This window comes from Mercenaria mercenaria, chromosome 19, assembly GCF_021730395.1.
Source record: "Mercenaria mercenaria strain notata chromosome 19, MADL_Memer_1, whole genome shotgun sequence".
NCBI lineage: Eukaryota > Metazoa > Mollusca > Bivalvia > Venerida > Veneridae > Mercenaria > Mercenaria mercenaria.
The window spans coordinates 46,033,545-46,105,633 of NC_069379.1; the positions used below are offsets into that span (position 1 = coordinate 46,033,545).

General features: G+C 34.2%; 2 protein-coding genes across 4 annotated transcripts; both read right to left on the reverse strand.

The window, feature by feature from the left end:
- Nucleotides 1-2,439: 2,439 nt before the first annotated feature.
- Nucleotides 2,440-21,375, reverse strand: LOC123525939 (thrombospondin-2-like). The gene is made up of 12 exons (XM_053531347.1): nt 21,289-21,375; nt 19,666-19,763; nt 18,253-18,300; nt 17,844-17,923; nt 17,110-17,175; nt 15,423-15,552; nt 14,887-15,009; nt 14,346-14,516; nt 13,159-13,314; nt 8,870-9,003; nt 5,368-5,464; nt 2,440-3,334 (listed from the first exon to the last, which is right to left on the reverse strand). Exons 2-12 carry the CDS (start codon nt 19,676-19,678, stop codon nt 3,165-3,167), a joined length of 1,188 nt encoding a protein of 395 aa, XP_053387322.1. The 5' UTR covers nt 19,679-19,763; nt 21,289-21,375; the 3' UTR covers nt 2,440-3,164.
- A 10,023-nt stretch (nt 21,376-31,398) lies between these two features.
- LOC128551227 (fibrinogen C domain-containing protein 1-like) lies at nt 31,399-56,638 on the reverse strand. 3 transcript variants are annotated; one of them, XM_053531913.1, is made up of 15 exons: nt 56,566-56,637; nt 54,895-54,980; nt 53,973-54,020; nt 53,724-53,803; nt 53,043-53,108; nt 51,650-51,779; nt 50,846-50,968; nt 50,485-50,655; nt 48,311-48,481; nt 47,774-47,935; nt 45,535-45,665; nt 40,609-40,705; nt 38,638-38,799; nt 36,932-37,205; nt 31,399-35,050 (listed from the first exon to the last, which is right to left on the reverse strand). In XM_053531913.1, exons 2-14 carry the CDS (start codon nt 54,905-54,907, stop codon nt 36,940-36,942), a joined length of 1,620 nt encoding a protein of 539 aa, XP_053387888.1. In that variant the 5' UTR covers nt 54,908-54,980; nt 56,566-56,637; the 3' UTR covers nt 31,399-35,050; nt 36,932-36,939. The 3 variants fall into 3 exon arrangements, with proteins under 3 accessions (XP_053387888.1, XP_053387887.1, XP_053387889.1); XM_053531912.1 differs by lacking the exon at nt 31,399-35,050 and having other exon boundaries at nt 35,337-37,205; XM_053531914.1 differs by lacking the exons at nt 31,399-35,050; nt 50,846-50,968 and having other exon boundaries at nt 35,337-37,205; nt 56,566-56,638.
- Between the last annotated feature and the right edge of the window lie 15,451 nt (nt 56,639-72,089).

Below are 72,089 nucleotides of genomic sequence, written 5' to 3' on the forward strand. Positions count from 1 at the left end.
CCGAAACAATATCATTTAAATTAATACGTTTTTGTTTTAGTGGTAATTTTGCTGCAATCTTGTTTTGTCGTAGTGTTCTTCAGTCGGGCTTGTTCTTTTCACTGTTTTGAAAAAAATGAATGTGCCTTTTCATTATACCGGCACATCGAAGGCCATGTGTGGCCCCTAGACAGCACTCCAGATTTAAAAAAAAATTTGATAAAAAACACCATAATTCTACTTTTTTGGTTTGGACCTCAGCTAAGTTTTTGGACGCATGAAATGTAATATCACTTTGACGCTTTAAAACGCGTAAAACCTGTTTTGCCGTTATTTTCCGTCCGCGTAATCAAAAAAAAAAAAATTTTTTTTCGGAGATTTTTATGTACTGCGGGCGGGTAATTTTTTTTTTTTTTCTCGGGAATGAAATTTTGATGCGGTTTTCCCGACGAAGCATATCAATTTGGGGCCTGTGCGGTATTCATTTTGTAAAATATTTCGAGAAAAAAATAAAAGAAACAAAGGTAATTTGCGGTTCTTGATCCTCCCAGTATTTTAACTAATCCATTACAGGGCTCAATTGCTCGCAAAAAAAAATACCCCTTGCGCAGTAAAAAGTTTTGTTTGGTAACTCCCCCCGGGTTTAAACATTGCTTTTTTGTTCACTATAATTTGGTATTTTTTTTGTTTTGTTGTGAGGGCATTATTAAATGTGGGGGCCCGGGAAACAAATATTAGAAGAAAAAAGAAAAAGCGTAAGAAAAAATTTTTCATTCCTCTACCCAGTTTTTTTAACTTTGAATTCGTACTTAGACAAAGAATTTTAATTGTTCTTCTCAATTTTTTAAAAATAGAGAAAGGCGCCGTTTACCGACTTTTAAGGGTATATCAGGTTGGAGCCCAAATTTGCTCGCTGCCGGGTTTTTTTAACAAAATAATTATTTGGCCTGCATTTTTTTAGGAAATTTTAAATGAAATATGTAAGAATTGACAAACATAAAAAAATAAACAAAAAAATAAATGTTTGATATTTAAAGTATGATTTTCGTTTAAATATTAGATACAAAATGTTTGGAAAACGTCCTGGTAAGGATATTAATTTTTGCGGTACCCAATAGCAAGTACAGATTTTTACAGTACGGAATCCTAAAATAATTTCTCCAAAAAGTATGTCTATAAAAAAGTCATTTCAAAGTAGTTTTTAGATTTAAGTTGCCATTTTTAGGATTTTAAATTAATTTATCTTAGATAAATCAAAGTTGAAAATTAAGGGGTAAGGGAAGTATTCTGAAAAATTCTTGAAAGAACTTAAAATTTTGTTTTTCCCCCTAAATAAAGAGTGATATGAAAAAACCCCTTTCTGTGTTTGTTTTTTATTTTCGGGAATACAGTAAAAAGTAATTTTAATAAGTATTACTTCTGAATAAAAAGATATTTTATTTTTTAAAAAAGAAAATAAAACTATAGCAAAAATGTATATAAATCAAACACGTACCGATATGCTAGTTTATTTTACACCTATATGTAAATCAACATATGTGTACGAATAAAACTTTACATAATCAAGTTACAAAAACGAAAACCAAAGTTTATTAAAATTCGATGGCAATGTTGCTGTTTAAGATGAACTTGAACATAAATAATGTACCATTTCGAAAGTCAAGTCTCGAAAGCTTTTTAATAAGGATAATTTTTAATTAATAAGATGTCATAAACGTAGTCACTCGGACTTTTGATTGAAACTCCTGGGAGAGCTTCGAATATATCTTTTTTTTTCTTTTAGTGTATTTATTTTATTCGAAAAATCTTTTACTCACTGAAATGAGGTGAAAAATAAAAAATCACGACTGGTGTAACCACAAATGAAAATGTAAAACTGAAACAAGGCAGTCTGAAAGACAGCTAAATCCCCCGTCACTGCTATGGATAGTGAAAGGGTAAACCCTTGACCTTTAGCTGTGACCTGGACCTTGAAATGACATGGCTGACTCATGAATTCTGCGCAACGTCTTGATAAGGTGATCATTTGACCCAAGTTTCATGAAAATCCTTCAAGGGGTTTAGGAGATACAGAGCTCAAACCTTTGACCTTGAGTTGTGACCTTGACCTTGAGTTAACATGGCTGACTCATGAGTTCTTGGTGAGATGATCATTTGACCAAAGTTTAATGAAAATCCTTGAAGGGGTTTAGGAGATACAGAGTGGACACAAAATGGAAGGCTCAAAATTTTGACCCTAAGTTGTGACCTTGACCTTGAGCCGGCTTGGCTGACTCATAACGTCTACACATAGTTTTGATGAGGTGATCATTTGACCCAAGTTTTATAAAATTCCTTGAAGGGGTTTAGGAGATAGAGAGCGGACACGAAATGGAAGGCAAAAACCTTTGACCTTGAGTTGTGACATTGACCTTGAGCCGGCATGGCTGACTCATAAGTTCTGCACATTGCCTTGATGAGGTGATCATTTGACCCAAGTTTCATATGAATCCTTCAAGGGGTTTAGGAGATATAGAGCGGGCACAAAATGGAAAGCTCAAACCTTTGACCTTGAGTTGTGACATTGACCTTGAGCCGGCATGGTTGACTTATAAGTTCTGCACATCGTCTTGATGGGGTGATTATTTGACCCAAGTGTCATGAAAATCCTTCAAGGGGTTTAGGAAATATGGAGCGGACACGAAAGTGTTGCGGACAGACGGAAGGACGGACGGAAGGACGGGCGGAGACCATTCCTATAACCCCCACCACTTGTGGCGGGGGATTAATATGTAAGTTTGATTTTAGATGTATGAAAAACAAATTGTTTCTGTAGTGCATGTCTTTCCAATAGTTTTAAAAACAGGTTACCCGTACATCTTGCTCGACATGTTCAATGTGTTCATGAAAGAAGTTATTACGTTACGTTTCAAGGCGGGTACATTTTACGTTCGTGCAGTTTTAAAGTACTTTGCCTTTATAGAAGAATATTTTATAACAGGTCTTGATCATTTATGATCACTTTTATTCCGTAGTTCCATACCCATCAAGAAAATATTTTATAGTTTTGCTCTGAACATACCAGATATATTTCTTGTTTTATTTTAATCGTCCATTGTAAAGTAGTTATACGCAGGAAGTGTTGGAAATCATCAAAAGAGCATGTCATCTGTCACCAAGACAATGTAAATTCAAAAGAAACGAAATTAATTACCTGCTGTACCCCTTCCAGGATCAATGTGGAGAGTATAGTTTGAACCCTCGTCAAGGTAGAAGTTCTGGAAAGTTTCATAAGCAGTAGTGCCATCAGCCGCTGTTAGATCCAGTCTTAGTTCAGTTTTACCCTGAGATGCCATTTCCTGTACACTTTTAAGACCTACACAATGAAAGAAATACCATTACATTGTAAAATGAGTTTTGTAAATAACTGTTGTTACAAGCATTGTTTAATGGTCAGTAACAGAATCTTTTATAGTTTATAGATCATCAGAGACATCTGTACACTAATTATCTGCAAACCTGTCACCACAATAGTTAACACTAGTCAAAAGATATGATTGCGTGGAAATCCTCTAATAATGAGATCGGTAAATTCATATTTATTTATCAAGTTTCTATGTAGCCTATTCGCTGTGTCAAAGTCAATTAAATTCATTGAATAAGTTCAACAAAAGAAAACGTAGCTCTCTGTAGGCAAGCAAAATACAAATATGTTAAAACTGTTCAATGAATACAGTATAATTTGATATCATGTATATTAGGCAGCTCACTTAAAATATGTGTATTATTAGCATTTTGGTCAGAATTCAACAAAACAAGCGGAATTCTAAAAGAACAAGGACGTCATTAAGGTATTCGATCCGTAATGAGAGTCGACAAACCCGGTAAATGTATATGATTTCATAATTATCCGTTTTTACGGAAATTCTGTTAACGTCCGAAAAATGCCGACTCACCAAAAGAGAGTATGCAGTCACACAGAAATACGGGTCTAGTACCTTAAAACAACTGAAAGATGATGTTTGAAATTAACCTGTATAATTGAGGAGAGTTTGCAAAACAACACAACAAAATGATTAAAAAATAAAATAAACGAAATATATATATATTTATTAAACAATCTTTAAAGAGGTATCGTATAGGTTGTGGACGCGTAATGACAATCGACAATTTCCGTTAAATCACGTGTTCTTGTTAGGCTTTTCGGCATTCTCCAGACGTAAATTTTTATATAGCTCAATCGGCACATGGTTTTATGTAAAGTTCGAAAATTGCCATAAAAGCATACAGAGAATACTTACTTTCCCGACAGACATTACGGATTGACTACTTATTTATATAATATTTTCGGAATTTTTTTCCGAGGAATGTATTTAGTGGGTAATCTATGGGTTTTTTTTTTTTTTTTGGCCTAACCGTTGAAAATTGAGGGGTCGTATATTGATACATCTGGCCATGAGTGTGTGCATGTGTCAATGCCTGTGTCCGTGAGTGCGTCTCTTGTCCGGTTTGGAACTTTGTCATGCTTATTTGCATTCATAGATAGCCTGGTACAAATGATTAGCATAACAAGAAAATGTTTCATGTATAAGACCTGAATCCTTAACTAATAATAAAGGTCATACTCAGAGGTCAAACATTTAACATAATTTAATTTTTTTATGAATTGACGGATATTTTAACAAGTTGGCATACATATTGTCCATACTTAAACGCTGTGTCCCATGCAAGAGCCATGCCCCTACCTTAAAGGTCAATATCACAATTAGTAGTCAAACATTTTATCTCATTAACTTTTGTACGCATAGGTGAATATGTAAGCAACTTGGCACACATAAATGCCATTATATCATAATTTGACTGTGTGTCGCATTTTAGACTTATACCTAGATCCATTATTTCTTATGTAGTCTCTAACTAATGTATACATTGATGGATATATTCAAACGGTTTGGCAAAATCTTTGATATACCAAAGACATGTCTTGCGTTTGCCTTAACTTCGATGTCATTGTATGAGATCAAAGACTTTACGTGGTTTTCTTTGTCCGCACTTTAGCATTTGTACGCATGGATAGGTTGGTCAAGTCTTTAACCTCTTTGTACATTTATAGACTTACATTTATATTTCAAATATTTGACGCACGCAAACATTCAGTTTAGCAATGCGATATCTTACAAGACTTACAGACCTTGCTCAAAGGTGCAAATAACAAATTACTTTAATCTTAATATTCTGCTGTCAAAGTTTCGTTACTCACAGAAAACAAACAGTTGTGTCTCACCGAACGTATGAAACCCATCTGAAGAGAAATTTCTAGTTCCTCATTTTTTTTTAACTTCAGTCTCACAAACGGTATGCATACACATACAAATGGCATCTCTAACGCTTTAAAGTGATCAAACTTACCTAGCCAAAACTCTGTTTCAAAATCACCGAACCCATTCTCATATTCCGTAAAATTTCTGTAGAAATCAACACTCCCATTGAAGCGATATTGGAAAATCTGTAAATTGGAAGAAACAAACATATAGTTGTTGTCACTCAGTTTAAAGTCTTACATCATGAGTATGTTTACACTAGCATAGCAAACGTCTTACCTGCTCGCATATACTCTCGCATATATACAAATTTAACAATTATTAGCGAGGTTAACAAAATTTAGATGTAATAACATCCCTCATCAGATTAAATCTTTTTCCTTTTGCGTGTTTTAGATAAATTTGTTTTCAGCATTTAAGCAATACTGTTGAATTTTCCCCCGCCTTTTTCGAAGAAAAAGGGACACAATTATGGACATGGGTTGCGTTATTCCATCAGTTAGTACGTTCTGCCGTCCTTCGTCACACTTCATGTCCAGTCCATAACCCTGTCATCTATGAAGTGATTTTGAAATAACTTGGCATACATGTTGCCCAAATTAAAACAATGTGTCTCACACAAGACACAGACCCTTGCTCCAAGGTCAATGTAACATTTAGAGGTCAAATTTTAGCTCGATCGTCCATAATTCTGCAATGTATCAAGGGATGTTGAAATTACTTGCCACAAATGTTCCAAATAATGACAGGACGTGTCAAAAAAGAGACCCATACCCTGGCTTTGAGGTCAATGTCACCTTTGGAGGTCACAGGTTTGTGCATCAGTTTCATATCCGGTCCGTAATTGTACCATTTATAGAGTGATTTCAAAATCACCTAGCACAAATGTTCCACATAGCAAGACGACGTGTTGCGTGCAAGACCCGGTCCCTGTCCAGTCCATGTCTCAAAGGTCAAGGTCACACTTAGAACGATCGTAGATCATTTTTGGTCTAGTCAATAACTTAACTTTACATGGGTGGACATTGAAGGACTTGGCTCAAACGTACGCACCATAACAAATGAAATGTCTCATGTAAGACTCAGACTTCTACCTGAATGACAAGGTCATACTTGAAAATAAAACTATTTGGTATATTTTGTCTGGTCTGTAACGGTTTTAATGCATGGATATATATCATTTACATATATTGACATACATTTTCACCATTACAAAACAATGTGTGCAAAGCTCAAGGGCACAGAAACCCAAGTTAATGTTTAATTCTTGTTTGTACATGAAATTGCTTTCCTTTTATATGATATGTGTGTAGATGCCCAAAATGCAAACCCAGGCAAACCTCTATTGTATAGGTAAACAGCACTATTATCGTTGCAATACATTAGGTTGACATGCAGTGCAATGCAGTATTAACTTTCATGGGTGCGCAATTTAAATAAAAAAAACTTTCATTATAACCATATAAATGTAATGAATTTCATTTGTTTTTAAATTACTTTCCCTCGATATGATAAAATATTTTATTACATTTTTATTTCTTTTCTCTTACAAATTAAAAAATAAAGTCACATTAAAGCTTTGAAATACAGATATTAACATTTGACAGTATTTACCAATTATAGATTACAGACATTTTAAAACTACATCGCTCTTCATGAGTTATATGATTCATAGTTCTGATTTATAGACATTTTAATATGTTGCCCCCAGACTTTGAAGATGTTTTATTGGTATGCAATATGTTTATGAGTATTCCAAAAATAAAATGAATGTTTACAAAATGTACATGCAGTTCAGTTCTACTTTATGTTAATCAAATTGTTGTTAACTCCTGTTTTCAGCGATATGTCCTGACAGATTTTTCCCTTGAAAATGCAGTTTCCATCCTCTGAAATCTTGCTTTTTTATTAAAAGACATCTGTTGTCATGGAGTTTTGTATTAAATTATGACATTGATAAAATTATGTTGTTTTGTTAAACTGTTATTAGGATAATTTCCTGAGTTTGAAGTTCATAGACTAAAGAAAAGTTGCAGAATTTCAAGAAGGTTTCGAGCTATAGGACCCGCGCATAGGAGTTTTACCTTAACGGTAGTTGAATGCTATAGACGATAGCAACTACAGGCTGAGCATCGGAAAGCTGAGACAGAGGCCCAGAGTTTGATAATCTGCTGAGATAGTAGGAGAGTTCCAGCTTATAGGCAGCATTATTGGCGCAATACAGCCAAGGCATCGGGGATATACCTATATGATAGATAAATGCTACATGTGATAGCATATAGGCGCTGAGCATCCAGAAATCAGGGCAATCATATAGAGTTGTAACTTCAATTTAAAGGACAGAGGCCGAGCATATATGTGATAGGACTCGTAAATTGTTGGTTCAAAGACATTGACGGGAACTTCAACAAAAAGACCAGTCAAGTATAGAGTCTCCAGCCTATAGGAGTTTGGGCAAATTATTGTTAATTGAAGATTGTTAGTTTGAAACATTTAGTGATTAGCCTGCTCTCTGAAATTATCGAGCACATAATTGAAATCATTTAAGAATCATTGGTACCCGAATCATTTAGGCAAGGTAGCCAGAGTAAAATTTATGTCTCTCCAGCTATACGTTTTAACAAAGGACATTCTCTATTGTTTGTCAGCTAGACTAAGACATAGTCATCTTAGCGATTGGACCCATTTCATTGTTCAGGATACTTAAGGCGTAGGCACTTCCCTGGGTCATATAACTCGTATCCTAACAAATAGGTTGCTTCGATTATTTACTTGTATGGCAATTCATTTAAGGGCTTTATAAATATACATGAAAACCGCGATTCGGCATGGTCCTCAGTTGATACAACTTTAGGGTGACTCGATATACCTTGTGTATGAACCCTAGGGGTAGCTACTACCCTGTGGAAATATATGTCTCATTCTTATATAGCGTTGCTGGGTTTGTCCATGCTGCAAGAATCCAATCTGTGGGTTGCTCATTAAGTTTATTCTATAGATCTAACGTAAGTTGAAACTATTTTGAGTACAGACAGATAGTGCGGTAATTTTGTTTGTACATCACGAAAATGTACATTTGCACAACTAATTAAAGATTAACGGTAAGGGTAGATTTCCCAGAAGCACAGACATTAATATTAATTTCAAATTGTTTTCTCCGATTCTTTAAATATAGCATCGTCCAAAAGACTACTGCGATTTGGTTTGAAAATTTACTGCCTTTATGAAATATATAATACATGTGTATGCTTAAAATGATAATTGTCAACGTAGCAAGTAATTCATTTACCTTTCATTGGAAGATCTATTAAGACAGTGTGTACTATGCGGCGTTACTCGGTTTGTTTTCACCTCACGGATATTAAATACTTAATCATATTTTGTTACATGATAATGCAGCTCTTTTGTTGACCCCCTGGTTACTTTGTCTAAACATTTACAATTAATGGTAGGCTAGTTTCTAAATACGTGCTATTAATTAACCAATATCATGTTTTTCCCTTTAAAACGAAAAACTTCAGCATCAACAAGACGTTTTTAGTTGCATATGCTTTTCTAACATCTTGGTGGATGAAAAGAGAATAACTTACCGTCCAACCGCCATTATCAGTGTTCATGTAGCAGTATACTTGTATCCTTTGCTTGGACCTCCACAGTGTTACTGAATACACCCCGCTTTCAGCATTTTTATGTTTCTTAAGTATACCATAGCAGTCCGTAAAACCTGTAATATGACGTTGTTCTAATATCTCTTGTTATGACATCTGTAATATGACATTATTATATAATCTGTAATAGCGCGTTGTTATATTTTTATTATGTAATGGGACGTGTTATTGTAATCTGTAATAGGGTGTTGTTATAATATTTCCTTAAATAGGGTATTATTATATAATCTGTAATAGGGCAGTGTAATGTAATCTAAAATGTAGTCCAGTAAATATATAAAATGTAGGGGAAAATATTTACACAGAAATGATATTTGGCATGTGTGATGTATAACATATCAGGAATGACATGTCAATGAATTTTGGGGGTAAAATGTTGAAAAAAAAATGAAACAAAAGTGCGAACTTTTTGAATTCCCTCATAACTTCGTAAATATTTATCTGAACATGTAAATATTTTAAATGATAAGAACAGAGTCTATTACCAGTCAATGAAATTATATTTGAAATGATATGTATCCAACATGGCTGCCAAATTTAATATCGCTGCTAAAAGTTATGGGGATTTCAGGAAGTGATTCATAGTATGATTCTGAGTGTGTTAAACATCCATATGATAACAGAAAAATCATATAACGTTCACTAGACATAACAACTAAAGCATTTTAATCCAAAATTACATCAAAAGTCCAATATGACTGCCTTATATCCAATATGGCCGCCTAAAAACAACATGATAACCAACAATTTTAGCACTATCTTTACGAAATGGTTAACAAGTACCTCTACATAAAATGTTCCACTCTATGTAGGCTAACTACTAAACTTCACAAATTAAAATGATATTTTAAGATATTTTATCACATGGTATATTATCTATAAATGATTGAAGTCAGACTTTACTTAAAAGCTATATGGCATGTATTAGCTTTCTGTAAAATATCACATCTATCAATTAGTACCTCTACCAATACAATATCAATAAAAAAACAAACAATACCTTATTTCTGAGCTATTTTGTTTTTGTAGATGTAGTGAACATTAGATTGTTAAGTCAAGGGCATAACCAGGGTGGGGGAGCCCCCTCCCCTTTTTGGCAAAGCTTGCATTTTTTCATTACATCAAAATACCCTTGAATGTCTATTATTTAATTTGCTTTCGGCTCGCTATGCTCGCCAACTTGCATATATTTACATAACATTTGCATACAGTCTGTTGTTGACCGTCTATATCTCAAAAGATCAATGGATTGAGCCCCGGCAGCTTTTTACAAATTTTACATAACATTTTAATGTTGAATCTGGTGATTTTACAGACGGTTGGATGTATCTATCAATACGGAGGACTGTAATTTACTGAAAGTACGTAAAGATTAGTGAATATGGATTAGGTGCTGATATGATAAATGCTTTTGTTTTTATTTTCGACTTTGTACGAGTATAAGTTCTAGCTTTATGAGGAATTAATCTAACATAAGTAATTCTGTATTTTTACATGACACTGCATACGAAATCAATATTTATAGTTGTTCCTTTTCCCTTTCAGTATATTTTTCAATTATAGATATATTGTAAGAAAAATATAGTGTCGCGCTACAGCTTCTAAAACAGAAATTAATTTTGTCGTGCGTTTTTTAAACGCCATGACGCCATTTCCGTTCATAGACGCAATTTCCTGCGCTTTCCTTTTAAAAACATGATAAACAAAGTTTTGCTTAGATTTAAATCGACCGAAAAGCGTATTTTAACCCCAATTTCTTTTCTTTTCTATAGGTGATGCCTATTTCACATTTAACATTCTTGTTACGCCTATGTAAGTCCTCTGCACATCGAACAGGCGGAACTATATTCCAAGCCTACTTTTCTGCAATTGCATGCCAATGTTTTACAACCTGATTGGCAAGTACAGCAAACAATTTTTATGACAACTGTTCCGCCTGTTCGACTTGCAGAGGGCTCAGTTGTGATAACTCGTTTGTAACGGAGTTTAGTGCAGACTAAATCTTTAACAATTTAAAGTTCACTACATCTATAAAAACAAGCGCTGTCCGTAAGACAGCAAATGCTCGATCATTCAAATCATTGTCCTAGAAGCTGGAATATTACCCTTAATGTTAGAGTATCAATCCGGTATCTGCATTAGTTTTTGAGATAGTGAATTGCATGCATAACTTCAACCAGAAGGTTTAAGTTCACAGAGAACATGACTTGGCAAAATGCATGTCAGAGTTATGGGACTTGATACTATAACCTTTTTTTTTATAAAAGTGAAGATACAATGAAGTTTCAATTCAATATCTGCATTTTATTTGGAGATAGTAACTTGCATGCAAAACTTTAACCAGCATTTACAGACGTCCAGAAGGAGGCATTATTTGCCAAAAATGCATGTCTGAGTTATGGGACTTGACCCAATGAGGTAGATAATTGACCTAGAAAAAAGTTACAGAGCTATATGCCTTTCAGTAATAGCTATAAATACTTGAATGCAAAACATTAACCAAGATTTTCAAAGTCTAAAAATGGGGCATAGTTTGGCCAAAATGCATATCAGAGTTATGGCTCATGATGCTATCACCTAGTTTTATGACCCCGAAGACACATGTGAAGTTTCAATTTAATATCTGCATTAGTTTTGGAGATAATAACTCGCATGTAAAACTTTAACCAGGATTTTCTAAGTCAAAAAGGGGGCATAATTTTGCCAAAATACATGTCAGGGTTACTAGTATGAGACTTGACCCAGTGAGGTTGGTAATTGACCTGAAAAAAAAACAAGTTTCAAAGCTATATGCTTTTAAATGATAGCTATATGTACTTGCACGCAAAACTTTAACAAGAATTTTCGAAGTCCAAAAGGGGCAAAATTTGGCCAAAATGCATGTCAGAGTTATTGCTCTTGATTCTATCGCCTAGATCTCTGACTCCGAAGACACATGTGAGATTGGTAATTAACCTAGAAAAAACAAAAAGTTTTAAACCTATAATAAATGATAGCCATATATTCTTGCATGCAAAACTTTAAGGTATTGGACCCGTAATAGAGTACCTTCCTTTTGAAGAGTATTCAGTTCCTACCATAAACCTACTTCACCTGCAATTTTCAGTGGGGGAGGGGCGTAGGTTCAAGCCCCACTAGAACCAAAACAAATTTTCATATTTTCCTTTTTTCTAGTAAGTTTTTACTTCTTTCAAGACTTATTATGGATGTATTGTACAAAAGTGGAAAATTTTCATTTTATAAGCGATCTCTTGCTGTTCAAAGATAATTTACCACTGAATCAGGAGGGGAAGAGTTAGACACCTTTAAAAATACTGAGTTACCTGCGGTAAAAGTTTTCTATTTTGCCTTCATTCTTTAGATAACATATTGTGGAAGAAATGCAGGTAGGTTTTACTTCTGCCCCAAGGTTATATTTGAATGTCTACATAAATGGAATGAATTTATGGTATAAATTGTAAATAAAGCGCTTAAATATAGAATAGCTTGCATAGTTCATACCCAGTGAGCTTCCAGATTTAACTAATTTTCAAGTTATAACTTCTACCTAAGGTACACAAACATATTTTTATACGATCTGAACGTATATTGAAAATAACGCGTAGTAATTGCCAAATATGCACTGAATTTGAAAGCTTGTTACGTGTATATTGCTTTTATTTTCAACTACTCCCGCAAACATTGACTTGTAACAATTCATGAAATAGACTTTCTATTTAGTAGATAAGATAAATTCATGAACAAATCAATAACAGAAATTAAGGCGTTCAAATAAATGTCCGCACAGAATTACGTTCTTCATTTAACATGGCGACAAGAATCATTATCTGTTGAATACCCACAACAAATGCCATTTGATATGAAGGGCGGTGAACTGGAGCAAAACCCACCTCCACAGTCTATGCCAGAACTCCAGGATTGCCCGATTAATAAAAAATCTATTTCTAACATCGTTACTTATTTCTTCCGATATGTGTACGATTGCAAAGGTATATATTTATAACATAGTTTCACAATACTTGATTTTCTATGTTCAGTTTAGCGGTTAGACATTGAATTGATCTGACTGTTGGTCAACATGTTACAATCATTTCATTTTACATATTTACACAGACGATTAGAGTTTTTTGACATAATTTGCTCATAAACATTTATTCTATAATATTGAAAAAAGTAATAGTGCTCAATTGTCTAGCTCGAAAATATATTACTTGTACACTCTCCTGGATTACATAACCTGTCTTCAAGGCTTTGCCCGAAACGATCTGGAACAGGGTTAGTGCATGTCCTGGTGCGACTCTGCATCCCTACTCCACAAGTTACGGGACATGAACTCCATTCTACCCATTCACTCCAGCCTCCATGCACTGCAAAATGTTTTGATAACTTATGTGTTAACAGGATTTTATATTAACGCTCCTTTCGCAACGTTTTTTTAAGAATAAAATGAAAAAACATAATGCCCCATCATCGTCACATTTAAAAAATACAATTCCAAGAAAATTCTCAATTCAATAATAATGACACAAAATCAAATAAAACTAAACAGACATGCATTATACAAGATGCAATTACTTCGAGTAGACGTCATATTTTATCATCATCGAGCATTGTACACAAAGTTTGAGTTTATACCATATTCAACAATTAGAATTGCAGTTTCAATATTATTTGTTGACATGATCGGCAAATTGTTCACATTACAATGTAGACAAAGTACGATAAGATATTTCCATATATTCTTCAAGTTAATCTTACCACGAACTCATTTCATATCTTATATATGTGTTGCTAGTGACAAAAACAACTCATAACAGTCCCTGAACTTTACTTGTATCTGAGACTATATCAATATTAGGTAGTCTTGACCATTTATAACAGTAAAGTAAAGGGTAATCCCAGTGGTCAACTGGTAAAACACTTAAATGTCAATCCATGGGATCGTGGGTCTAATTTCGGTCAAGGCAATTTCTTAAATGCTCCTGTAAGATAATTGCATGCGTTCTAGTTGCATTTTAAAATTATATCTTTATGACTTTGTGTAAGATTTTTTTTTGATAAATATCTAAAAACCTAGACTATGCTATTTTAAAATTTATTTCTCTTATCTAACAACACCGATACCCATTAAGTGTAAATAATTAGCACTATTTAATTGAAAAGTATTGTTTGTAAACGTGCACAAAAGTTAAGAAGTGTAGACTTCTCGTGTACTATTTCTCATCGTTATATTTGCTTTCAATTATTGTCTCTGAAAGAGTTACATGTGTACATTTTTTTCTTCAAGGATAGTCCATGACTCGCCAAAGATTTCATGCGTTTTGGTGATAATGTTCAAGTATTTGTTCATATTTAGATCGGATAAATATTTTATTCTTCAAAAATCTATTTCTATTACCAGGGCAGAGCTGCATGTGACAAACTTTAAATTCAATACTATCTCCATTACAATCAAGACCGCCATATTGTGGCGCTGGATTTGTGCATGTACGGGCACGTGAACGGGTTCCATTTTCACATGTGACGTCACACCCTGACCATGACGTCCATGGAGACCAATTCCCATCAACTATAAAGATAAAGAATTTCATTATTTCATATATATTTCAGTTTTTGCACTCTTGAAACGTAGAATATTTTCAATTGTATCATTTTGTTAGTTAGCTCGTGGTAATGAATGCCTACTGAAATCGGTCTTGTAAATAAATATACAAATAATCCAAAGTTACAGTCCATAAAATAAACAAACGTGTTTGTAAACATGGACGGATCCAAACGGAAGGGGAAAAAACATTTGATAGAAATATTCCGATGGCAAAATACAATACATATCCGTAGCCCTGACCAACCTATAAACCGGGCAAGTCTATTTTATAAGTACATCAACACGGCTGACCCATTTAAACGAGCTGTATCTATAAATTACTACACACACGTACCCACATGGCATAGGTTGCAATATTTTGGGCAGATTAGCTTTGCTTTCACAATATTCTTGCAGAGACTGAGCATAGAGTTTAACAGAGCGCAGTCAAATGATTTGTCATCCACACAATAAGAATCTGTAAACAAAGAAATGAAAAACAAATATAGTGCCTTCAGATGAAATCATTTAATGTTTAACAGTTCTTTGATACTACAGTAATGTTGAACAAGATGAATTTATTCTCATGCTTAGAATATACTGGAAAGCTTGGACAAATTCTGCTATGAAACGTAACAAAGATAACGGTGTTTATAAATACTTTTGATGTATATCACTTTTATTTTTTTTTTAAATCTGAAGTATTACTTACAAAAAAAAGATAACAGGTAAGGGTAGATTTCTCGGAGAGCACCAAAAGCAAAGCCTCAGATTCATGCATAGATACTTACTGAAGCAAATATTATAATTTTTAATATAAAATTATGTTTTACTTAGTTAATATCTACTACAGTTTATTTTTATCGTATGTTAGTGCGTGGCAATACTTACGGTGTGCATGATTGCAAAGATTTTTGTTACAGTTTTTAGTTGAACAACATTCATAGCAGTACTGTGTTTGACCGCCTGCTGTGTTTATACCCATCGTTCCATTTGGTATTTTGGCATACTCACCACAATGCTAAAACAAATACTTAATTAAGTCTTTGTTACACATATATAAAGCTTTTTGAGAAATTCAAAAAGGCGTGGATACTGAAACAGCTTGGAAAACTAGTTAGTGCATGGATATGTAGAGAGAACACCTCAGACAATTAGTAAGTTTATCAAATTAAAGAAAGTATGAATATTTCGTACAAGATATAATTTACAGACGTGTTGCATTAATTGGGTACAGTAAAAATATGATAATTCAGATATTTCATAAATGATGTACAGCAAGAAATAATTGTATCGGTTTCTTTGTATATCATAATATAATTAAACAGCTGTGTTACATAAATATTGTTCAGCAAGGTATATTATACAGATGTGTTTCATAAATGTTTTACAGTAAGATAAACTTGTAGAGATGTGTTTCATATCTGATTTACCGCTATGTTATACAGCAACATGAAATTATGATTGCACAGCTTTGTTTCATTAATGTTTAAAACAAGCAATAATTGTGCAGGAGATTTTCATAATGTTGTTTGACAAGATATAGTTATTTAGACGTGTTTCTTGAATAATGTACAGCTATATATTATAATACGGGTACATAAATTTGGTACATTTCAGTTTGTTGCAAAATCTTTTGCCACACTCCGGATATATTGATATGTAACGGTTTATCAAACGTCTGCTCCATAATAAAAGAAAATTGTTCAAAACCAAATATTCGTTCTAAATAGACTATAAATAAATTATTGTTCTAAATAGTTCTATAAAACTCAAACGGGCTTCTCTTTGGAAAACTTTAAATTCTGTTGACTTAACTAAATTTCTATATACTTTGAAGAAGTTCATTAAAAAAAACGGGTGTGATAAGGACTGTTATGAATATCATAACTACAGTATTCATTGTATTTCATAAGCGCTATACCTTTTAAGTTGTCTGTTAAATGGGTAAATATTAGATCTTTTTCAGAAGGTTTCTTTAATGCTTTCCTGTATTAATGATGCCTAACATATATGTGTATTTAATGCAGTTGGTCTTCAGGAACAGAACAAATTGAGTGGGTTAGGGAAAATGATGAAAAGTTAAGTGTTTTTTCTCATGAACTTTGAATATGTTTTTTTAAGTTTTTATTCGATTCTATCGAAGGAGAATTTAGATTGTTCTAAATAAGGTTTTCCGATATCTATGTTGTTCGGTGACAGGAGAAGAAATTTCACTGTACAATTTTGAAACTGATGTGAATATTTCGTTTATACAATATATTAGATACATCACGAAATCGGTTTTCATATTTAAAACCTAGTTATTTAAACATTGTGTTCATCATCAATGATTACTAATTTCATGATTTTTACTATTCATTGTGTTATTCTAAAAATTGGTTTAAGCTGATTTTAGGCTGGAAAAAAACATTTGTATTTATCGCATATGTACACAATTATCAAAATGCAACTATATTTACATCATTTAATATTACACTATTCAAAAGGTCAAAACAATTCCTGCTAATAGTTAAACATATTCTTATAAATGAGCACCTACTGTTATCATAATGTTAATTAAAATGGTCAGACTTACTTGTTTATCAACACATCCAAGTTCAAATTGAACTTTTTCAGAATATTCCCGTTTTGTGTAACAAACCTGAATAAAATGAACAAACATGGCAATATTTTTAACATTCAAAATAGTCATTGTTCATACAATTGCAATCGACGTAAGCAAAATATCAAAATTGTATAATTTATCACCCAGATAGAGTTTTAGCTGAAGCATGCTTAGCCGACTGATCGTGGTTTCCAGACTTGTCTATGCGCGTATTGAAATCTTAACTTGCCTGTTATCAGAATGGTGATATGTGTGATAAAATATGATTATAATTGTTAAAACCAACATTTATTTTCATACAAAATTTGTACAAAAGGATACACACAAGTTTTATTAATTATATATCATATTATATCAGATTTATATAGCACCCTTTTCATGACAAATACGTACGTACAAAAGCAGACATTCGGGTGCCAAGTTTGTCCTAATCAACACAGTGATCTGATTTCTCTGGTTCGTTACCGTGCCCGGTGCATAGCACTAATACACGCTAAGACCTCTTTCCTGGAAAATACCAGTACTTTCCTCTGAGTTGAGTGGAAGACAAAAGTATCTCTGATAATTCCAGTGTCTAAATCATCAGAATCTGACAGCTCAGACCTCTGGATTGACAGCCAATCGTGTTTCCAGACCATCACGCACCCATACAATAATAACAGTCTTCAGAACATGAAGCTTAAATATAGTTCTAGAGATTTAACCTGTCCATCTGAGCAAGATCTTCTTGTGTTGCATTCTTGCATGTCCTGGACACCAGAGCAACTGGAACATTCTAGTGATACTTTAAAATGCAAAAAGGAAATAATTACCAGTACAGACTAAATCTAATGGTTACATATTTTAAAAGATAAACAGTTAAAGGATAAGAAATATAACGACGAACAAAAGGCAGTGTGCGATAGCAGTTACTGTTATAGATTTTTTCATTAATAGACTCATGTTGAAGACTTTACAGTCTGTGAATAGCATACCGGTATCCACAGTTAAGCTCGATTTTCCCTCTTTTAGTGCATTGAATTATTAATATTATGTTTAGGTTTTCGTATATACTAGAAACATTAAAATAAAATATATTTTTTTGCATTCAAAAAGACAAAATTTTCTACGTACATGCTCTCCCATACACGGTCAACCCAAATGCAAAAAGAACGGTATAATCTGCAAGAAATAAATACAATAACCTGCAAGAAATAAATACATTGCCTTCTAAATAACTATAAAATTATGCAATTGTAATGCCTAATTCACATTTTGCCTTTGGTCTGTTGAGCCCGTAGACTGCCCGTAGCCCGCTTTCCGTGCGGCCTCCGGGCGGAGGCAGGAGGCGGCAGTGCGATTTTCGGACAGATTCACGGGCTCCACAGCCTCTACGATTTTGTTATGCGAAAAGTTTTACAAATCTGAAACAATTGTAAGCCCCTAGCGCGTAGTCATGTCGCAGATGGCATTGCACAATCCCAGCACGGGCATCGTTGCGATTTTCCGTGTACATGGTGTCCAAAAGAAAGCGTACGGACATTGTAGACCCGTTGGACCCTTGCACAGCCCTCGCAGAGCTGCCACAAAGTTGCCGCCCGCTGCCCGAGCAGTGCCCATGCAATCGCACGGATATTGAGCAATCATCGCTCGGCAACCATACAGCGACCGCATCATTGCCGTTCGACGGCCTTGAAATGGGCAACCCTGGCCGTCCTTGATGAACAGCAGGAAAGACAGAGGTACAGGGAGGCGACGGCGTAGGTGCAGCCCTTGCTGCAGAGACGGGTCTCTCTGTGACACTACGGGCGTCGTACAATATCCCTGGGAAGCTTGCGGAGACTGCACGGCAACTGCACTGAAATTGCACGATTTTCGTATAATCCGTATGGATTTCCCCCGGCCTTCCCCAAAGAGCCTGTACAAAAAATGGCACGATGCTCTTAATATATAATGTGAACACATACATACGCCCGTAGCCACCTACGATGCCCCAAAACCGCAAGAAAACCCATAGACTACTTTATCGCACGGAGTCCGGGTCAAATGTGAATTAGGCATAAGTGTTTTACCGATTGAAATGAATTACCAGTCCCTTCCTTACTAATAGAAGTCAATAATTATGTCATCTCATAATATGAACAGTTGTTACATGAAAAAATGTTATGTTCTCTATGGATTGTTTCATACAAAACATTGTGTTATTTAGTAGATTTGAGGAAGATATGGGAAGCTTTTGTGAAACAATCCGTGTTTCAAATTGTTCAAAGTCTTCGTTCAACAGTTGCGGTTGAAATGCAATATTTTAAATTATTTGTCTTTGTGACAGTACACTGAATGTAAAATATCTTAAATATTGTATTCATTAAATGATCCTTTTTTTTTCCTTTTTGGTGTTTAGTTTTAAGACACAACGAAACAATTTAGGTTATATGACGACTTTCTAGCTAACGACTGTGAAAGAAGAGCAAAGATCATTAAGCACGAATCGGCAGCTCTCCACCTTCCGTAAATTTATTAATAAGTTTTAATAGAGGAGTTACTTACATGATAACAACATCTCTTCACTACCTTATGTGTAACATTCACTGTTTAATGTGTAACGATTTTCTAATGAAATATTCTTCCTCTGCGAATAAGGCAGCCTGAAAACAAATTTATTAAGTTCTTATATTGTAATGTCTAATTCTAGCTTTTGATTAAAATGATATTTTAATATTAAAGCTGTTGATCTTGTTCTTGAAATAGTTTCTACTTTAACATTTGTTTCATATGTAGAAATTGCCAATTAGTATATATAAATGGAACTCATTTAAGTCAATGATGTATGCTCTAGATAAAGACTGCATTTTACTATGTTTAATGGCTTGTTTTGTTAAAGTTATTGTTTTTTCCATGAACAGACTTAAATGACCCTAGCATGCTAATACTCTTATTTTGCATGGCTTTCAAATATTACGAACTATTGCAGCAACAGGTTAAGTTCTTCATGAAGTTCCTATGTAGCCTCAGAGTCTGCTGTTACTTTATATGCTTGAGCTGTAAAATTCACGAAGGATCTTTTTAGATTTTCTTTATCATAGAATTTGATCTACAATTAAATCATGCAGCAGAAGAAAAGTAGGACTCGTTGTTGTTTTATTTTCTGGTATTTTCATCATTAAATCTGACTTCGAGTTTGCCTAACGACCTCTTGCATCTCAGTTGTTAAGCGTTAGTACCCGACGAAGGTCAAACTCTTCTCACAAATTTCATACTGAAGGTTTAGAAAGTTCTTCTCATTTTTTCTTTTATCGTAAAAAACAGCGGTAGACGTCGAGATTTGATTAGTTTTCATTCGGTTAACAGATATTCTCATAGATTAAGCTACATTCTACTTTAAATATATCTTTTGCAGTTTATAAAAGGACGTCTCTGGTGTACTGAATTAGCTGAATATACTTTTTATTATAAACTTATTACAGACTCAATCTTAACAGTATTTTATGGTCTCTATTTTGCTTTAATATTGTTGTGATTTCTGACAATACGTTACTCTAGTTAAAAGCCGGATAAAAAAACGATGGTAGTAATTTGATCAAGGACATCCTTGTAAAAAAGGATAATTACATACGTTATATTTTCGCGGGAACCGTTTACGTGTATACTTTTAATATAACACAAAGCTTAAAGTAGAAACCGTCATTAACATAAGAAAATACAATTTTTAATCACTCAAAATAAAGTGTTAGCAAACGCTCATGCAATTTCTTATATAAAATACTTTTCATGAATTTAACCTTTCCATGCTTATTTAAATATTTGTTTGTATATATTTGTACTAAATATGAAAAGTTTTATCAAGAAATGTTATCTAAATGTAAAAGATGTGATTACGGCATGTCCTTTTAAACTCAGTAATGTTCGCAATATTAACATGTACGATTTCACCCGATCTTCATGTAAGAAACAACACTCGATAGAACAGAATAAATGCTAGTCGACATCAATTATATCAGAGTCTATGAACTTTAATCTCGGAAAAAGAAGATTTATCTGAAAATGTTTCGTCAAAATGACATTTAAAAGAAACTAACATTGTATATACATGTATTTTAAATCAAGAAAGGAAAATGGAATATTACTTTGTATAGCTTTATGATTAATAAATGTAAAGAAGCGCATACATACCTAAATTATATAAATAATACGCACAGAACAATATTCCTAGTGATCTGTTCGCAAGCTAAGCTACATCCTAATTTGAATTTTATGAGGTAAATTTTAAGGCGTAGATTTACTGTTTAAGGCAGTAAAAATAATTATTTGTTCCACTGTCATTGTAATAAATTAAAAACAGGAGATTGAAGTTCTAGCATTCCAAAAAATATGCTACTTTTATTTCAGTAAAGGTCTCAAAGTACGCGAGTTATAAATAATTGGGCTTTCTGTACAAAAATGTACTTCAATCAAGACAAATATTTACATAAACATCATGAAATTAATCGCCAATCGTATGAAAAGGTATAAGATTTCTGTAAATCCAATCGAATATTTAAGTTCGCAAGGTAGTTGTGCGTGACATTTTGCTTCCACGTGATGTTACACGGGTAAAATGGATTGGAGCATAAAAAAGCATTAAATGAAAAGGAATATGCGAAGGCTTTTTTGAATTACATGCTAGATTAAGATATATTTCACTCATGATCATCAGATCTTCCGACATTATGTGCAATTGTTATACATGGTTTCTCCCGATGCAATATATTTCGATCTTAACACAGAAACAATATCATTTATAAATCTAATACGTATTATTGTTACTTAGCTGAGTAATATTTGCTGCAATACTATGCTTCTTGTCGTAGTGCTTCATCTCAGTCAATTCCTGCCGAGTTAATACAAAAGCTGTCTGGTGCAACAAACTCGGCAAATGTCAGGGTCAGGAATCGCTCTTGTCAGAAAACTAGATGTCAACTTGGTGACTGAGGTTCTTTTTTAAATTTTGTCAACACCGTTATAAACTGATATAATTGATTACGAATACAGATGATATATAATTTATACCCTGCAATAACTTGCAATCACTTAAAGATGTTAATATAAACTGAAGTGTAGATTGCGCTAGTCGATAAGTAGGCATGCAATAATTTCGTTGGAATAATTGGATTTAGAAAGGTCTGTCGGTGAATCGTTATTGTCCTGACTGGCGGATTTCGTAAATGGGCATTCAGTGACTCTCTGTCCAGTGAAATTGAACCAGACATTGTGTTTAGCTAAACAATAGTGTCCGATGCTTCTTTATGCTTCACATCACAATTTAATAATGAAAAACGATAAAGTTTCTAAATGAATATTACGAAGCTTATTATTAAAATAGTTCTTTATTAGACGAAACAATCAATCGCCTATTTAATGACCTTGTATTATAATCTCGGCTGCCTATAATTTTTAATGAATAAGATTTCGTACTGCCGCTTTCTTCCAATTTTCAATCCGCTTATCTTCTGTAAGTAAACTTAACTATCCTCTACGACAGATGGACATACACACATTCTGACCGAATGAGAGATGGACTGGCAGGCATAACCATGAAATTGTCAGAACCAAACATTTTTTAATCGTTTTGCATGTTATGCAACTCTGCAAAATTCCCCTTGTTGCTAATGGTAAACAACCATATGCCATATATTGCCCTCCACATATTTTCTTATTCAACTGGTTTATCTACATTATCAATTCTAATTGTTATACGTTATAGATCTATTGCAGATACTGTATTTTCTCAAGATGCTTCTTTGCAAAACTAGCGATAAAATAGTTTTGATCCCTTAAACGAAACGACGCAAATACATTATCTTCCTTAAAAAATACGTTTCAGTCATTTCGGTTTGTAAAGTAAACAAATGCGCAGTAAGGTCTTCATGAAACAATAGAATACAAAATAATACTTCAGAGGACCAAACCTACATTCTACATCTTGACAGAATTGCACAAAGAAATTAGTATCAGTTAGTAAAGTCGGACGACTTAAATTGCGTACAGTAATTTCATAAAAGATTTTCACTTTTATGCAACTAATTACTAATGTTCCAATTCTGAAAACGGCAACATAACTTCTATTGCAGTCAGAAACACGGATAACAAAAGATAAAAAGAACTCATCTGCTTGATAATTTATTTTAATTAAGGTAAAAATTTAAGTATGGTTATAAATAAATGTATCTAATACGTAAACTGATACAGTAAGTAAACACTATATCTAGATAAAGTATTCTAAATACTTTCTAATATTTATCTTTCGATTTCGATCCAACTCATTGTCAAGTTTGTCATATAAGGTCGTTATCCTGTCAGCTTGCAAAGAACTGACGGTAGTAGAGCAAAAATGTCGGTGTGTTATCAATGCCTATAGCAAAAGAGATCCTAGACTCCAGCAATGTTTCACAGATATAAAGAGGTAATATAATTTAACATAAGCGGTTTTAATAAAAAGAATATTTTTTGTATGAAAGCCATAAAACATTGCCCTGCATCTTATTGTCATCACCTTTAATACAATTGTGTTATAATAACACAATGGTTAAACCTTATGTATATATCAAACAGTTTTAATCAGGAAGTTTTGTTTCATAAACAGACATAAATGACACTATCAGTTAAAATCTATATTCAAAATATAAGGTTAAGGAAATCTTTCTTTTTCATTTGTCTTCAAACAAAAAAAACGTCTGATGTATCACTTGGTGGTTAATTCACTTGGATCAAATTATTTGATGGCACCTAAAGCTTACATCCAGTTGCAAATCATATTACACTAAACTTTGTGTATAATGCAGATTAAAAATGAAACTTTAATAAAGGTGCATGTTCTTCCTTCTGAAAATGAGCATACTTGATCTCTACCATTTATTTCCTATTGACAATCATAATTTGAAGCAATCACGTTGCCTCACATTGCTCTAATTACGTTCTGTCTGAAATGATTTGCTGAGGCTATTTAGTCTCCGGTAAAAGCCATTTTACGTTGTTACACATTTTTGTAAAACTGGTGTTAAATTTAGATTTCATAATGTGTAACAGATGTGAAAAAAGAAAACATTCTTAATAAAAAATCTTATTTCACATCGATTGCCCCATGTCTGTCACAGACTTCTTTATTGTAGCACATCTTTATCGTTTGACTGAATACTTCTGCTGACTGAATTTTTATAAGTTTGGATTATAAATTATTTATTGAGCTTCATTGAAATTACGTTGTTGCGGCAACTGAAAGTAGAAAATTTGTTAATTCTATACGTAAGAAACATCTCTTATCTACCTCAGATGTCTAGTTGTTATATACTTCAATCGTCAAAATGTCGTTACTCCATATGTATGCCCCACCATTGATAATAGGGGAAGGAAGGTGTAATACAGTATTACTACTATTCACGTGTCCTACCCTCCATGCTTGCGTGTGCATATATGTTTATTGTTTTCAAAACCTACACAAGCCTTTACCGTAATTGGACGACCGGCCTCGTGCAAGACAAAAACACTAAATGAAAGGTTCAGGCAACACTTACAGGTCGAAGGATTATATTGTCGTTTTTGTTTTTGTTTTTTTTTATGCCTATACATTTTTATGAATATTCAACAACTTCGCATAAAATCCTCACCGTAAGCAGTCGAAGTGCTGCATCTAAAACCTCTAGCTTGAAGGTCTAGGTTACAGTAAGCTGTCACAGATTGCATGTGCTTTCTTGTCCGATATATATTTTTATTTGTATGGACGGATATTCACACAACTGTGGTGAAATACTTAAAATGACAAAAAAGTGTGTCAAGAAAGAATTAGATCAGGGGTTTCCGTGCCCAGGTCGCTGGCTTTGACTCACTTGCCCCACATCGATGTGGGTTCGAACCTTGCTTTTAGTTTTTCTTAAGGACGTTCGATTATCCTACCCACGGACCCGCCTATGCCTGAAACAATGACTGAAGGGGCAGCTTGGTTCTTAATCTATTATCGAAAGCTGTTGAAGTCTCCATATGACCCGAATTATGTCAGTGTGTCCCTAACTTTTTGTTTTTGTTTGTTTGTTTTGGGTTTAACGCCGTTTTCAACATTATTTCAGTCATGTAACGGCGGGTAGTTTACTTAGCCAGTGTTTCTGGATTCTGTACCAGTACAAACCTGTTCTCCACAAGTAACTTCGCCACATGAATCAGAGGTGGAGGACTAAGGATTTCAGACACAAACTCGTTTATCAAATAGTCACGGAGGACATACGCCCCGCCCGAGGATCGAACTCACGACCCCGTGATCCGTAGACCAACGCTCTTACCTACTGAGCTAAGTGGGCGGGCTAGCAAGAAAAAAAAAGAAAAGAAAACGATTCAGATCATCGGCTTAAAAGCCATAGTTACATTTAGTTAAATGTTTAAAGTCACTTTTATATTTCGGGTTATAACTGTGTTATGTGTCGATTGAATTATAAATTAGCGTGACATAAACAGTCACGTTAATATAGCTTCTTATTTTAATTCCTTAACGTTATGCAGCAAAAAAATAAAACAAAATGGAACTTTGTGTTGTGTGCGTCTTTCTAACGTCACAACACGTCTGATGTCATGTCTGTTTGCGCGCGTCTGTTTCCCGCGCTGAGATTAAAATGTGTTGTGCAATGCACATCTCAACGTAATTAAGCATAGAATGAAAAGACAATGTGTTTGTTTTTGGTAAATATGTGCTCGTAAAAATATTTGAAATTTTCTCACTTCTCAGTGTATATAACTGTATCTTATACCAATATCAAACGAGATGTTTGCAGCTGTTGATATCTGAACAACAAAACATGTGTTGCCATAGAGAAATTAACAGGTGGTCCAAAACAGTCTCTGCATGTCAAACTGAAATAAAAAAGTGAAACGAGATTATTTAATCCATCGATTTCATGCCAAAAGTAGCAAGTCCTACTGTGTTAAAAGCTCATTTTATGTATGTATTATTATAATAGCTGTAAACTGTTTACCGTCAACGCCGTGGCGTTGTCAAGTGTAATGTTTGACGTTCCGCTAGATGACGCTCCATGACGCTTTCTTGACCTTAAACGAATTTTCATTACAGTTTAATGGGCCTCGTAAGACTAGACTAGTTACAAATCTTAAATCTACAAAGCTGAATACTAATGTCATTCAAAAACAGATAAACACTGAAATTGAAGCTAACAGAGTGATAGGTCCTTCAAAGGACCCATCGTTACCTAACTTAATCGTATCTCCGATTGGTCTCGTGCCTAAGAAAGTCCCAGGAGAGTCCAGGATGATTCATCAACTTTCCTACCCTCCTGGCTTATGAGTCAATGATTATATAGATCCTAATTTATGCTCTGTTTAGAATACATGTTTCGATGAGCCGGTAATGCTAGTACAAAACCATGAGAGACAATGCATATTGTTAAAAGTTGACATTAAGAGTGCAGTTTGTTTTATACCTGTTTCCTCATCCGACATTGAGTTATTAGGGTTTAACTTTCGTGAAAAGATTTACCTGACAAAGCTCTTCCTTTTGGAGAATCAATAAGTTGCATCACTTTTGCCATTCTTAATAAGTTATCGTCGAAGTCAGAACGCAATAGGTATTTTTTGAGAATCCTTACATTTAGGTGTTTACTGCTAAGCAAGCTTATTAGGCAGATTCAATCCCTCCTCAGGTACCAGCCTTTATCTGGGATATTTTTAGCTTAGAGCTGGACAGTTATTATGGTTTGGTGTAGCACACAACTTTCTCTCTCTCTCAACCTATTAAGATTAAACGAATTAGAAATTCCTATAAACTTAATGAGATTTGGCCACTTCCAACCAACCACATAATTCTTTTTATTGTCCATTGTTTTTTCTTCGTTTTTGGCATTCACCGCCTACACTGTCACCCCTTATCCAGCTATGAAGGATGTCGTCTTCTTCAGGTCCTCCATCTTGCCGTGCACTTTGATCCTCATTGGGGTACTGTTTGGCCATACACTTATCCTTCGGTTCTCCAGACGTGGACATCTCTGCTGAATGTGCTCAGTAGTTTGCTGTTCCAGGCCACAAGGGCACAGCGGAAAATGAGACATTTTAAGCTTTGTGCACATGTGGGTATTTAATCTGTTATGTCCTGTGCGAAACCTAAAGACTTTTTCCCAATCTGTCTAGTATATGATAGTCATTCTTGACTGGCCTTGGCTTTGTCAGTGCTTTTGCCATTGTCACTTTCTCCTCGTGAGTAATGGCATTTTGTGGCTGGTTATCTGCAGCTCTAAGTTTGGCTTATCTGTCTGCATTCTCATTTCTAGGTACACCACAGTGTGCAGGTATCCATCGTAGGGTCACAACCATTGGTTTACATAGGCTGAAAAGTGACCTATTTGGCATTTTCCATTGCTTGGAGAACTGACAGAGCATCCATAAAGGTAACCATGTTGGGGCAGCTCTCTGGAGAATCCACAGTGAGTTTAATAGCCTGTTTGATGGCCTCAACTTCTGCTTTATAGTTGGAAAAGTACCTCCCGGTTTGAATACTGTTTGTCGCTGATCTTCCTGAGGTGTGCAGTATGAAGATATCAGCTCCTCCGTCTCTTATTGCAGCTGAAGCTGAGCCGTCTGTGTACACCTGTGTCCATGTCTCTGACGTGTATTTTTCTGGGATCATGGCATGTGTAAAGGATAGCTTGGCAGTTTCATTTAAAGTACCAGTGGGAAGACCAGGAACAGTAGTATGTATATTCAGGTTGGACTGGCCATGTTTCCACGGTTCTGGTAGATCTTGAACAGTGAGAGGGGTAGTGGGTTGTCCAAGATGCTCTGCAAAGGTTTTGTTGAGCTTCCTGGCTTCATGCACAAAGCTGCCTCTTTTTAGACGACTTTAAGTAAGCCCTTCCAGTTTTGCTTTTATAGGATGGTCTGGCAGGTACTGGCATTTGCTGGTTTGTACTAGGGTTTTGGATTCTCTACACTTGACAAGTGGAGGGATGATAGTATCGTCTTCCATGGCCTTGATAGGTGTTGATTTCAGTGCTCCGGTGATGATTCTGGGAGCCTGATTTTGCATTATGTCTAACTTCTGCTGATTTGTCTTTGCCGCTATCATCCAAGCTGAAGAGCCATGCTCTAGGATGAGTCTGATGGTCCCAAAGGATACTGTCTTGAGTATGTTTTTATTCTGGCTGCCGGAATCCTAAGGCGGTATACGATTATTTTTCCTGCTTATAGGTGTGCTTGTGTGTCTAAAGCGGTGCCCTACTGTGTTCTTGTATCTTACTTGTCTGTTTATCTATGTTAATTAGTTGGGTGTGGTTGTGGGTTTAACTTTGGTACATGCATGTCTGCGCTATTATGGTTTACGTTGTAGTGTAACTGTAATTAAGGAACGTAGCATTCCCTTTGTATATTCATCCTTGCTCTGCTTTCCCCTTCAAACTCCGCCCCCCCCCCCCATCCCCTTTCTACCCCCTACCACTACCACCTCCATTTCTGCAAGTAGGCTGTTACAAATTCTAATATTTACAGCAAATGTTTGCTTTGGTGACAGTAAAAACAGGGTTGTGCAGGACTTCTCAGTGTTGACTAGAAAACACCATTCTTCAACACAGGCTGTGAGCCTGTCTATGGCTCACTTGCATCCTGTAATTGGTAATTGTTGAATGTTTCTCTGAGCATCAAATCATCCGTGAAGAGAGCAGCTTTGACTCCTCTTGGAAGTTCAGCCACCAGCTCGTTGATGAAGAGAAAAAGATAGGAGCGAGTACTCCTTATTAGGAAACTATGTATTTGTAGAAACCTCTGACTAGAGGTTCCATCAAGGTTTACTCTAGCCCTTCGGTTGAAGAGAAAGGACTTTATTCATCTGTATATGATGCCTCCAACACCATTCCTCTGTAGTGTCACCAGACGACCATCCACCCATACCTTGTCAAATGCTCTCTGAATGTCTACCAATGTTACTAGAGTAACCTTTTTTGCCTGAAAAGCATTTTCGATTTCTTGTGCAATGTATGTTTTTTGATCCTCTGTTGACCGGAATGACCTGAAATCAGCCTGTTGACGGGCCAAGATATAATCAGCTTTCAAGTACCCATTGTTTAGAGTAGCATTTCGAATTATATCTCGGGATTGAACTATTACCACAAATTATTTGAAATCTAGGACACCTCAGATATTTTCGTTATTAAGAAAATCTTACATAGTTGTCATAGGGAACGTTTTTCTCGGGACAAACGGGCACGTATTAATGGCAAAATGTTAAATCATTATTCAGAATTAGGGAATAAGTCGCTCTTAAACAGGGTTTGGATGGCCAAATGAAGTTTAGTGATGTGTCCAATCTTTGAAAAGTAACTTTAAATCGCTTCAAAATTAGTCTTCTATTTGCAAGCGAGAACAGATGGCCAAACTCACTTTTCATAAGTAGTGGACCTTTCCCTATATCATAGTGTAGAAATATTTTGTATACATGCCAGACACTTTCTTCAATACTTTGGACCTTGGTTCCCAGACTATAAGTCATTTTGACCAACGTCTCCTACATGTCAAACTTGTGATAAATTATCACAACGATGCTATGTTGACGTCATATCCAGGTGATATCTAGCGCTCATGTATACTTATGAGAAATAGCGCTTTTAAATGTTATCAACTATTTTACTCAATAACATGTTTTAAACGAATTCAAATGTCTCATTTGCTCAAATGTCCTGATTCATTTAAACACTTACTGAATTGGCTAATCGCTTTGCTGAATGATTCACCGTCATTTTTACCCCTGTTGAACTTTTCCACAAAACGTATTGCCATTTCTGGTCCTAGCATGTTTAAACAAAGGAGCGTGATGACCTACTATTGGCGCCATGCTTGCGCAAAGAAACAGTGCTGTGTTTAAGCTGGGAATATTAATTATTTTCACTACTGAATATACTGGTATTTTATTACAAAATCTTTTTCTGTTCGAATATTTATGCTCGAGAATAGCATGATCAAACAGTAGTATTTTAACTGAACTAGAAAAGGTACAATTCATTGCACTTTTCCGATCAATGCTTATAATAATGAAATTATTGTTGAATGCCTTTTGTAAATATGCCAATATCTATCCGTTCATAGCGAAATCTTTACAGACCAATTGAACAACATTGTCTGGGCTAAAAGGTTATACCCCCGTCATATATTGCATACACATTTGTCAATTGTCAGACTTGCAATGACCATCAGACTTGTAATGACCTTCCGTCCTGTAATGATTAGACTTACAATATCCTTCAGACAGACTTTCAATAGCCCTGAGATTTGTACTTGTAATCAGATTTTGAATTACCATCAGACTTGTAATTATCATCCGGCTTGTAATCTTCATCCGACTTGTAATGGTTATAAGACTTTTAATATCCATGAGACTTGCAAAAACCACCAAACTTTCAATGGCCATCCGACCTGTAATGGTCATCAGACATGTAATGATCATCGGCCTTGTTACGGTCATTTGACTTTTAATTGCCAATCAGACTTCTTTTAGAAGTCGGACTAGAAATGACCATCAGACTTGTAATGATCATCAGACATCAAATGGTAATTAGACTTGTAATGGTCAAAAGACTTTCAATGGCCATCTGACTTGTAATTGTCATCAGACTTTTAATTGCCATCCGAGTAGTTCTGGTCTTCAGACTTGTAATGGCAATAAACCTTGTAAGTCATTAGAGTGGATAGAAACGACTCCCAGATTTATTTATGAGCATCAGACTTACATTTAAACTGTAATGGTCATTAGGCTTGTAATTACCTTCAAACTTGCAATGGCGGGCAGACTTTTAATGAACCGCTAGACTTGCAATGACTGTCAGACTTGTAACGGTTATGGGACTTGAAATGACCATCAGATTTGAAAATGTCATCAGACTTGTAATGACGATCAGAATTGCAACGGTCATTAAGCTTTCAAAGATCATCTATTTTGTTAGGGCCGTTAGACAGACTTTCAATGTCAATCACACTTGAAATTGTCATCAGACATTCAATGGTCATCCGATTTGTGATAAACATCAGATTTATAACGCCTATCACACTGGTAACGGTCATGACTTTCAATGACCATCAGATATGTATTGGCCATCAGACTTGTAATGGGCGCCCGACTTGTAATAATCATCTGACTTAATGGCTGCAAGTTTTGTATTGCTCATCAAACTTTCAATAGCTATCAGATTTGAAATGGCCACCAGACATGAAATGGCTATAAGACTATCATTGGCAATCACACTATCATTGGCAATCAGTTTTGTTTGCCATTCCATTTTATATGGATCAGCTTTCTCCATAATGCTGCAAGACATGTCCGAAAACAATATACCATTTGCTATTAATTTCAGATATTATGAAAGATAACGTACATTTTCTTGCAAAAAGTACTACATATATGTATCCTTACAGACGTGTACCTACTGCAAATTGGTGTTGCCTAGTCGGTCCATATGACTAAAAAATTGTTGGAAAAGACGCTAAACCTGAAACACGCATGCTCTTTTGTAAAACCAATTATGGCCATAAAAACATGGAAGAATATCCAACAGGGACAGCCACGTTCTAAAAACGCAGCCTCCCCAAACGCGCACAGGATCAACACACGCATATCACACACACAAAGTAAACACACAAGGACAAAACAAACAAAGGAACACAGTAGTGCACCGCCTTGGAAAAACCATCAGTCGCAAAACCACCACTGGGGAGCTTAAACCGATTTATTGTGCACCTAACCTCACCCTTACCCCTACCATGTTCCAAAGTCACAGGACAGTGTAAATAAAAGTTATCCCCGCCAGGTAAAAACCTAACATATGCAAAGGCAACAACAGAAGGCGTGTAATGTAAAACACAAAAATGCTCTTGTATATATACATACAATCCTAAGAACCTAAAACGCATGTACATAATGCCTTTGCAGAAGACAGAGCAACAAGAGAAACACCCTTAAGGGCCCGACGAAACAGGCCAGAAGACGGAAATCAAAATAGCTCTGTCCTGGTGGCATTTAAGAAGTACTTATCATAGAGTCCTCCACCTGATCCGTCAGACACAATCAAAGAGGAAAGCGTAGCGTCCAACTGTAAAAGGGCTGAACACCAAACATGCGGTTGTCTCAAAACAGTTAAGTCATAATCTCTTTTAATAAAACGTTTAATGAATTTACTAAATACAATTGAAAAGTTGCCATGTCCCAAAATTTTACGAAGTTTGTAAACCACATTCCCATAAAAAACAGGTTTTGATATACAAACGTACCTTCTCGCAGAAGTGTCTTTAAATTGCTATTGTATTTCAAAACAAAATCTGAATTTCGATAGTAAAATTTAGCAAAGTATTTACGTAATTTATAATAACGGTAGCCCTGTTGAAGAAGTGTATTTGTAATATATAGGTTACGCTCTTTGAAATCCTGAACATGACTACACGCTCTTGCAAACCGAATTTACTGAGAAATATTTATCCCATAAGATGTAGTCTGGGGTAAATCCCCATCTAAATGGGGGAAATTTACAATACTAAAATTAAAATCATCCCTTTTGTCATAAATTTTGGTATGTATAAAATTGTCGTAAATAGAGAGATGTAAATCTAGAAATGAAGCAGTAGTATCCGAGCTGTTAGTTTTATTTAACTGCAGCTCATGGGGATAAATATTATCCAACAACTGAAAAAAAAACGGATTATCCATATTAAGTATATCATCTAGATAACGTGATGACTATTAAATGCATAAGGCGCATAATGGCCGTTGCCAGATGCGTAATTATCGTCAGATGCATACTGGATGTTATAAGTATATTGTCTGTACGATATATCATCTTCGTTTGGCGAATAATTACAATCTGGCGAAGAATGGCCATCAGAGAGATATATATTGGCTGTCGTAAAAGATGTAAGACAAATAACTGTTATCAGCCTCTGAATTGCTGCAAGATCAATCAGTAAGATACATTTTCGTGAAACGAATGAATACCGTTTAATGCCATTTGCCGCAAATTGCAATGAGAAAAGTAATGGCCGCCAAACGTGAACTGACTGTAAGATGGATATTGAAATTAGACAAATAGTGACTCAGAATTAGGGACACATTGGCTGTCACATTGCCGTAAGACGAAACAAAGTGGTGAGACGAATAACTTCCTCCAGGCGTATGATGCGTGTCAGCTGTACAACAACCATTCGACTTGTAATGACCATCAGATTTACAATGACGATTAGACTTGCAATGACCATCAGGCTTGCAACACGCTTGAAATTGCCATCAGACTTGCAATGGCCGTCAGACTTGCAATGGCCATCAGACATGAAATGGCTATCAGATTTTTTATGTGACATCAGACTTGTAATGGCCATCAGATTGGCCATCAGACTTATAATGGCCATCAGACTTGCCATGAATATCAGACTTGCAAGGACCATCATACCTGCAATGACCATAAGACTCTTAATGACAATCGGACTTGTAATTGCTATAATACTTGTAATGGTCATCAGATTTTCAGTGGCCAACAGATTTGTAATAGTCTTCAGACTTGTAATGACGGCTATCAAACATGTAATAACCATCATCCAACTTATTATTACCAACAACATTTCAGTTATGTAACGGCGGACAGTTAACCTAACCAGTGTTCCTGGATTCTGTACCAGTACTAACCTGTTCTCCAAAAGTAACTGTAAACTTCTCAACATGAATTAGAGATGAAGGACAAATGGTTTCATAAACAATGTCTTTTACTGAATCGTCACGGAGAACATACGCCTAACCCTGGAATTGAATTCTCGACCTCAAGAGTTTGTAGATCTGCGCGCTTCCTATTTAGCTAACGTAGCGAGCAAATATTTTTGCGAACCATTACATTAATATTTTAAACGAATACATAATTATTGTGAGAATATACAGATTACTAGCTATACACTCTTTATCATGCTAAATCGTGTTTTCTTTGCAATTTGCAGTCGAAATTCAAATAGGCTGAAAAAGAAACATACAGCTCATTGTCATTGTCACCACGCCAGTTTTGAATAAAGTAGTGAAGGTGTTTGTATGATATGATGCATACATAAATATTCCTTCACGTCTTGTGTTTTACTATTCACTCTACTAAATATCATTCCTGAGATTATAAACTAAAATATAATTTAACAAAGCAGACGGCCTCCATTTGAATGTATTTACTTCAACTGCCAATACCCGTCACGCATAGATCACTCACTGTCAGAATAGATTTTGAAGTGAAAACCCTGGGTTCTTGTATCTAGACAGGACCAGTTTCCGGACACATGTAACAACCGCTTCTTAAGGTGTTATTCTCGCAATCATTTCAGTACGGATCATTCGAAATCGGATGTTTATTCTTGGTGTCTGTGAAAAGCACCGTTTCTACATTAGGTTTTATAACTTAACCTCGTCTGTGTTTATAATACAACTTTCTGTCTAAGAGGCACGTAGATAGCATTTTCAATGTTCAATGCTTTAAATTTGTTGCGACAACCAGCGGGGACAGGAAAGAATTTAACTGTATGTTTGTGTTGATGACATGAGTTATTTTCAATTTCACGGTATTAATTACATATATTATAAAATCTGAATTACGAAATATAAGTAATTGAAAGTAGGTTTCACGGCGGTGCTTTTGAAAGTCAGTTTATTTCTAATGTGCGTTGTTGGAAATATTAATGATAAAGAGTTTTGTAAATTAGTTTAATCACTTATTCCGATCTTAAAATAAAAGCAATTTAATTGTCATTTTTGTCTGGATACTAGTTTAGCGCGTGTGGAAGATTTCTACTTTTCATGGTCCCATTTAATTCAAACACCTGGGAATCACTATCTGGTGCTGGTTATATTTAAAGATGTAGTAGGAAATGAAGTCTTGCGGTGTGAGTTTCATTTGTATCAAATATTGTTCTGAAAAAGAAAATGAAAGAAAAATTTGAAAATGTATCCGTTTCCTGGATCCTACGCAATATTTTAACTAATCCACCAGAAGCTGTGCCTACGGGTCTCCATGCTCAAATGGAAGTCTCTTCGCAGTTCAAAATCTCTCTCTAGATTTAAAATAACTATGGTTGTTTGTTTCCTTACTATGATTTATTATTGTTTTTGTTTTGTGGTAGAGAAGGTTTTCATAGACTGTCAAAGGCCCGGGAATGAATAATAAAAGCTGAAACAATAAACTTAAGAAATAACAATATTTACATTCCTCTACCAGTTTATTTAATATCAATTCGTATTTTAGATAACAGTTTTTTACTTCTAACTTGTTCATTTTTCTTAACTACAGACGCCGTTTACATGGCATGTAAGTAATCATTATATTTACTAGGAAATTAGACCGATACAGTGAGGTCACCAACATATTCCGAGGGCCTATGAAATATACACCAACAATTTTATAATTCCTATAAAATAGTCAAACTTGTTTTTCAGTTTACCAACTATGCCATATATATTTATATTGATCTTATCATTAGGTAAATCACAAGTCTAGAATCTAATGCTGGCAATAATTATGTAGTCATTAAACTATATCTATGAAAGTAACATAAATTCTTCAGTATTTTCCCAAAAATATAAAATGTTATCATGAAAACGCTGAAGCTAATGCATGATATTTCTTGGATTTTTTTTAATATAGGAATAAGTAATTAATTAATATGTATACTGCCATCACTGAATAATCGCCTCGGTAGCCTAGTGGTAGAGCGTCCGCATCGAGTACGGAAGGTCGTTGGTTCGATCGCTGACCAAAGAAGTAACAAATGGTGCTATTAGCTTTCTCTCTTGGCGCTTAGCCTGTAGAGGATTGTGCTTGGACTGGCCAGCCCGGTGTCAGGATATTGTGACTGGGTGACTATCATGTCACGTGTTTACGGTGTGATCTTCCAGTGAGGCAGCACTATAAAATATGGTATTGTGCTCACTGTTACAAGTAGACCTCATTTTTAAACACCGCAATGCAGAGCAATATACGCCCGAAGGTAGGACATTTGACCCCTAAGTGTTCCCTTGACACTGAAGTGAGCCATCCAGAGCATGCGCTCTGCACATCGTCTGGATGTGGTGAACATTTGTGTCAAGCGTTTTTAAAACCCTTCAAGAAGTTAAAAGTTACAGAGCGGACACTAAGCATAGTCATATGACCTTTGACCAAAAGTGTAACCTTGACTAGAAGCGAGCCATCCCAAACATGCGCTCTTCAAGTTGTCTTGGTATGATGAACATGTGTCAAGTTTTTCCGAAATCCTTAAAGGGGTTCAAGAGTTACAGAGCGGACACGAAATTGCTAACGGACGGGCGGACAGACAGACAGATGGACGGACAGACGGCGAACACCGGTGGTATAAAATAATACGTCCCCGCGTGTGTATAAAATTGCTGAATAAACGTTAACCCAAACACACACATACATACATACATACACACATACGCACTCGCGCACACATACACACACAAGCGTGATATATATCTTTAAAATTGAAAATGAAAACAAATCTGGAAAGAAATATGTACATGTAAAAATTGAACGTAGATATCTTATATACTGAAAACCATACCAAAACAAGCTCTTTACATTATTCAAATATTGAATGATTATGAGCAGATGTTATTTAGAGGTTTCATACTCGTGGAATCAAGAGTATCAATACTAAATCATTCTCTTTAAAACTACAACATGCAAAAACGGTGTGTCGTCATTTGCGTTGAGTATACGTCATAAATATTCACGTGTTAACTCCCTTAATGATTTTGAAATGAAAATCGTTTCCTGAATAAAATTTCAGCCACCTTGATTTTCAAACTTGTCGAAACATCATTTTAACGACTTTAAGCGATCTCGTATGTTGAAATATTCCACCATTGTAGACCATTCCACCCAATTCACCGTTTGTTCTCTTTGTTCCTGGTGTTACATATTCTCCATTCAGGTTGACGTAGGAGCAGCTTTTATACCACCAACCAGCATGGCGACTGACAGCGCAATTTTGAGAATTTGCATCACGGTCAACGTCGTAAGTTGAAAAATGGTGACCGTTATTATACGACAACCCTTGGCTATCACCTATTGTTACAAAAAGAAGAAAGAACGGGTGATAAATATGAATCATTTCCAAACAATTTTGAAATGTGTAAATAAACGATATAAAGATGTAAATATTTTGAGAAGCCTATGATGCTAGTTATATCAGAGTCGCTACAAATAAAACTATAGCAGAAAATGTATCGATATATTAAAAAGAAACACGTACCGTACACATGTATACACGTGAATCAACACTTGCGCATGAATGCTCAAATTGCTATCAAATATAGGTTTACATAATCAAGTTAGAAAAAGTGAAGACCAGAGTTCATTAACATTCGATGGCAATTTTGTTGTTTAAGATGAACTAGAACATGAATAATGTATCATAGGATGACGTGGTCACTTGGACTTTTGATTGAAATTCCTGGGAGAGTTTCGAATTCGCTGCGTTTTTCACTGCTAATGATAATATTAAGGTAAAAGGTACACACGTTAGAAATGATATGAGCCGTGTCATGAGAAAACCAACATAGTGGATTTGCGACCAGCATGGATCCAGACCAGCCTGCGCATTCGCGCAGTCTGGTCAGGATCCATGCTGTTCGCTTTCAAAGCCTATTGCAATTAGAGAAACCGTTAGCGAACAGCATGGATCCATGCTGGTCGCAAAGCCACTATGTTGGTTTTCTCATGGCGCGGCTCATTTATCTTGATAGATAACAAACATAATTATGTACTGTGATAAAATGTTTAATTTGATGGTACGTGTTTGTTGCAGCATAGTGTATATAGCATATTTTTCTTTTAGTGTAAAATCGAATTATCCTAGTCACTGAAACGAGGTGCAAAAAAAATCACGATTGGTGTAACCACAAATGAAAATGAAAAACTGAAAGATAAGTTTGATCTTAGGTGCATGATAAACAAATTGTTTCTGTAGTGCATGTCTTTTCAATATTTTTAAAACAGTTTACCTATACATCCCGCTAGACATTTTTACAGTGTTCATGAAAGAAGTTATTAAAAGATTGTAATACATTTATATATTTTTGTTACGTTTTAATGTGAATACATTTTACGTTCATGCAGTTTTTAAGTACTGTGCCTTTATAGAAATATATTTTATAACAGGTCTCGATTATTTATAATCACTTTTCTTCCGCACTCAAGTGTAGTTCCGTACCCATGAAAAAAATATTTGATATTTTTGCGCTGAACATACAAGATATATTTCATATTTTTATTTTAATCACCCATTGTAAAGAATGTTATACAGAGGAATAGTGTTTGAAATGATAAGATTTCAATGAAATGTTATACACAGGAATAGTGTTTGAAATGATAAGATTTTAATGAAATGTTATACACAGGAATAGTGTTTGAAATGATAAGATTTTAATGAAATGTTATACACAGGAATAGTGTTTGAAATTATAAGATTTCAATGTAAAATCAAGAAGCTGATTACCTGCTGTGCCCGTTCCAGGATCTATATGAAGAGTATAGTTTGGGCCCTCGTCAAGGTAGAAGTTCTGAAAAGTTTCATAAACAGTAGTACCATCAGCCGCTGTTAGATCCAGTCTTAACTCAGTTTTACCTTGAGATGCCATTTCCTGAACACTTTTAAGACCTACATGATGAAAAAATTTATGTCATTTTGTAAAACGAGTTCTTTTAATAACTGATGCATTTTCTGTTACAAGCATTGTTTAATGGTCCGTAATAGCTTCTTTCATTGTTTATAGATCATAAGAGACATTTTCACACTACTATCTGTAAAACCAGTCACCATACGAAATATTCAAAAGATATTATTTTTGGAATATCTTCTTATAACTAGATCGGTATATTGATATTTATCTATCAAGTTTCTATTTAGCCTTCCCGGAGTGTCGAAGTCAAGATAATGTTTTGAACAATAGTTCAACATAAGAAAACTTTTCTCTCTGCAGGCGGAATTCTAAGGTATCGGGTCCGTAATGTCAATCGGCAAACTTTGTATTCTCTGTAAATATATGTGATTTCATCATTATCCGTTTTTTACGGAAAGCCATGCACGCGTTGAATACTGTAAATGTCCGAAGAATGCCGAATTTAACGAGAGTATGCAATCATACAGAAATACGAGTCTTTTACCTTAATCCGATCATGTGTTCTTGTTAGGCTTTACGGCATTCTCCGCACGTAAATTTTAATATAGCTCAACAGGCACATGGTTTTCTGTAAAGTTTGAAAAATTTTGAAAATGTCATACAAGGAAGACGTAATTTTCCTATTGACATTTTTTGTCTGAAGATTCAAAGAATTTAATCAGTGATTAATGTACGGTTTTTATGCATTTACCATTAACAATTGAGGGTTTGTATAGTGCTACATCTGTCAAAAAGTGTGTACGTGTGTCCGTGAGTGCGTATCTTGTCCGGTCTAGAATTCTTTATAATTATTTTGATACCAAGATAGCTTGGTACAAGTGATTAAAATAACAAGAAAGTATTTCATGTATAAATTCCAAGTCCTTAACTAAAAGTCAAGGTCATACATAGAGGTCTAACATTTAACCTTACCCTACTTACTATATATAATGAACTTGTCCACCTTTCAATTTGGGCAGTACCATTTACTATTTAAAAGGGGTGCTTACCAAAAGTATACGGACTAAATGGCGAACAGTACATATCTTGCTCAGACTGCACGGAATCAGTCGTGTCCAGCATGATAAGGGTTAACATATTTTAATAAATTGACGAATATTTCAATAAGTTGGAATAAATATTTTCCATACTAAAACGCTGTGTTCCATGGAAGAACCATGCCCCTACCTTAAAGGTCAGATCACAATTAGTAGTCAAACATTTTATCTCATTTTTATCTGGTCCATAACTTTTGAACGCAAAGATGAATATGTAAGCTACTTGACATACATATGCATCATAATTTAACCATGTGTCGCATTTTAGACCTAAACCCATTGTTTCTTACGTAGTCTCTAACTATTGTATGCATGGATAGATATATTCAATCTTTAATATAACCAAGTTATTTTTTGCGTTTGCAAGGTCCATGTCATTGTATGAGATCAAAGACTTTACATCATTTTCCTTGTCCGTCTTTTTACGCGTGTATAGGTTGGTCACGTCTGTTACTTCTTTATACACTGATAGGTGTTCAAATATTTGACGTAAACATTCAGTTTAGCAATGCTTAAAGGTGTAAATCATACAATAGTTTATTCTTAATATTCTGATGTCCAAGTTTCTTTACTCACAGGAAACAATTAGAGCTAGGTTGTGGCTTACCAAACGTATGAAGGCCATCCGAAGAGACATTTTTAGTTTTATTTCTCACCTTCTTAACTTCAATGTCACAAACGGTATATAAAGTCTTCCTGTATGTACATATATAGATGACTTCTCTAACACTTTAAAGAGATAAAACTTACCTAGCCAAAACTCTGTCTCCAAATTACCGAACCCATTCTCATATTCCGTAAAATTTCTGTAGAAATCAACACTCCCATTAAAGCGATATTGGAAAACCTATAAATTGGAAGGAAAACATATATCTGTTAGTTTCAGATGTCTCTTACTTAAGAAATAATAAAACTAGTCCTATATTTTATCAGTTAATAAAATATGGGCAGGAGATAGGATGCGTAATAAACGAGTGAATTAATAGTTTGCATCAGAACGACTGCTCATATACTATTAACTGATAAAATTGTTTACATCCACATATAAACATATATTAACATATTCATATTCGATCCTAACAACGCAAATAATTGGCATTTTACAATACTTCATTTTCAGCATAATACGTCATTCAGGTTATAGGCCATTTGCAGTTACAATTTACCACCATGGTGTTGCATAGCCAACGGAACGTGTATATATTCCTTTATTTTTATCAAAATTTTGTGAAGTATTTATAATCTAGTAATCCAACTGCTCACAAATTATTTATGAACAGAATCATCAAATTACATTATTTGACCTTGTGCTTAACTTTTGTTTGACATCACATCATTAATGCCGTTACACTTTATGTTATACATTTATGACGTCACCGCTGAATCATAATTGAGCCAATTTAATTCGCTCGTAGAGATCAAAATGTGTTTTACGGCCCGTCACATAAGTCAGTATGACTTTTTATCATAATTAAAACAAAATGTTGTTTTCAACCGCTTGGTCCTAAAACAATTCGTATGTAATGGAACAAAAGCAGAATTATTTATGTTACAATCATATGGGGCAAAATGTATCAGCCAATCTTATTTTATCAAAGATTCATGTATAGGCGATTTCGCTATATGTTTATACAGAAATTGCTGCGGATCGTGTTAGAATGTAAAATTTTACATCATAAAATGTCTTAGATAACTGCTCGTATATACATTTTCGTGAAAATTAAACGGTCATTTCCTGGTTAATAAAATTCTATTGTAATAGCATTTCTTATCAGATTAAATCACTTTCCAAACATTCAAGCAATACCATTTAAACAGTTATACTTAACTTTTGGTAATTCATAGATGTGAACATAATTTTATTTGTCATTGGTGTTTTTGCAATCTTTGCTCAGAAAATAGTCAGATGTTCATTTGTAGTGCGTAAGCATAAGGCTGTCTCTACAACCTCACAAAAGAAAAATATTCCACTTCATTGGAACGCACTGATAACCCCTGTCTTGCTACCAAACCACAGCGCAATCACCATAAGGCAACAATAGAAAACAAGAGTAATGCACACATTTAGGAAGGGTGATAGCGAGATAATGATTATAAAAAAGTGCTTACAGAATACATTTTATAGTATATTTTCTTTAAATGTGTAAGTTTCTTCAAAATACTTTTGATTCCTGAAAACATGTATCCAATATACGCTGTTTTGTACATGTCATTACAAATTATGCTTCACTTTATTATTTTTTCATACTGCTTACTCATTGTTTATATGCAGCCTGTCTTAAGTTTGAGTCACCATGGCAATACATTATCTGTATTCAATGGTTTCACTGAAGGTTCCATCACAAATACTGATAAACAGGGTGTTTATATTATTTTGTTTGTGTGTTATTCTGATTTTTTTCCAGAATCTTCTTTTTATATTTGGTGACAGTTGGAAGTTCTGGAATCTTCCATGATCTTTAACAGGAAGCTGTTAAAGGATAGGTTGAACCTAAGGTAAACAGCAAAATATTTCAAGTTAAGGTATTAGATCACTAATAGTAATGCTTGGTATATTCTGAAAGGTAACCGTGTTTTGCACTATTTTGCAATTTTTAAACAACTTTTACTGTGACCTTTTTTTATAAATTTTGTATAACTTATGGTATCTCCTCAAACTCAAGTAGAGACAAATTTCAAAGTGATAGCCACTATCCAATACGTTTGCAGAGAACTCATTTTACCATTAATTTTAATAAAAGAAACATCAAACTACTGGTAAACATAAAACACAAAATAAAAATTTCAGTATTATTTTTTCTATGGTGCCTCAAGTAAATGGATTTAATGACACAGAATTCATACTTCAACATTGAAAAAATAAGGTCGAATGCTGTGTTTCTGTTTTGAATTTTGCTTACCCCGTTTAAAAATAACCTTAGGGCAGACGTAAAACCTACTAAATTTCTTCCACAATATACAATCTAAGAGTGAAAGCAAAATAAAGAACTTTCACCGCGTATAACTCAATATTTTTAAAGATGTTTAACTCTACCCCTTCTGTTTAAGAACAGAACAGAACAGATAGTTTATTAAGACTTGTACATAGTACATCAGCTATACTACATATTCTCTATACATATATAATATCAACGTGACAATTAACATGGCATAATGGATCATTTATATTTAGTATTTTATCCTTGAATATAATTACATATACAGTAGAAAATATGTGGAGAATGAACATAAGATATCAACGTCCGACAGTTAGAATTGCATTTCTGATGGTTAGAGCTTCTTTTACATATCTAGATAATTGAATAAGTTCGGTTTTTTTATTTGAATTAAGGAGCTGTATGAACTTATACCCCGATGGACGTCTAAAATATTCTACTTTTAAATATTTCTTTCTAATATTAGCGTAACATTTACATACACAAACAAAATGGTATTCGTCTTCAATGTCTAAATTGTTGCAACATAAACAATATCTTTTCTCACGAGGAATTCGATTTCTACTATATCTGCCAGTCTGTATTCTGAGTGGAAGACCACTCATCCTTAGTCTACAAAAATAAAATCTAAAGCATCTTGGCAGTATATCCAAATACCTCTCATATTCAAAAAGATATTTAACGTTTTTATACATATACAATACAGAACTGTTTTCAATATTAGCATACCATTCTTGTTTAACAGTGTCAATAACGCGACATTTAAATTCGTTCAAAAACAAAAGCTTATTTATACCTTCAGGATGATCAAATATATATAAAAATCCATAGTCATTTAAAAGTTTTCTAACATCTGAAACCCAATTTGTATAGTCATTAATACTATCTTCCAATGCTTGATTATACACTGTTTTTAATATTATGTTCTCAGTATCAATAATTTTCAACCAGTACTTAATTATTAGTAGTAAATAATTAAGTAGTAAATTCACTTTGAACACCAAGAAATCGCTTATAAGATTCATCTTTTTCCATTTTTATACAAGAAATCAATAATAAGTCTTGAAAGAAGTAAAATCTTACTAGAAAAAAGGAAAATAAGGGGAAAAAATTTGGTCCCAGTAGGGCTTGAACCTACGCCCCCTAAGAATTGCAGTAAGAGTAGGTTTATTGTAGGAATTGAATACTCTTCAAAAAGGAGGTTCTCTATCAGTGATCTAATACCTTAAGACATTTAACATTTGATGGATTTACATAAAAATCTTGGATTTAAAAGAGAGGATTTCTATTCTATTACCTACGTAAAACAGCAAAATATTGCAAGCTAAGACATTTAACATTTGATGGATTTACATAAAAATCTTGGATTTAAAAGAGAGAATTTCTATTCTTTAGATATAATAAATTCAGTTTGAACTGTGTGTGAAATTTCTAATTAATACTGATTGTATTTAAATTTGACCAGGACAAGATTTGGACACTGCGTATTAGAATTGGATTCTATGGCTAGTTAATATTTTCAAGGTATATGAATTGTTACCTTTTATATTAATTAGTATTTGTAAGTAACAAGCAATATTGTTACCCTTTGACGAAACTATACTCTCATATTATGAAATGATAAAAGCAATTTTCAAAACCCACTTCACAAGTTAGCATTTCAATCTGTACACTGTCACTAACATAATGTAAATGCTATTACAGCTTAATCTTAGGGTATATAACAACTAACATCGCGATCCTATGATCCTACGTAATTATATTTTAGCTCATCAAGGTAAATGATACACTATCCATCATTCATATATAACTTATTCAACAACGCACTTCTATATGTCATTTGACCTTCTCTTATACTTTATGACACTGATAAAAAACTGACTGGAAGTTTAACGAATAAATTAAAATTCCATAAATACAGCAGAAACTCGATTGTTTTGCTGCTTATGATTTCATATGTTTTCTTTAAATACCACTTCCAATATTTAGAGCTAAATAGTTTCTCAATTTTCTTTTGGATGGAAAATGTAAAGGAACTCTTACTCATTTTATATATGTTATTTGATTGGTTTTAGTAAATTATATGCCCAATACATAAGAAATGAATTGCAATACTTAAATTCATTTTCATCCAGTCTTTGAATATTTAGCTCTTTCTTCTTGCTCTATTTTGTTTTACGTTTCTTTCTTCTTCCGTCCTTAAAGAGTAGTTAATTCCTGTTCTCAATAAGCGTTTAGTCCTAACAGATTTGTTCCTCTTTGTTAATATTTCGTTTTACGATTTCATTAATTTCCTTGTATTACTCTTTGGGGTTTTTTCTGTTGTCAAGTAATTTTGTATTTATGATACTGATAAAACTATATAGTTTTCTTAAAGTGTTATATGGCTATCTCTGGAAACATTTAGATTGTGATAGAGACTTTACATAGATACTTAAAAATTTAGCGAGACTGGCTCGAGAATTCGGGCTTTTTTTAGTTGCAAAACAGGTTTCAAAAGGCCATTTTCTGTCATAAACGTAGGGTAGGTTCCCTATTTTCTCACTAGAGGGTATCACATATCTTTAAGAACCTACAATCAATGGAAAGCTATTTTCTTGACAGGTGCCATAAATAACTACTTGCATGTGTGTTTCTATTTCCTTTGAAATAAGAAATTTCAACTACAGCAGAAATTATTTCTCCCGCTTTTCTAATATCCTGATTGATGCAAAGAAAATAGATACGATTAACTACTTACAGTCCAGCCTCCGTTATCAGTGTCCATGTCGCAATATACTTGTATCGTTTGCTTGGACTTCCACAACTTTACTGAATACACCCCACTTTCTGCATTGTTTTGTTTGCTGAGTACTTCATAGCAGTCGGTATCTGTAATAGAGCGTTGTTATATCATCTGTAATAGGGCGTTATACAATCTGTAATAAGTTTAATCGTTATTTTATCAAATTATGACTGAGATGAAGCCTCTGAAACACATTTAAACAATTACTCTAGAATGAATTGTTTTCCCTTTCTTGATCTTTTGCTCACTTCAAAACCTGTAAAATGGTAACACTGGATATTGTCGCGGTAATATTATAAGGTGATACATTATAAACTACAGGTCAAGTTCAGCTTTGAGGTCAGTAGGTCAAAGGTCTTGGTCACAATGACCCGGAACAGTTAAACGGTATCCAGATGATAACTTGAGAACTCTTGGGCCAATGATCATAAATTGTGGTACATAGATGTAACATCATAAAATACAGGTCAAGTTTGACGTTAAGCTCAGTAGGTCAAAGGTCAAGGTCACACTGACCTGGAACAGTTAAACGGTTTCCGGATGATAACTTGAGAATGCTTGGGCCAAGGATCATACATTTTGGTACACGGGTGTAACATCATAAAATACAGGTCAAGTTCGACTTTGAGGTCTGTAGATTAAAGGGCAAGGTCACAGTGACCCGGAACAGTTAAACGTTTTCCGATGATAACTTGAGAATGCTTGGGCCTAGGATCATGAAAGTTGATAAGGAGGTTGGTCATGACATGTTGATGACCTCAATTGATTTTAAGGTCAGTATGTCAAAGGTCAAGGTCACAGTGACCCGGAACAGTTAAACCATTTCTTGACGATAACTTGAAAACGCTTAGGCCTAGGATCATAAATTTTGGTACACAGGTGTAACATCAGAAAATACAGGTTAAGTTTGACTTTGACGTCAGTAGGTCAAGGGTCAAGGACACAATGACCTGGAACAGTTAAACGGTTTCCGGATAATAACTTGAAAACGCTTGGGTTTAGGATCACGAAAGTTGATAGGGTGGTTAGTCATGACATGCAGGTGATCTCTATTGATTTTTAGGTCAGTAGGTCAAAGGTCAAGGTTACAGTGACCTGGAACAGTTAAACCAATTTCGGACGATAACTTGAAAACACTAGGATCATCCTAGGATCATGAAAGTTAATAGGAAGGTTGGCCATGACCAGCAAATGACACCTACTGATTTTTAGGTCAGTAGGTCAAAGGTCAAGGTCACAGTGACCCGGAGCAGTTAAATCGTTTCCGGGCGATATCTTGAGAACGCTTGGGGCTAGGATCACTAAACTTAATAGGGAGGTTGATCATGACCAGCAGATGACCCCTATTTATTTTGAGGTTCAACTTTGACATTGGCTTACTTCTATGACAAGGCCGTATTCTGGGGGTATAATTCATCACTCCTGTGACAGCTCTAGTTATATTATCTTGACATTATTTCTGTGATATCAGGGATCTATGCCAACATCAAACATAACTGTTCTCTGAATTACATGGTTTATTAAAGTTATTCATGGAGAGACATTAATTTGTTGCTGTTTCTACCCAAGATGGATTGCCTTTGCTCACACTTAATTCCACACACCTTGAACAAAGACGTAACTTGAACCTTTGTTTCCATCAATAGAGTGAATTTATGGTTAACAATGCATACTTGTATGCAAATCGAGCGATTGAATATGGAATAACTTGCACAATTTATATCCAGTGAGCTTCAAGATTAAACTAATTTTCTATTTATTACTATTCATGTCAAAAAGCCATCCAGTTAGCTTACGGAAGGTAGGTGGTTCTACCCAGGTGCCCGCTCGTGATGAAATAATGCTGGAAAGTCGCCATATGACCTATAATTGTGTCGGTGCGAAGTTAAACCCAACAAAATAAAATAAATAAATACATTAGGTACATACAAAATATTCTTTTAAGATCTGCCGTTAGTCTTATTTTGAACTTGATATCAGGTATATTGAAATAATGCGTATTAATCGCCAAATATGCACAGAGGTGAGATAAGCTGTTACGTGTATTTTGCTTTGAGATTCATCTCTTATAGGACTCTTTCGATCGTGGCAATTCATGAAAAGGAATATTTATTTATTTATTATGAAAAATTCATGAACAAATCAATAACAGATATTAAGAGGTTCAAATAAATGTCTACAAAGTATTACGTACTGCATTTAACATGGACACAAGAACCAATATCTGTGGAATTCCCAGGGCAAGTGCCTTTTGATATGAAGGGTGATGGATTCGAGCATGTCCTGGATCGTGTTCGAAAACCACCGCCACATTCTACGCTACAAGAACTCCAGGATTGCCAGTCTGACCAAACACCTGTAGATGTAAGAAAGTAAGTAAGTCACTTTTAAAACATCGATACTTACATCTTCAAATTATTTTAAGTTTGCAAAAGTAAAACTTTAATACACAATACTTTGTGAAAATACACAATCAAATATTAGAAACAATTACAAAGTTCATATTAAATCTAACAAGGATTGTATATTTCCACCTGTTAACTTAAATTTTCCATGTTTAAAGTAGTGGCTAGATATTTAATTGGTAAGATTATTGCGAGCTAGTCGTTTTACATATAACATATTACACAGAGTTTGGACTTCTTATTTACATAATTAGCTCATAAACATTCATTCTATAGTATTAAGACAATGTTACAGTGCGCTATTGTTAAGTTCGAAAATACATTACTTATACACTGTCCTGGATAACACAATCTATCTTCAAGACTCTGTCCGAAACAATGGTCTCCGAAACGATCTGGAACAGGGTTGGTACAAGTCCTAGTACGACTCTGCATCCCTACCCCACAAGTTGCAGAGCATGAACTCCACGCAACCCATTCACTCCAGCCCCCATGTACTGCAAAATGTTTGGATATCTTAGTTGTTAACAGTTTTTTTTATATCCACATTACTTCTCAATGCTCTTTTATGAATAGAAATAACAAAGAATTCATTTAATGCTAAAATAACGTTTTGTTTAAAAATATAATTCCCACAACCATGACAACATAGTACATTATGAATGAAATAACAATGAAAATAAACATGAAATATACACAAACATGCATTATGTCGTTATATCATATACAAAATACAATTATTTCAAACAGAAATCATATTTTCTATAACACACATTTTGGGTTCATACCGAGTTCAACAATTAGTATCTATTGGCATAAACGATAAATCGTTTGTGTTATATTGTAGACAACGTACAAAAAGATATTCCCATATATTCTCCAGCAAGAATTCATTTCATATCTACACACGCATGATTCTATTGCTAGTAGCAAACAATTAATAATAGTCCAAAAAGTATATAGCAATATTAGGTGTTTTTGACCATTTATAATAGAAAAGGAAAATGGCATGCCCAGTGCAATTCGATGCAAATTTATTCAGACATAAGATCAGAAAACATTATAATAATCAATATATTTGAATTATTTTCATTGAATATTTTATAAAAATCTGAAGTTTTGAACATGCTGAAACAGAAATAGTTAGTGAAGTGTATTTCAAAGTTTTATAACATAGAAAGATTAATGATCTGTGGTCAAGCGGTAAAACTCTTTAAACAATTAATTATCAATCCAGAGGTCCGAGGCCCTAATTCCAGTCAAGGCAATTCCTGAAATGCTCTTAGTATACATATATGACTTCTTAAACTTATATTTATATCACATGGTGTAAAACTGCATTTGAAAAATATCCTGACTTTTTCAACGTATCATGAAGCTAAGAGGTTTTTCTCCTATTTACCCATACCGATACTAATTTCTTGTAAATAATTGGCACTATTTGTCTGAAAAGAACTTTTCTAGACGTGCACAAAATTTAAAACGAAGATTTCTTTTCTATAAGTTCTGATTGTTAAAAATTCATTCCATTATCATTTCGCTAAGTAAATACAGGGTAACGCCTCCGTTAATCTCTTTATATTAATTAAAGAAAATGGCTCGCACATTTCGACATATAAGAATATTCACATTTAATTAGTATAAAAATTGTGTTTTGTAGTAAAATATTCTTTTATGCAGATAATTATTATTAAAGGCGTACGCTAGAATTCCCTGTATATGAGATGGGCGGAAATTTTCCCAATAACAGAATTTCTTCAAACTTTGGATACTGAAGGACAATTATCTAAGAAACAAAAAAAATGCAATAAAAATCATAGGTCACCGGATTCGAAAAAGAGTTATCTGCCCTTGAAAACGTCATTTTTGGGGGAAATGCCGTTTTCAAGGGCAGATAACTCTTTTTCGATACCGGTGACCTATGATTTTTATTGCATTTTTTTGTTTCTTAGATGATTGTCCTTCAATATCCAAAGTTTGAAGAAATTCTGTTATTGGGAAAATTTTCGCACCAAATTCTAGCATACGTCCTTAATATCACACTGTCGCGAAATAATCAATTCGTCGGTAAATAAACAAGCATATTTTCTAATACGTCCTTTGTGCTCAAACGGTCCCGAGATTTTGGACAAATAAAAATGATTGACCGCTGATAGGGGTAAATATGTGCCTGCGAAGGCGAGGAAAAGTCGTTGACCGCCGACTGCGGATGAGGGGTCACCGCTGAAGCGGGTAATGAAATAGAATAACAATCGATGGGGGCGTCACAGACTGGCCGTTGGGAAGGGGTGACCGCCGATCAGGGGTGACCGTTACGAGGGGTTTGACTATATACTGAAATCTAGCACTAATGCTTCTGAAAGAATTTGCATGCATATAATAATTCTTCCAGAGAAGACCAGCCTCATTAAAAGGATAATAAAACACGAATTATTTTCTATTTAAGTCGGTTAATTATTACATTCAGCTAAAATTAATACTAATATTTTCTTCCTCTTACCAGGACAGAGTTGCCTGTGACACAATTTGAATTCAATACTATCTCCAGAACAATTAAGACCGCCATATTGTGGTGCTGGATTTGTGCATGTTCGGACACGCGAACGGGTTCCTTTGTCACATGTGACGTCACATCCTGACCATGACGTCCATGGAGACCAGTTCCCATCGACTACAAATATAAAGAATTTTATTATTTCATATATATTTTTAATTGTTACTTTTTACACTGCTGAAACGCAGAATATTTGGTTTTGTATTATTTTATCTAACCCATGGTGATGTCTTTGAATGCTTTATTGAAATCTGGCTTTAAAATGAAAGTAATTTTAATGAATTTATCAAATATTACATGCACGTACCCACGTTGCATTGGTCGCAATATTTTGGGCAGATTCGCTTTGCTTTTTCAATATTCTTGCAGATGCTGAACATAGAGTTTAATAAAGCACAGTCAAATGATTCATCATCAACACAAGAAGAATCTGTAAATAAAAGATTGAAAGATAATGCCTTCTGATGAAATCATTTAGTATTTAACACTTCGTTGACACTACAGTTATGTTGAAGAAGATGACGCTATACTTATGCTCAAGCTTTAAATGTATTTCGTCATATTCTTCTATGAAAAGTGACGCAGATAACGATATTTATAAATACATCATTTATAACTTTATCCTGAGATCAGGAGTTCTAACTGACCAACAAGAGCGCTGCATCTTCAAGTACCTGCCAGTGTCCTCTTGGGTAAAACGGAGTATTTTTACAATGAATGTATATTGACTTTTAACATAAATATCACATTGTTTCAAAAGTCAAATTAGATTTTTGACAGCATATGTCCAGATGACGTTACAAACTGCGAAACTTTGAAGTTTCATTGAAATATTAAATAGATTTAATACCTCAATTTTAGTTTAAAAGTTTGAGATTTTACACAGGGAGTCTATGATAGAGTCCGAGTAATAAGGAATCATTACCCAGTTGAAACTATTATGATTCCATAATGTTTCGGACATGTTAAAATTATGAATATGTATAGTATTATTATAATGTAAAGAAAAATTGATTCTTTATCTTTCCGTTTTTAAGATGGGTTTAACTTAGTCAATATTTATTACAGTAAGGTTTAGTTTTATCGTATATTAGCGTGTGTCAGTACTTACGATGTGTATGATCACACAAATTTCTGTTACAGTTTTCAGTTGAACAACACTCATAACAGTACTGTGTTTGACCACCTGCCATGCTCACACCCATCGTTCCATTTGGTATTTTGGCATACTCACCACAATGCTTAAACAAAATATGAATTATGTCTTTGTAATACATATATAAAACTTGTCGGGTTCCTGACTTTGAATAAAATTCACAAAGGCGCCGATACGGAGACAAAAACAGCTTGGACAACTACTCAGTGCATGGATACTTAGACAGAGTAACTCAGACAGTTAGTTCATCCATAATAGCATAAAGTATGAAAACTTCTTGGAAGAAATAATCATACTGGCGTGTTTCATTAATTATACTGCACAATAAAGTATTATAATGCAGATGTTGTACAGCAAGATATTATTGTACAGGTTTGTTTCATAACCTTTGCACAGCATAATAAAATTATACAGTTGTGTTACAGAAATATTATTCAGCAAGATGTAATTATACAGCTTTGTTGCATATATGTTGTACAGCAACATATAATTGTTCGGATGTGTTTCATACATGATTAACAGCAATGTTGTACAGTATGATATAATTATGTCGTACAGCTTTGTTTCATAAATGTTTACAATAAGCAATAAGTGTACAGGTGTTTTCATAAATGCTGTGTATCAAAATATAATAATTAATACAGGCATGTTTCATAAATATTGTTTAGCAAGATGTGGTTCTTTGATAGTGTACAATGAATATATAAGTATTCAGGTGAGTTTCATAAATACGGTACATAATCATTTATTGCAAAATCTTTTGTCTCCCTCCGGATGTATAAATATGTTTATCGAACGTCTGCTCCAAAATTAAAACAAAATGGTTTAAAACAGGGTATTTAGTTCTAAATACACACAAACAGTTTACAAATGAATTATTCACCTTGCATGGCACATAACATGACTAATTTCTCTCAGCTATCATTATTTCAAAATAAAATAACATGTAAAAACGTGGTAGAAATAGTTTTATACAACTCCAACGGACATCCCTTTGGAAATCTTGCAATTCAGATGACAAAACTTAACTCCGACAGGAGAGGCATTGCCTTGTTCATTTAAATCACAGGTGTTATATGGACTATCATATCATAATTACAACATTCGTGGTATTTTCATACCTGCCGGACTTTTAGACTGTCAGTGAAAGAGGCCAATGGTAATTATTTTCAGAAGGCAAACATTTGTATTAATCGCATATGCACACAATTAGTAAAATGCACCTGTATCTATAACTTTTAATATCGTAACTTCAGAAGGTCAATACAACTCCTGCTAATAGTTGAGCATATTCTTATAAATAAGCACCTATTGTTGTGTTACTGCTAAATGAAATGGTAAGACTTACTTGTTTATCAACACATCCGAGGTCAAATTGAACCTTTCCAGTATATTCCCGTTTTTTGTAACAAACCTGAATATAATGAACAAACATGTCAATACTTTGAAAATTCAAAATAGTCATTGTTAAAACAATTACAATCAATGTAAGCAAAATATTAAGATTGTAAATTAAGTGATATTCACTGTAAGTCTCACCAAACAACCGTATTATTATTTTATTTTTTAAATATAGCAATAGTAATCTATAGGAATTTTTATTTCTTTCTTCTAACTTCAAACAATCGTTGTATCTCCAGGATCATTTCAACAGAAAAAAAATGTATAATTCCAAAGAAATAGTTATTATTGTGCATGGTATAGCAGAGAGCTTTATCTTATAACGACTGAGGATATTCAACAAAAAACATTTCTTTAAAGGTGAATATTTTAAATGATTTATCCTCTTAGACACTGTTGGTGGTCTCCAGACCTCTTTCTTGAAAAAAAAAACAGTACTTTCCTCTGAGTTGAGTGGAAGACAAAGGCGTCTCAGAAAATTCCAGTGTCTAAACCAGGATCCGACACCCCGGACCTCTGGATTGAAAAACGAGAGTGTTTCCAAACCACTTGGCACCCAGACTATAGTAACACCGTTCAAAGTATGTGTCAAAAGCATGCAGCTTAAATATAATTCTAGAGATTTTACCTGTCTGTCTGAGCAAGATCTCGTTGTGTTGCATTCTTGCATGTCCTGGACACCAGAGCAACTGGAACATTCTAGTGATACTTTAAAATGCAAAAGAAAATATTAAGCAGTACAGACTTAATTTTATAATCATTTATTTTAGAAGATAAACTGTTAAACTGTGAGAAAAAAGTTTACATTTATGTGTATACTAGAAACATTAGAAAAACATATTTTCTTGCATTCAAAAAATCAAAACTGTATACGTACATGCTCGTCCATACACAGTCAACCCAAATGCAAAAAGAACGGTATAATCTGAAACAAACAAATTATGAAACTAAATATCTAATAACTCTCTAAATAACTATAACATTATACAAATATAATGTTAAGTGCATATAAATACAGGTTTTACCGAAATGAAATATACCAGACCTTCCTTACTGATATAAATCAGTTTGTCATCTCATTATTTGAACAGTTGTTACATGAATACACTTGTGTGCTCTATGAATTGTTTCATACAAGACACTGTGTTCTTTAATAGATTTGTTGAAGATATGGGACGCTCATGTTTGAAATAACTTGTGGTTGAAATAGCATAGTTTAAATTATTACATACTCGTTTCTATTCCCCGTTAAGTTACACTGGTACCGGAAACGTCAATATTTTTCCATACACTGACGCCTGAATTTCATATCGGGTGCGTGACGTAGTTCAGTGTGTGTTGTTGCACTATTGTTTTCTATTTAGTTCAATATTGTCAATCCTATTCAGGCTATTGAACATATATATGATATTTACATAATATTCATACGTGTAGATGAGTATGTAATAAAAAGGTTATTATCTTTGTATCGGGAAATATGCACGACTTCTTCAGCGGAAAAATATTGTGCTCCTAAAATCGCGCAATATTTCCGCTGAAGAACTCGTGCATATTTCCCGATACAAAGCTAATAACCTTTAATTATTTGACTTTGTGACAATACACTGACTGTGATTATCTTTTTTTTTTTTCTCTCTCTTTTATGTTTATTATCTAGAAAACCGATATAGTTTAAGGTCATATGGCGACTTTCTAGCTAACGAGTGTGAAAAAAGAACCCAGATCATTGTGCACGATTTAGGTACTCCTCTCGACCTTCCACAAATTGATTAATACTTTATAACAGAGATATTACTTACATGAAAAAAACATCTCTTCACTATTTAATGTGTAACACTCCTTGCGATTTTCTAATGAAATATTCTTCCTCTGCGAAAATGTCAGCCTGAAAACAAATGTATTAGGTTCTTATATTGTACTGTCTAATTCATGCTTTTGATTAAAATTATTTTTAATAATAAAGTTGTTGACCTTGTTTTAAATATAGATTCTTAACATTGGTTTTGTAGAAATTGTCGATTAGTATAAATAAGTGGAACTCAGTTTAAGTTATTGTTGTATGCTCAAGATAATGACTGCATTTTGCTACAATTTATGGTACATGCACATTGTACTAGTCTGAATTTGTTAAAGCAATTGTTATTTCCACGAACAGACTCAATAGACTCAAACAAGCTATTATTTTGCTTTGCTTTCAAATTAAATCACGAAGTTGTAGACATACATTGAAAGCATGAAATTTGGACTACATTACATCATGCAGCTACAAAAAAAAAGTAATTCTTAAGTAAAATAGGACTCGTTGTTGATTTTGGAATCATAGAGTCCATTTAAAAATTCTTCTTTTTTTTCTAATGCTAAGGAGCGTGAGATGTGTTGCACATTTCAGATCCTCTGATGAACAAACTTAATCAAACCGAGCCTGCTTTTGTTTTGCGAAAACGAACTTCTAAATATATTGCTTCGTATTTACCTAACGACCTTTGTGCAACTCAGGTGTTCAGCATTTAATACCCACCAAATTATTTTTGCACGAAGATCAAACTTCTCTCAAATTCATACTGAACAGAAATTCTTCCTCATACTTTCTATTATCATAACACAACAGCGGTAGACTAAGGTGCATTAATTATAGACTAAGGTACATTTTACTTCATATATATATTTTATATTTCAAAAACAAGAGGTCTCTGATGTACTGAATTAGCTGAATACACTTTGACCTTAAGTGGTATTTATTACAGACTCAATTTTTACACTATTTTAGATCTCTGTATTGCGTTACAATTGTTGTGATTATTTTTCAGTTAAAAGAAGAGAGAGAAAAAGTAGAAACATCTTGTGATGGTAATAATATGATCAAGGACATCCTTGTCAAAATATATGATAGTTAGGTATGTCATATTTTCGCGGGAACCGTTTACATGTATACTGTTTATTTAATACAAAGCTTAAAGTAAGAACCGTTACTAACATAAGGCAATACAGTTTTTAATCACTCAAAATAAATTGTTAGTGAACGCTCATGCAATTTCTTTTATAAGATACTTTTCATAAATTTAACCATTCAACGCTTATTAAAATATTTGCTTACATATATTTGTACAAAATATGATGTTGTTGTCATGAAATGTTATTTAAACTTAAAAGATATGATTACAGCATGTCCTTCTTAACTAAGTAATGTTTTCAATATCAACATTTACGATTTCATCCGACCTTCATATTGCAAACAACACCCGATAGAACAGAATAAATGCTATTCGACATAAATTATATCAAAGTCTATGAACTTTAATCTCGAATAAAGAAGCTTTGTTTGAAAATTTGGTCGCATCAAAGATAAGATTTAGATTTAAAATAAACTAATATGTAAATATATATTAAATCAAGAAAGGAAAATGGATAAATTATTTTTTTCCTTTGAAATAGATTAAAGCGTTAATAAATGTAAAGAGGCGCATACATACCTAAAATGTATAAATTATATGCACAGAACAATATTCCTGGTGATGTGTTCGCAAGTTAAGTTACATCCTAATTTTATATTGTAAATTCTAAAGCGTAGTTTTGCTGTTTAAGGCAGTAAAAATAATTATTTGTTCAATTGTTATTGAAATACATTTTAAACAGGAGACGATTGAAGTTTTAGCTTTCAGTAAAAAAGCTACTTTAATTTCAGTCTTGGACCAGAAGTATACAAGTTATACATCAGTGGGTTTTTTGTACAAAAATGTACTTCAATCAAGACAAAGATTTACATAAAAATATCAACAACATGAAATTAATCGCAAATTGTATCAAGGCATACAAACACTAAATAGAAAAATGGCGCCAAAGAAAATGGTAGTCGCATAGTGGCGGATACAAATAATCCCCAGATTTTTTGTTGTTGTTTTTTTTTTCTTTGCAAGTTTTTGCTAAAACACATGGTGGATCGCTGCTTGACATGTTGGTAGCATTTTCATAATGAAATAACAGCATGACAGAATTTTTCATGGAAACATGGATCATACACCGCCACTACAATTTGGAGTCTCATTTTTAGCAGATGTTACAATTGTGTATGTTTGACTGAACTGGAACGATTACTTGGTTAATCGAATCCAATTCGATTACTGATTACTAATCGCTCAGAAACAATAAACATCACGAATTGTACTTTATCTTTATACATTTTTTTTGACAAGCACATAGACGCGCAGTATATTTCCGCTAAAACACATTGAACATGGTCAGTAGTCTCGATTTGCCTGTCGTGATATGTGTAGAAAAAATACACCAAAATATGACTTATTATCACATTGTTTGCAAAGGATAAAGTTCGTACGTTCCTAATGTAATCAGCTGCTGGAAGTACCTTGATACCGTCGACAGGAAAGAAAACAGCACTTTCATTATGGCGGCCGATTAACCAGTTCGGTTCGATTTCATACAAAAGATTAACCGGTTTCAGAATTTTGAAATCGTCCCAGCCATATTTAAAAATATCTTTCTTGCATCAAAATTACCCCCACTTTTCTTTTGATTTTATTCAGCACTGACAATATTCTTCAAGAAAATGTAAGAAACAGACATTTAAAATGGGTCCTGATGTGTGCTGCGGCCATTGGACATATGTCAATTTTATATAGAATGAAGAATAATTATAGCTATTTAGTGTGTTGTAACCTCAAAATGTATAAGATTTCTGTAAATCCTATCGAATATTTAAGGTTGCAAGGTAGTCGTGCGTGACATTGTGCATCCACGTGGAGTTGCACAGGTAAAATGGGTTTGGGTCACAGCATGAAAAACATGAAATGAAAAGGAATATGTGTTTCCTTTTTTAAATTACATGTTAGATTTAGATATATTTCACTCATAATCATCAGATCTTTCGACACTAGTGCAGTTACTACACATGGTTTCTCTCGATGCAATATATTTCGATCTTAACACAGAAACAATATCATTTGTTAATCTAATACGTACATTTGTTACTTAGCTAAGTAATATTTGCTGCAATGCTATGCTACTTGTCGTAGTTATAAAAGGATAAAGTGGGCAATATTTTGCTTTATCTCAGTCAATACAGAGCTTTCAATGCCGAGTTAATACAAATTTTCTTTGGTGCTACTAACTTGGTAAATGTCAGGAAACGCATGTCAGAAAAATTGGTGTCATTTTGGTGGTTTTTTGTTGGGGGGGGGGGGGGGGGGGGGTTCGGTTTTTTTTTTTCTTCTTTTTTTTCTTCTTTTTTTTACGGATATAATTCAATTACGAATGCAAATGATTAATAATTTATACCCTGCAATAACTGCAGGCATCTAAAAATATTAATGTAAACAGAAGTGTACTTTGCGTTGGTCGATAAGTAGGCATCCAATAATTTCATTGGAATAATTGAAGTTAGAAAGGACTGTCGGCGAATTCGTATTTTGCTGACTTGCAATTTCGTAAATGGGTATTCAGTGGATAGATAGATAGTAAAATTGAACCAGACATTGAATTTAGCTGAGCAATAGTGCCCGATTGCAACTTGAAATTGCTTCTTAATGCTTCTCACAAAACAATTTATTAATAAAAATCGGCAAACTTCTGAAATAAATATAACGAAGCTAATTATTAAAATAGTCATTAACACCTATTAAATGTCAATCTAGGCTGCCTATAATTTTGATGAATAAGAATACGTAGAGCCGATTTCTTCCATATTTCAATCCGCTTAACTACTAGAAGTAAACTAAACTAACTTATACGACCGATGGACATACATTCTGACTGAATGAGAGATGGACTGGCAGGCATAACCATGAAATTGTCAGAACCAAACAGTTTTTTCAATCGTTTTGAATGTTATAAAACTCTGCAAAATTCCCCTTGTTGCTGATAGTAAACAACCACATGCCATATATTGCCCTCCACATATTTTCTTATTCAACTGGTTTATCTACATTATCAATACTAATTGTTCTACGTTATAGATCTATTGTCAGATACCGTATTTACTCGAGATGCTTCTTTGCAAAACTTGCGATAAAATAGTTGTTATCCCCTTAAACGAAACAACGCAATTATATTATCTTCCTTAAAAAATACGTTTCAGTCATTTCGGTTTGAAGTCCAAATAACTGCGCAGTAAGATTTTCATAAAACAATAGAATACAAAATAATACTTCAGAGGACCAAACCTACAGTCTACATTATGACAGAACTGCACAAAGAAATTAGTATTAATAGTAAAAAGAACAAAAGATAAAACGAACTCATCTACTTGATAATTTTATTTTAATTAAGGTAAAAATTTAAGTAAGGTATAGAAAAAAAGTATCTAATACGTAAACTGATACAGTAAGTAAAAGCTATATCCAGGTAAAGTATTCTTAATACAACTTGCATCTTACCTTTCGGTTTCGATCCAACTTATTGTCAAGTTTGTCGTATAAGGTCGTTATCCAGTCGATTTGCGACAGACTGACAAAAGCAAAAACAAAAATGTTTATGTGTTATCAATGACTATAGTAAAAGAGACTCTGGTCTCCAGCAATAATTCACAGATGTAAAAAAGTGTTATCATTCAAAATAGGCGGCTGTAATTAAAGAATACTTTTAGTGTGAAAGCCATAAAGCAATTATTTGTATTGTCCTGCATCTTTAAATATTGCTATCATCTTTAATACAATTGTGATATTATGACACAGTGGTTTATTACACCTTATATCAGACAGTTTTAATCAGGAAGTTTTGTTCCACAAACAGACATAAATAACACTATCAGTTCAAGTCTGTATTAAAATATAAAGTTTAAGAAAGCTTTGTTTTTCATTTGTTTTAAAACAAACAAAAATAAACGTCTGATGTAACACATGGTGGTTGATTCACGTGGATCAAATTATTTGATAGTTTTAAAGACAGGCACCTAACTCTTACATGTGATTGCAAATCATATTACTCTAAACTTTGTGTATAATGCAGTTTAAAAATGAAACTTTAATAAAGGGTGCATGTTCTTCCTTCTGAAAATGATCATACTTGATCTCTACCATTTATTTTCTAATGACAATTATTATTGAAGCAAAAACGTTGCCTCACATTGCTATATTATTTACATTACGTTATGTCTAAAATGATTTGCTGGGACTAGTGTGTCTCCGGGCAGTTAGTTAAAAGCCATTTTACGTTGCTATTCGTTTTTGTAAAACTGATGTTAGATTCAGAATGCATAATGTGTAACTGATGTGTAAAAAACAGAAAACATTCCTAATGAAATATTTTATTTGACATCGCAAGCCTCATGTCTGTCGCGGACTTCTATATTGAAGTAAATCTTTAGCGTTTGACTGAATATTTCTGCTGACTGAATATTTATAAGTTTAGACTATAAATTATTTATTGAGCTTCAGGTTAAATTACGTTGTTGCGGTAACTGAAAGTAGCTTCTCTGCAGTTTATTAATTTTATATGTTAGAAACATCCCTTATCTACCTCAGATGTCTAGTTGTTACATATTGTAATCGTCAAATCGTTACTCCATATTTATGCCCCACCATTGATAATAGGGGAAGGTGTAATATAGTGTTACTACTTTTCGTGTGTCCGTCCCTACATGCTTGCGAGTGTATATATGTTTATTGTGTTCAAAACCTCTTACTCAAGCCTTTACCATAATAAGACGACCGGTCGCATGCAAGACCAAAACGCTACATAAAAGCTTAACGCCACACTTAAAGGTCGAAGGAAGTAATTGCCGTTTTTCATGCCTATACATTTTCATGCAAGCACTTCGCATACAACCTTCCCCGTAAACATCTAAGACCTCTAGCTGGAAGGTCTAGGTCACAGTAAGCGGTCTCAGATTGTGTGTTTTAATATTCTATCGCTTAAGTGTACATAACTCACAGAACTTGAACGCACTTCTGAGTCACAAAACTACACAGCAGGGGACATCTGTGTCTTAAGGACAGTTGAAGATCAGTTTAAATAAATTGTATACTTGGAAAGGGCATTCCATTCTAGTGACGTTACAACCGTAATATAAAATATATGTCATACACGGCAGTCGTGTTTCAGCAGTCGATATTTTGTCACAACTGAATATACTTGTAAGTTATTATCATATTTTTTTAAAAGTTGGAAAGTCTATGCTAGAGAAAAGCAGGATCAAATAGCAATATTTTAATTGAACTAGAAATACTATATTTCTTTGCACTGTTTCGATCAAATGTTTATAGTTGTTAAAGGTCTTTTGTAAATATGCCTTTACAGACCAATCAAGCAACATTGTCTAGGTTAAAAGGTTATACCCTGTCGCATATTTGTCAACTGATTTGTACGTATTTGTGTATCACTCTTTTTAATGAACGTTGTTACTGCATAAAAGGAAAGATACAAGATGCTAGTCACAATATTATGTTTATTCTACATGGTACTAAGACTTTCATAGTTGTTTTGAACTCTTTAAATACTTATTCAAGGTATATTTTTGGTTCACTGTTCATAGTTCTTCCGCTACAAGTTAAGCTGAAATCAGCTACGTTTGTGATCAGAATCTGCCAAAATAGATTTATTCTTATTGTTGAAGAATTCAAGCTTCGTTGATAAAAATATTTATTGTAATAGTGTTGTCAAACCTCACAGATATTTGTTTTGTTTTGTTTTGGGTTTAACGCCGTTTTTCAACGGTATTTCAGTCATATAACGGCGGGCAGTTAACCTAACCAGTGTTTCTGGATTCTGTACCTGTACAAACCTGTTCTCCGCAAGTAACTGCCAACTTCCCCACATGAATCAGAGGTGGAGGACTAATGATTTCAGACACAATGTCGTTTATCAAATAGTCATGGAGAACATACGCCCCGCCCGAGGATCGAACTCACGACCCCGCGATCCGTAGACCGATGCTCTATACCTACTGAGCTAAGCGGGCGGACCCTCACAAATAAAGATAAACAACATGGCGTATGTGTATACAGATATTAAGAAAAGTTACCAATGCAAATGTGCAGGGCTTTTAAAAATAGTAATATTTAATTGTTACATAATGTGAAAATCAATTATTTGAACGAAACAACTATAAACATTACCTTACTATACCACTAAAACAAGGTTTCAATGACCAGATATACTAAATAAGACAAACAAAGTATAAATAGATATACAATAAAATAGAAGTCTCAACAAATCTATGCTTACATACCATTTTATATACCAATATGTCACTAACAGCAGAAAATGTTTGATTCATCAAGTTGTACATGTATTCAGGGTCCTCTAGATATTTGTCTTAAATCTATGCTTTTCGAGCTTTTGTGAAAATGATGGATTGTCCGATGCATTTGCTTAATTAGAAATTCTACTTTGTATTAAAAATATATACCTTCCCTCCTAGTATTTGTTAACATTAAATTTTTAACGTGGTAATTTTCAAATGAAAATGATCAATAGATTGCATTTGCTATGGACTTTGAATATTGTACGTAATATGATGTCCCAAAAGTGGTTGGCTAGGTCATATAAACATTATTCAAAATACAAGTTGCAGCTGTTTTCAACAAGTGTAAACCTGAAAGTATTTATAGCAGGAAGTTATTGTTATAGATGTCTTTTTGTTATACAGATAACTTATTGTCATCGTTAACTTTGTAAAAAATCTAAAGTAACTTAAACATTTTACAAAAGAATTTGAAAACTATTTTGGATGTGTCGATAAAACTGACAAAAGGAGAACAAATGAGACGCCCGAAGTAAAATATGACATTGTTTGTAGGGAGGACAGGGGAATTTATTTTAAAAAAGCAATTAAGATATGTAAATCAACTTGTCTTTCTCAAGCCTAAGTCCTAGGTATATTTGATGTCTCATATTTTTGGGTAATACTGTTTAACTGGGGTTTAAATTCTGACCGTATTTTATTTGCAGAAATTATTGCTTTTAAAACCGTTCAAATTGACAATTCCGTTCAAATTGACGATTACATCTTGAACAATGTTGAAAATGGTCTTATTCGTAAGCGAGAAAACATGATGATATTAATCGTCAAGACTTTTCAACACATATTATATATACAAGGATAATAACGAGTTGCAAGTTTTCGGAATTATTACCTGTAATTTTGTCATAGATATACATTGTTCTTTATTTTTGTATATTCGACTTTTCATATCACTTGACACCATAAGGAATAAAAATAGTTCAGGTCACTCTGGATTTTGACCATAGTTTCAAACATTGTATCATATTTTTTACGTTTAGACTTTTAAAGCTTAGGAATCATACAACAAAGGCACATTAGAAATATCGTGTTTAAATTTAAGCAAAACACAAACTTTCAACCAGATGATATCGTATTTGCCTGCCTCAGATAGTTAACGTAGCTAGGAATATTTAACATTACAAGCGTCTTAAATACAAATTTTGAGTATATCTAAGCAATATAATTCAATTTCGTGAACTACAAAATCAGATAAATCAGTTGGCTGGCCAAACTTTGGTGCACCATTATCGTGTCATTGTCAGTAAAACTCTTTATTACTTCACTTTTTTGTACATTTTTACTAATCACCTTACTGGAAGTTGTTCAAAGATGTTTTACTATACTTTTAAGCTATAGAAGACCCTAAAAAGGGCAAACGGAACCATTTGATTTGAATAATCTTAGTAGAGAGTCGCCCAACAAGAGCTGTCACAGGAGACAGCGCTCCCGACTATATCGATGCTGGATAGTGAAAATGGGTACATCCGAGAAAGCTGGAGCTACCACTGGAGTGTTAAAGACTCCAGTGTGGATGAAGATATTCGACAATAGATTAAGGATGTGTCAGATATATTCAGCAATATCAGAGATAAATGTAAAGTGTATCAAACATTAACTAGGTATAAACGGGGCATAATTCGTAAAATGATTCTGCAAGAGTAATGCACCATGTGTCACATCATGTGGCTAATAATATGGAACAACTATTTTAAGATTGATTCAAATGTGTTCAGTAATATTTGAGATAGAGCAAACCTGCACCACAACTTAAACGTGAATTTCTAAGTAAAAACGGGGTATACTTCATATCATATTGTGCCAGTTATGGATCTTGTATCATATGATATAGGTGATGAGGTGGAACAACCATGCTAAGTTTGAATCAAATCCACTTAGTAACATTAGAGATATTGTAAAAAAAAACATCCAAATGAAACTGAAATTCTAAGTAAAAAGGGGAAATAATTTATGAAATATATGCACCAGAGTTATGGACCTTGTGTCATATGATGAGGACGATGATTCGAAAGAACAATTTTAAGTTTGAATCAAATTCATTAAGTATTAATGATGATACAGTGAAAGTGCTCCAAAATCAACCTAAAATGTAAGGAAAAAAGGGGGATAATTCCTGAAATGTTAGTGCCAGAGTTATGACCTATGTGTCAAATGATGTGGGTGACGATGTGGAAGAATTATTTTAAGTTTTAACAGATCCCTTTTGTAATACAGAGATATAGAGAAAATGCATCAGAATTAAACTATAATAATAAGTAAAAAGAGGGCATAATTCATGAACAAGAGGGCCACGAAGGTCCTGTATCGCTCACCTGACCTATTGACCTAAAGATCATCAAGATCAACATTCTGACCAAGTTTCATTAAGATATGGTCATAAATGTAGCCTCTAAAGTGTTAACTAGCTTTTCCTTTGATTTGACCCGGTGACCTAGTTTCTGACCCCATACAGTTTCATGAAGATACAGTCATAAATGTGGCCTCTAGAGTGTTAACAAGCTTTTCCTTTGATTTGACCTGCTGACCTAGTTTTTGACCCCATATGACTCAGATTCGAACTTGACCTAAAGATCATCAAGATTAACATTCTGACTAAGTTTCATGAAGATACAGTCATAAATGTGGCCTCTAGAGTGTTAACAAGCTTTTCCTTTGATTTGACCCAGTGACCTAGTTTTTGACCCAACCTGACCCAGATTTGAATATGACCTACAGATCATCAAGATTAACATTCTCACCAAGTTTCATTAAGATATGATCATAAATGTGGCCTCTAGTGTTAACTAGCTTTTCCTTTGATTTGACCTGGTGACCTAGTTTTTACATGACCCAGATTCAAACTGGAATTTGAAATCATCATGAGTAACACTCTGACCAAGTTTCATGAAGATACAGTCATAAATGTGGCCTCTACAGTGTTAACAAGCTTTTCCTTTGATTTGACCTGGTGACCTAGTTTTTGACCAAAGATGACCCAATATCAAACTCATCCGAGATTTTATTGAGGGTAACATTCTGACCAAGTTTCATTAAGATTGGGTCAAAATTTTGACCTCTAGAGTGTTAACAAGTTTTTCCTTTGATTTGACCCGGTGACCTAGTTTTTGATCCAAGATGACCCAATATCAAACTCATCCAAGATTTTATTATGGGTAACATTCTGACCAAGTTTCATTAAGATTGAGCCAAAATTGTGACCTCTAGAGTGTTAACAAGCTTTTTCTTTGATTTTACCTGGTGACCTAGTTTTTAACCCAGGTGTCCCAATATCGAACTCATCCAAGATTTTTATGAGGGTAACATTCTGACCAAGTTTCATTAAGATTGGGTAAAAATTTTGACCTCTAGAGTGTTAACAAGCTTTTCCTTTGATTTGACCCGGTGACCTAGTTTTTGATCTAAGATGACCCAATATCAAACTCATCCAAGATTTTATTAAGGGTAACATTCTGACCAAGTTTCATTAAGATTGGGCCAAAATTGTGACCTCTAGAGTGTTAACAAGCTTTTCCTTTGATTTGACCTGGTAAACTAGTTTTGACCCCAGATGACCCAATATCTAACTCGTCCAAGATTTTTATGAGGGTAACATTCTGACCAATTTTATTAAGACTGGGCCAAAATTGTGACCTCTAGAGCGTTAACAGTCAAATTGTTGACGACGGACGACGGACACAGGGCAATCACAAAAGCTCACCTTGAGCACTTCGTGCTCAGGTGAGCTAAAAAGTGATGCCAGAGTTATGGACCTTATGTAATATTATGTGAGTGATGATTTGGAACAACCATTTTAAGTTTGAATTGAATATATAGTTATAAATGTGGTAAAATGCAAGTTCCCCAAAAACTTTGACCTGAAATTCAAGTAAAAAGAGGGATAATTCATGAAATATTGATAGAGTTATGGCCCTAGTGCCATATGATGTGGTTGGGAATAATTATATTAAGTTTAAAGCAAATCCATCAAGTTATTACAGAGCTAGAGAAAACTAGAGCTATCACTAAAGGTGATGAATGTACCCCCCCCCCCCCATGCACTGACACAGTACATTGCAATTTGACACACACAAGACTGCATAATTATGACATTTGTGGACTGTGTGTATATAGACTGTACGTATACAGTATAGTAACAAAAAACAAAGTCCCATAACTATGCAGAATATTTATCTAAAAGAATGTAACATGCACCATGCACAACTAGGGTTGGTACTGATCACTTGTGTGAAGTTTCATTAAATTGTGTGCAAGGGTTTGGTAGATTAGGCACGCACAAGATTGCATATGCAGACTGTATGTACATAGTATGTTAACAAGAAACAAAGTCCCATAATTCTGCAATTTTTGTCGCTGAAAGAACCTAACATGCCCCATGCACAACCACTGTTGTTACTGATCACTTGTGTGAAGTTTCATTAAACTGTGTCAAGGGGATGAGAAGAGATGGTGCGCACAAGATTGTGTCTATATATATAGTATAGTAACAAAAAAACAAAGTCCCATAACTCTGTAATTTTTTTTTCTGAAAGAACCTAACATGCCCCATGCACAACTACTGTTGTTACTGATCACTTGTGTGAAGTTTCATTAAATTGTGTCAAGGGGATGAGGAGAGATGGTGCGCACAAGATTGTGTCTATGTATATAGTATAGTAACAAAAAAAAACAAAGTCCCATAACTCTGCAAATTTTTTTTCTAAAAGAACCTAACATGCCCCATGCACAACAATTGTTGGTACTGATCACTTGTGTGAAGTTTCATTAAATTGTGTCAAGGGGATGAGGAGAGATGGTGCGCACAAGATTGTGTCTATGTATATAGTATAGTAACAAAAAAACAAAGTCCCATAACTCTGCAAATTGTTTTTCTAAAAGAATCTAACATGCCCCATGCATAACTACTGTTGGTACTGATCACTTGTGTGAAGTTTCATTAAATTCTGTCAAGGGGATAAGGAGAGATGGTGCGCACAAAATTGCGTCTACGGACAGACGGACAGACGACCAGACGGACAGACAGACAGACAGACGGACAGACAGACAGACAGACAACCTGAAACCAGTATACCCCCCCCTTACAACTTTGTTGTCGGGGGGTACAATAAATCAAAACTTTAACCAAGATGTAACCATGGTAGAGTAGGATAGCTCTCCATAATATTATAGTCGAGCTAAATATATACCGACTAGGCAAGAAGATTTGTTTTAATTTCGTGCTATATAAATAATAGGAAAATCAAAAAAGCCCCTTTGTGGACATGTTTTAGATAAATCAAAGTAAACTGAACATCTTGGGACAAAGGAAATTTCTGAGGAGTTATGTAAAAATTAGACCAACGATTTGAAAGGATATGTTGTTTCACGAATTTTCTATTTCAGACCCGGCGGCCACGTTTTTCAAAGAATCTGATTAATTTGATAGTCACCTAAGGAATAAGGGATATTCATGTACAATAATTATGAAATCACACCAGCAGTCTCTGAAAAGGAAATTTTTGAAGTTTCCACTTTTTACATATAGGGTAAAAGAATCCACGCCCTCTGGTGGCCATATTATTGATTAATCAGAATAAGCTGAACAATATTGCCAACGATCATCATTTGTGTTAAATCATTTTAATATCGGAACAGTTCATGACAAGATTTTCTTAAGTTTCCACTAAGTACATATAGGGAATATCAACCACGGGCCCTGGTGGCCACGTTTTTTTAGGAATCTTAAAAATGTGAATACACTTTGAAGGTCACACAAGGAACATTCCTGTAGAACAAATTCAAAATCAAGCCAGAAGTTTTAACTGTCAGATGAAGTATTTTAAGTAAGTTTAAAGATTTTGCAGATGATACAACAATATCTGCTTCGGGTAAATCAGCAACAGAGGTGCACAATACACTACAGGCTGACATAAACACTGTGGAAAAATGGTGCACTGATTACTCAGTGCTTCCTTATACATCTAAAACAAAAGCTATGTACATCACTGTCTCATATAACAACAATAAAACAAGCAAATTCGATGAATTGGTATCGCCCGCCGAAAGGGTTTGTGGTGAGGACTGGCAAAAAATATATATGGTGCAGTTTTGCTCTATCTCAACTATTACTGAACACATTTGCGGAAAAGGACCAGTGTTGTTAAGGTAGTGGACCCGTAATGACACTCGGCTATTTCCGTGTGATTCCGTGAGATTCCGTATTTCTCGTTTGACGGGTATAAACCGGAAAATGCCGAACTCACATAGGAAGAATATGCAATTACAGGTCTACAATATTACGCCTAATAGAAATCTAAATACAGAGTAAATAGTTAAGAACTGAAAGATTGCGCCTTTGTATACCATCAGATATGAATGATCTCAATAGGACTGTGTTGTTCTCTTTTTTATTCCAATATTTATATACAATAAGTTTACCCACTGACAAAAGTTTTATCAACCCACTGGAAACAGTTTCACCCGCCCACTGACAAAAATTTCATTCACTGACAAAAGTTTCACATCCTAACAACAGCTTCACTCACTGACAAAAGTTTCAACTACCGATTGACAACAGTTATAACCATCCACTGATAACAGTTTCACCGAATGACAATATTTCACCGACTGGCAAAAGTATCACCAACTGGCAAAAGTTTTACCCACTGACAACAGCTTCACCCACTGACAACAGTTTAATTTATCCACTGACAAAAGTTTCAGCCACCCACTGACAAATGTTTACCCGACCACTGACAACATTTTCATCCACTGGCGATAGTTTAACCGACAACTGGCAACAGGTTCACCCACAGGCAACAGTTCCATCCACTAACAATAGCTTTAGTGAACTTTAATTCTAATTTCTATAACACGAACGATATATGTTGAAGATAAAAATACAATGACCAAATTAAAAGGAAACATTCATGTTCCCATAATGTAGTTTTCTTCTAAAAATGAAACTCTGCAGCAGCGTATGTATTGAAGCGTGAATGACTGACATTTACACAAAAATTAATAGACACAATAAAACATTCACACAACAAGTACAAAACAAACAAAATAAAAGGAAACACCATGGTGCATCGCATTGAATCGGTCAATGACAAAACTACCACTTGGAAATGTTTGTGTGAAATTAGCAGAATAACTCCAGCAGAATCACAGAATTACTCCAGCAGAATAAGCAGAATAACTCAAGTTGAATAGGAGAATAGCAGAATAACTCCTGCAGAATAGCAGAATTACTCCAGCAGACTAGCAGAATAACTCCAGCAGAATAGCAAAATAACTCCAGCAGACTAGCAGAATAACTCCAGCAGAATAGCAAAATAACTCCAGCAGAATAGCAGAATTACTCCAGCAGAATAAGCAGAATAACTCAAGCAGAATAGGAGAATAGCAGAATAATTCCTGCAGAATATTAGAATAACTTCAGCAGACTAGCAGAATAACTCCAGTAGAATAGCAAAATAACTCCAGCAGAATAGCAGAAGAGCAGAATAACTCCAGCAGAATATGGTGCACACAGCCTTGAAATGGCCAACGACAAAACCACAACTGGGAAATTCAAACAATTTAATGACGCGCTCAAAACCTAACTTTTAACCGCCAGCCGGTAATGAAGTATTTCGACCCCCATAGAATAATGACCCCCCGGTCATTATTCTATAGAAAAAGTGACCCCCGGTCATAGTAATATGACCTCCAGATCATAGTACTATGACTCCCCCACGTGAAGTAAACTGAACCTCATGAAGGATATTGACTCCCATAAAAAAACGACCCTCGGTCATTTGGACAAATTTAGTGATAACTCATGTATCTAAGGCCTATACAAGAAAATAACAATTCACAATACGTTCACAAAACACATCAGTGTCAATAAACCCTGCAAACTTCGGTATGAAGTAATTCTTCAGAAGAAAACTGCATACGAAACTGCTAGCATAGAACTTAGTATTAATAGAAGTTTCAATACTTAGCAGTAGCAGTAAAGTACGGTAGCGGCAACAATAGAAAGTAGTAGTAGTAGTAGTAGTAGTAGTAGTAGTAGTAGTGGCAGTGGCAGTTGCAGTTGCAGTTGCAGTTGCAATAGCAACAGCAGCAGCAGCAACATCAGCAGCAGAGGAATAAGTGACAGCAACAACAGCAGCAGGAGAAGAGGTAGATGAACAAGACGTATTAGTGGAAGCAGGTATAGTAGTATCAATAGTAGCAGTTGTAGTAGTAGTAGTAGTAGTAGTAGTAGTAGAAGTAGTAGTAGAAGAAGAAGAAGTACATGTAGTAATAGCAATAGAAGTAGCGGCACCAGTAGTAGTAGTACAATCAAAATGTTAACTATTGGCAATGGAGGGTATTAGAGTTGTAGATCTAGTAAAATTGTCCGTTAGGTTTGGTGGGGACCACTTTTTAATAGATATTATAGTCGAAAGTCGTTTGAGGGGCCGGTGTTTTACACGGAAAGAGTAACTTGTTTTAGATAGAATAATGTCCGGGAATCGATATTGTATGAGAGTTCGAATGTAGTAATTTCGGCAGTGAGTATTTTACATGGAAGGAGTCACTTTTTCTATAGAATAATAATCGGGGTCGTTATTCTATGAGATTCGAAGGGAGTCATCTTTAGGGAGTCAGTATTTTACTTGGAGGGGTCAGTTTTTCTATAGAATAATGACCGGGGTGTCATTATTCTATAGAGTTTTCAAAGGGAGTCATATTTTTTTATAAGGGGAGTCAATATTTTACAGGAAAGGAGTCACATTTTCTATAGAATAATGACCGGGGGTCGTTATTCTATGGGGGTCGAAATACTTCATTACACCGGCACCAAAGATACAAGATAATATAAATAAATGATATCCATGTCATCTGAATTCTTAATACACGTAATAATAGCACTAAGATATGATCGCATAAATTTATAAAGAGCAATACTAAAGAACCATATACGCTTATACTCATGTACGCAATGCAATGTGCTTATGTATTTAATGCCATGTACTCATGTACTCAATGACATGTACTCATGTACTCAATGTCATGTACTCATCTATTCAATACCAAGTACTGAAGTACTAAATGTCTATAGAATCGTTGAAGTACGCAAAATAATGTTGATTATTGTTTATTATTGTGACCATATAGTCTTAATTCATTACAGCAACCCATTTAGCTAAGCTAATCTTTCATTGGGCCCTCTTAGGACTAGACAAATACCCCCTTGTGCTGTTATTGACTAACAGTATATGTAAGTGGATACCATGTATGTCACACAAGATGTTTGCAGCTCCTACTATATTGTATCTGTTGATCATTTACGACCTTATTTAATGTAGTTTTTTTTCCATTTATCTTGAATTTGACCGATAACCATCTATACATATAACACTTTTACACACCTTAAAATGTCTAACATTGCTTAACTCTTTGTTATTGATCCCTTGTGGAATAATTATGCAAGTAATTCAAAGCACGCGGCATTATTCGAATTATTATAAGGGTGTAAAGAAGCATTAAAGCATGACTTTATTCTCGTAAACATTTTAATGTACGCTTTCAAAATCAGAAAATGAAAATAAGAGGGCTGGCAAACATTTCCCTATTTCATATGGACAAATGTTTGTCTCAGTCTTAGCATTGGTGATCTGAAGGTGTCACTATGAAAATGATACTTAATTTGAATATAGAGGAGCTAGTCGTGCATCGCCAAAACTTGTTTTTTTAGACAAGACTAATGAATCTACATTTATGTGGATTGTA

Bases quoted from the DNA above. Each gene is read 5' to 3' on its own strand.
- LOC123525939 (XM_053531347.1), bottom strand. The intron at 17,176-17,843 runs GTTAAATCTCTA...CATTTTATTCAG, and splicing joins GATCTTGCTCAGATGGACAG to GTTTGTTACACAAAACGGGA. The intron at 9,004-13,158 runs GTAATATATTTT...GTCATATTACAG, and splicing joins TAATCCAGGAGAGTGTACAA to GTTTTACGGACTGCTATGGT.
- LOC128551227 (XM_053531913.1), bottom strand. The intron at 53,804-53,972 runs GTACGTATACAG...TGCATTTTAAAG, and splicing joins GACTGTGTATGGACGAGCAT to TATCACTAGAATGTTCCAGT. The intron at 40,706-45,534 runs GTAAGTAGTTAA...TCCAATTTATAG, and splicing joins CTGATAACGGAGGCTGGACT to GTTTTCCAATATCGCTTTAA.